The sequence below is a fragment of the Zingiber officinale genome, chromosome 1B (genome assembly GCF_018446385.1).
Source record: "Zingiber officinale cultivar Zhangliang chromosome 1B, Zo_v1.1, whole genome shotgun sequence".
Taxonomy (NCBI): domain Eukaryota; kingdom Viridiplantae; phylum Streptophyta; class Magnoliopsida; order Zingiberales; family Zingiberaceae; genus Zingiber; species Zingiber officinale.
Window position 1 is genome coordinate 168874587 of NC_055986.1, and position 71156 is coordinate 168945742.

The 71156-nt window shown below is 40.1% G+C and overlaps 5 protein-coding genes across 8 annotated transcripts; 3 read left to right on the forward strand and 2 right to left on the reverse strand.

Moving 5' to 3' along the window:
• Positions 1–363: 363 nt before the first annotated feature.
• Positions 364–8891, forward strand: LOC121991061 (vacuolar-sorting receptor 1-like). Of its 3 annotated transcripts, XM_042545102.1 has the most exons (13): positions 364–1088; positions 1324–2016; positions 2159–2247; positions 2346–2415; positions 2492–2575; positions 2701–2777; positions 2863–2944; positions 4042–4124; positions 4201–4255; positions 5069–5204; positions 5525–5526; positions 8339–8445; positions 8596–8891. In XM_042545102.1, the coding sequence occupies exons 1-13, from the start codon at positions 803–805 to the stop codon at positions 8689–8691; spliced, it is 1860 nt and encodes a 619-aa protein (XP_042401036.1). In that variant the 5' UTR covers positions 364–802; the 3' UTR covers positions 8692–8891. The 3 variants fall into 3 exon arrangements, with proteins under 3 accessions (XP_042401036.1, XP_042401031.1, XP_042401026.1); XM_042545097.1 differs by lacking the exons at positions 5069–5204; positions 5525–5526 and adding an exon at positions 8068–8199; XM_042545092.1 differs by lacking the exons at positions 5525–5526; positions 8339–8445; positions 8596–8891 and adding exons at positions 5340–5446; positions 5596–5950 and having other exon boundaries at positions 365–1088; positions 5069–5200.
• Positions 8892–9016: 125 nt separating this feature from the next.
• LOC121991082 (probable serine/threonine-protein kinase PBL15) lies at positions 9017–13114 on the reverse strand. Of its 2 annotated transcripts, none has more exons than XM_042545110.1 (5): positions 12875–13114; positions 11410–12065; positions 10589–10846; positions 9979–10101; positions 9017–9833 (listed from the first exon to the last, which is right to left on the reverse strand). In XM_042545110.1, exons 2-5 carry the CDS (start codon positions 12034–12036, stop codon positions 9252–9254), a joined length of 1590 nt encoding a protein of 529 aa, XP_042401044.1. In that variant the 5' UTR covers positions 12037–12065; positions 12875–13114; the 3' UTR covers positions 9017–9251. The 2 variants fall into 2 exon arrangements, with proteins under 2 accessions (XP_042401044.1, XP_042401050.1); XM_042545116.1 differs by lacking the exon at positions 12875–13114 and adding an exon at positions 12170–12825.
• Positions 13115–20642: 7528 nt separating this feature from the next.
• LOC121991096 lies at positions 20643–26607 on the forward strand. The gene is made up of 9 exons (XM_042545124.1): positions 20643–21225; positions 22056–22241; positions 22516–22608; positions 22772–22954; positions 23078–23180; positions 23275–23460; positions 23557–24698; positions 24996–25432; positions 26376–26607. The coding sequence occupies exons 1-9, from the start codon at positions 20977–20979 to the stop codon at positions 26431–26433; spliced, it is 2637 nt and encodes an 878-aa protein (XP_042401058.1). The 5' UTR covers positions 20643–20976; the 3' UTR covers positions 26434–26607.
• Positions 26608–28560: 1953 nt separating this feature from the next.
• On the forward strand, positions 28561–32988 carry LOC121991106 (probable potassium transporter 9). Its single transcript, XM_042545132.1, has 9 exons — positions 28561–28923; positions 29071–29305; positions 29387–29632; positions 29739–29792; positions 30414–30674; positions 30881–30933; positions 31006–31129; positions 31264–31518; positions 31794–32988. The coding sequence occupies exons 1-9, from the start codon at positions 28885–28887 to the stop codon at positions 32834–32836; spliced, it is 2310 nt and encodes a 769-aa protein (XP_042401066.1). The 5' UTR covers positions 28561–28884; the 3' UTR covers positions 32837–32988.
• Positions 32989–53116: 20128 nt separating this feature from the next.
• Positions 53117–59326, reverse strand: LOC122044968. Its single transcript, XM_042605005.1, has 2 exons — positions 57885–59326; positions 53117–54091 (listed from the first exon to the last, which is right to left on the reverse strand). Exons 1-2 carry the CDS (start codon positions 59247–59249, stop codon positions 53117–53119), a joined length of 2340 nt encoding a protein of 779 aa, XP_042460939.1. The 5' UTR covers positions 59250–59326.
• Positions 59327–71156: the final 11830 nt, after the last annotated feature.

Here is a 71156-nt window from a genome sequence, read left to right on the forward strand (position 1 = left end):
ACGGTGATGTGCATGTAAAATATAAATTTGAGAACTCCGGGTCAGGTTCCAAAATTTCAAGTCATCATATTTGAAAATTATGATGGCTAAATAAAAATTCTATTAAATTCTTATAATAAAAATATATTAAATCAGAAAATATTAGATGATTAATTTAATTTAAACCTATAAAAATTTTATATCGACCGCTCGCTAAGATAAATAATAGATGAATCAGAAGTCCAATATCTTAAGGTTATATTTGAAAAAAAAAATTCTTTATGTTAGGATCAAGCCATGAAATGTAGTCACAACGTGACATCCTCTGCACCGCATCCGAGGGACATTAAATTCTAATAATAACAACCACGTGAGGTGTGAAGTGAGCGAGGCCAGTCTAGACGTCGATCGGTTCGGTCGGTTAACAAATAGAGGCGATGGGGCAAGTTCCTCCAATTCCAAAAAGGAGGAAGCAAAGCTGCCAAGGCCACCACGTCGCTGTGCGCTCTCTCATCTCGCACCGTTCCTGCTCGTCATTGCGGATAGAAGACGGTCAGGCTCGGGAACCCTAATCTCGCCCTCGATCCACCTTCACCTCCTCCTCCGATCGCCTCCCCCCCCTGCTTGGAATCGTGCTAAAACGGTATCATCTTTGGTTCATAGGAAGAGAGAAAAGAAGGTTCCTTTTGATCCCGGACCGCCTCATTGGTCCCCTTTTCGAGCCAAAGGTCGGAGCTCTGTGCGCCAAATTTCCTTAATCGCTAAGATTTTTTTGCATTGCCTTTTTTCTCTCTGAGGTTTGCTTGGTTAGATTTGTGGAGGAATGGTGTGGTTTCGGGTGTGGGTTTTGTTTCTTCTATGGGGATCATGTTTGGGGAGGTTCGTGGTGGAGAAGAACAGCTTGAAGGTGACTTCGCCTGATTCGTTGAAGGGAATCTACGAGTGTGCTATCGGAAACTTTGGCGTTCCTCAGTATGGCGGGACGATGGTGGGGATCGTGGCGTATCCGAACGCCAACCGGAAGGGCTGCCAGAGCTTCGAAAATTTCGACATCTCTTATAAATCGAAACCTGGCGGATTCCCCACCTTTCTCCTAGTTGACAGAGGAGGTAAGTTTCGGGGGCGTTATTTCCATCCACCATTTAATTTTTCTACACTGCTTATTTGTCGATTGTTTAACATTTTTAGATGCATACGTTAAATTTTAATTGTTGCAATCTCTGTGTACCAACAATATTCCCCTACCATTGATCTCCTTATTTATTTAAGATAGAGTCAGACAACTCGGTCATTTCTGGACTTTTAGTAATATGTCATCGCTTGAAGCGTAATGTTTTTGTGCAGATTGTTACTTCACTGCAAAAGCATGGTACGCGCAGAATGCTGGAGCTGGGGCTGTCCTTGTGGCTGATGACAAGTTAGAACCTCTGATAACGATGGACACACCAGAGGAGGAAGACAGCAGGGCAGACTACCTACAGAACATCACAATTCCGTCAGCCCTTATCACCAAAAGCCTTGGAGATAGCTTAAAGAAGGCACTTCGAAATGGTGATATGGTCAACGTCAATTTAGATTGGAGGGAGTCTCTACCCCATCCTGATGACCGCGTGGAATATGAATTCTGGACAAACAGCAACGATGAGTGTGGTGCTAAATGTGACAGTCAAATAGAGTTTGTTAAGAACTTCAAAGGAGCAGCACAGATATTAGAGAAAAAGGGTTATACCCAGTTCACGCCCCACTACATTACATGGTACTGTCCTGAAGCTTTTCTTTTGAGCAAGCAGTGCAAGTCTCAGTGCATCAACCATGGCCGATATTGTGCACCGGATCCTGAACAGGACTTCAGCAAAGGGTATGATGGGAAAGATGTTGTAATCCAAAACTTGCGTCAAGTTTGCTTGCATAAGGTTGCTAATGAAAGTGGGAAGCCGTGGGTGTGGTGGGATTATGTGACTGACTTTGCGATCCGTTGTCCTATGAAGGAAAAGAAGTATACGACAGATTGTGCTGAAACAGTAATCAAATCACTTGGTGAGCTTGCTATTAGTTTTGTTGTGTATGGCTATATGCCACCATTAGGTTCGATATGAATTGAAAGAATTATAAATTGTACATAATTATTTCTCCCATTTATATGACATTTATTCACAGTGATAATGGGACTTTTCAACAGGCATTGATCTGAAGAAGATAAATGAATGCATGGGTGATCCTGATGCAGATGAAGATAATCCAGTGCTTAAAGCTGAACAAGATGCACAGGTTCAAACCATTGGTTTTGAAGCATTGCATTATCTTTACATTTGAAATTACATGCAATTTTATCCTCCTCATGTTTTGAACCTGATTAATGTTCTTAGATTGGAAAGGACTCCCGTGGGGATGTCACTATTTTGCCAACTCTTGTTATCAACAATAGGCAATACCGGGGTAAGCTTTCAAACAGTAGTTTACTGATTGTAGTTACCTGGGAATTTGCTTAATTTATTGTTCTTTCTTTTGTTAGGCAAACTGGACAAGGCTGCAGTGCTCAAAGCAATCTGTGCTGGCTTCCAAGAGGCTACTGAGCCAGCTGTTTGTTTGAGTGAAGGTACGTGGACATTTTTAGTTTCTTATGTTAATTGCTACAAATGATTGACTCTATTATGCTGTAGCAGATAGCTGATTAATGCTCAATTTTCTGGTTTTTTATTTTATTTTATTTTTGTTATATAGAGATAGAAACAAATGAATGTCTGGACAATCATGGTGGCTGTTGGAAGGATGAGGCTTCTAATATCACTGCATGCAGGGTACATTTTATAGCAGTGCATCAATAACCACAACAAATACATAATTCTGCTCAGCTGATCATGTTCTGTACTTATCTTTACCCAGGATACTTTTCGTGGTAGAATTTGTGAATGCCCTGTTGTGAAAGGTGTGAAGTTTGTGGGCGATGGTTACACCCATTGTGAAGGTACTATATCAATCCCATTTAAGCAGGAGCTGGAGTAAATTTTGTATGGTTTTTATGAATACTTATCATTGCCAAGATTGAACAGAAGCTAATCTATGTGCATAGCCTTAAGGTACGGAAGTGTAGTAATTATTAGTAAGGTAAATATTAGAACTAGAAAAATGAGTCATACTTTTAGTGCCTTTACTTTCTATTTAAATATTTAACTATATCTCCGACTGCAAATGTTGATATCCCTATACAAACTGTATAGGCTACAGTTAGATAGACATGGATGAGATTTTTTGTTGGTGATTTGCTGAAGCAATGACCCTATTATGAACCTGAAAAAGAAAAGAATATGATTACGTAAGGGCAGTCTCTAACTTTTAAGGTTTTTACTCAGCTTTTGATATCTAAAGTTCTCATTAATCAACAGTAGCTCACTCAACTAGTTGGCAGGGACCTAATGTTCCATTTTCATGGTCCAACTAATTGATGTTTAAATTGGTGCTTTAGATTATCAACCATCTACATTGATTTGCAATTGACTGTCCTTTGTGTTTTTTTTTGAGGTCAGTATCAATTATTCATAAATCATAATTCAGATGTTTATCCTCCAGTCATTCATGTGAAATTGGCAGCCATCATAACATTGGGTAATTGTGATTCCACCAAGGTCCGACTCTCATAAAAAGGGGTGGCAGAGTGCATAAGGTTCCCACTAGTGCTTGGTGTTGGAGACCATGATTTGCAATTAAATGGTTAATACATATGCTATGTGGACCACACTTTGCTTTGATCAATTATAAATTCAAATTATATTGCCTATTTAATCTTTGCTTCTTTGTAGTCTATGAAGATTCTTTCTTAATTTCAGTATATTCCGTCAAACAGTTTCTATGATATTGTATATCGCTGCAATTTTCATGGTTGCCTAATTCTTTCTGGAGAGATAAAGTCCTTTTAGCTGTTGGATTTTACCACGTTTCTACTTTCATTCTTCTAACATTGTAAATTTGATTATTTTGAGTGCTATAACTGTATTCGGTGCTTTCAGTAGCGTAATCACAAGTTAATCCTTTGAAATTCATTTAATGATGTACCTTTTATTTCAGCTTCAGGGTCAGGAAGGTGTGAGATCAACAATGGTGGATGCTGGAATAAAACACAGGATGGAAAGACATATTCTGCTTGTGTGGTAAGCAATTCGATTAAAGCCATTTGTCTGCACAAATCTTGTCAATCTCTAAGCACAAAAATAAACAACTTTGCAGGATGAGGGATGCAAATGCCCACCAGGCTTCAAGGGTGATGGAGTTAACTGTCAAGGTATTTTATTGATGATGCTATACAATACCCTTTGGTAGATGTGTAAAGGCTAATGGTGTGTCTGGTTTAAGGAATGAAATAGACAGATAGAATAATTATACCTAGAGAATGGAATAAATTAGGAATAGAATAAAAATAAATAAATATTCCTTTATTTGGTTGTTCATTATCCTTGTGTTTGGTTCGTAGGAATGTTTAGGGCCAGTGGGACAGACCTACTACTAGGGCCTATCTGGTTTGAGCCAACTGTTTGACACTCCCTTAATGCTCTTGGTATGATCATCATGTCTGGCCTGCCCAACCTGCTAGTTCAATCGCCCCACCCAATCCAACTGGTCCACTTTGCCTAATCACCCGAATTGCATGTTACATGATGAGCTCATCTGGATCTACCAAACCATCTGACCAGATAGGCCTGTCCAATTTGATCAACATCCTCAATTGTTTGGCTCATCATGCCACCACCTTACAGGCCTGCCCAATCCCCATTTACAATATATATATTTTTTCGAGTGGGGAATAGAATTAGAATAGGTAAATATTTGAAGAATGAAATAGCTTAGGAATAACTCTTCCTAGAACAAAGGGATAGCTATTTTCCTTTTTACGATTAAGAAATAGCAAATTTATGAAAATTGATGTTCTAAGTCGATTTTACCAAAGATAAGAATGCATATTCTATGATAGGAAAAACACAGCTATTCCTATGAAAACCCTGTTAGTTTCATAATATATTCATGAATCTCCCATGATGCGAAAAATGTAATTATATGTCTGAGTTGCTATACGCGATCTAATGATTCTCTTTCTCAGATGTTGATGAATGCAAGGAAAGGCTAGCCTGTCAATGCTCTGGCTGCAAATGCAAGAACACCTGGGGAAGCTACGAGTGCAGCTGCAGTGATGACTCATTATTATACATAAAGGAGCACGACACATGCATAAGTGCGTATACCCAAATCCTTAACTTTGTTGAAAATTTCATAATAACTGCGTTCTTCAAGCACCAAAAGAATATTAACCAGAGAAGATAGTTGCTACTACTATTACTCCATGAGATCGACTATAACACTATTATGTCCAGGTAAAAGAGCTTCTACAGAAGTTGGTTGGAGCTTTTTGTGGGTTATCTTCTTTGGCCTAGTGCTAGCTGGAGTTGGAGCCTATGCTGTATACAAGTACAGAATCAGGGTAAAGTTTGCTATTTTTGAGCTATTTCTATTGCTATCTTTGTGTTTGTAGTTCATGTTTTTCATCGATGCAATGAAGTGGTTTTGCTATAGTTAAACAACTAATGTACCTGGTTTATGGTGCAACATCTGATTGTTTTTCTCTTTTAGAGCTACATGGACTCGGAGATTCGCGCTATCATGGCACAGTACATGCCGCTTGACAACCAAGAAGCACAAAATCACATCCAACATGCTGAAATCTGAGCCATTTCTCATCACGTATCTCGATGGTGCAGAATTCTGTAATACGCAATCTTGGCGATCCTTCTACTGGGACTTGTTAAACCTTTGTTGTAGATCCGAAGCTTATTTGCCTCCATTGGAATTGTAAACTTAAAAGAGTTGAATAATGTGGATCGCTATTAAGCTTGCAAATCCAACAAGAAAGCTTTTGCAGAAGTAAACTACATGTACCAAAACTTGAGATAGCTAATTGGGTCAAATAAGCTAAGCTTGTTAGATCTCTCTCTCCTTCTGCCATAAATAAGGATGAGTTTATGAGAATCCATGGATAAGCACCTTTGCTAATAGGAGAGAATCACATTTATTATTTACAGAGGCTGAACAAAAGTGCACTCCCTACTACAGAACTGCTTGTATGCAAGCTGACACTCATCTTCTATCTACAAATTATCTCACTCTGTTCTGTTCTCTGGAAACAGGCACATCAATACTTTATATGTTATGCCACATTATAATCACAAACAAAGCATCAAACATGAATCCATGAATACTTGAATAAAGAATATATAGTATATAGACAATTAGAATCCTTCAACTCTAGCCGACCGATGTAACACCGGTGAGTGGGGTTTCCTCGGGCTGCTTGTCGTATTATCTTCGAGTGAAGCTGTCGTCGAACAACTTCGAAGGTGAAGCGACATCGAGAAGGAATCTTTTGGAGGTGGTGCAGGGATAATGATGCCATTTATCGTTCGAGATTTCAGCATCTGTTTACTGGAAACTGCAGATGGCTCTTGAAGAGGGTAGCGAATGGGACATTTGATCTCTTGAACATTCTCCAGTGATTCAGCAATAGCCCTCATGGTAGGCCTTTCTGAAGGGTCCTTCTGAAGGCACTTCAATAGGATATCTGCAACCGCTCGTACTGCTTTCGGAGGGAACCGTCCTTTGATCCGAGGATCCATGATAAATGATAGGCGGCAATCATCAGCAAGGAATGGCTTGCTCCATTTGACAATATTGCGCTCCTCTTTAGGGTACCTAGCATCAAGATTCTTCCTTCCAGTTAGTAATTCAAGAAGGACAACTCCAAAACTCCAGACATTGCTTTTAGGGGTCAGTAACCCTTTATCCAAGGTCTCCACTGATAGATTTCCAGAGGCCTGATTGACCACAAAAGGATAAGTTTAGTAAAGGTTACTATGTAAGTCACATGAATTACTGAAACAAGATCAACCAAAATACTCGATAGAAAAAAAATGATGAATGCTGTTCGTGAATACAAGGAACTTAAGTTAAACCACTTACAATAGAAGAATTTGATATGCTTGTGTCTGGGTTGTAGTAACCGACGCATCCATACCCTGAGAGCTTTGCACTGAAATCCTTGTCAACTTGTATGTTTGAGGTAGAAAATTCATGATACATAGCCTGATGATCAAAAGCATAACACTGAAAGATATCAGATAAGAGCATAAATTTGAGGATGCCAGATATTCTGCAGAACATGGTTTGAATAGATAAATTGTTGATACACATGCAAAAGACTTATCAAAGTGGACTATTATTATTATTATTATTATTATTATTATTATTGCTATTGTGCTATACAATACCCTTTGGTAGATGTGTAAAGGCTAATGGTGTGTCTGGTTTAAGGAATGAAATAGACAGATAGAATAATTATACCTAGAGAATGGAATAAATTAGGAATAGAATAAAAATAAATAAATATTCCTTTATTTGGTTGTTCATTATCCTTGTGTTTGGTTCGTAGGAATGTTTAGGGCCAGTGGGACAGATCTACTACTAGGGTCTATCTGGTTTGACCCAACTGTTTGACACTCCCTTAATGCTCTCGGTATGATCATCATGTCTGGCCTGCCCAACCTGCTAGTTCAATCGGCCCACCCAATCTGACCCACTTTGCCTAATCACCCGAATTGCATGTTACATGATGAGCTCATCTGGATCTACCAAACCATCTGACCAGATAGGCCTGTCCAATTTGATCAACATCCTCAATTGTTTGGCTCATCATGCCACCACCTTACAGGCCTGCCCAATCCCCATTTACAATATATATATTTTTTCGAGTGGGGAATAGAATTAGAATAGGTAAATATTTGAAGAATGAAATAGCTTAGGAATAACTCTTCCTAGAACAAAGGGATAACTATTTCCCTTTTTACGATTAAGGAATAGCAAATTTATGAAAATTGATGTTCTAAGTCAATTTTACTAAAGATAAGAATGCATATTCTATGATAGGAAAAACACAGCTATTCCTATGAAAAACCTGTTAGTTTCATAATATATTCATGAATCTCCCATGATGCGAAAAATGTAATTATATGTCTGAGTTGCTATACGCGATATAATGATTCTCTTTCTCAGATGTTGATGAATGCAAGGAAAGGTTAGCCTGTCAATGCTCTGGCTGCAAATGCAAGAACACCTGGGGAAGCTACGAGTGCAGCTGCAGTGATGACTCATTATTATACATAAAGGAGCACGACACATGCATAAGTGCGTATACCCAAATCCTTAACTTTGTTGAAAATTTCATAGTAACTGCGTTCTTCAAGCACCAAAAGAATATTAACCAGAGAAGATAGTTGCTACTACTATTACTCCATGAGATCGACTATAACACTATTATGTCCAGGTAAAAGAGCTTCGACAGAAGTTGGTTGGAGCTTTTTGTGGGTTATCTTCTTTGGCCTAGTGCTAGCTGGAGTTGGAGCCTATGCTGTATACAAGTACAGAATCAGGGTAAAGTTTGCTATTTTTGAGCTATTTCTATTGCTATCCTTGTGTTTGTAGTTCATGTTTTTCATCGATGCAATGAAGTGAGTTTTGCTATAGTTAAACAACTAGTGTACCTGGTTTATGGTGCAACATCTGATTGTTTTTCTCTTTTAGAGCTACATGGACTCGGAGATTCGCGCTATCATGGCACAGTACATGCCGCTTGACAACCAAGAAGCACAGAATCACATCCAACATGCTGAAATCTGAGCCATTTCTCATCACGTATCTCGACGCTGCAGAATTCTGTAATATGCAATCTTGGCGATCCTTCTACTGGGACTTGTTAAACCTTTGTTGTAGATCCGAAGCTTATTTGCCTCCATTGGAATTGTAAACTTAAAAGAGTTGAATAATGTGGATCGCTATTAAGCTTGCAAATCCAACAAGAAAGCTTTTGCAGAAGTAAACTACATGTACCAAAACTTGAGATAGCTAATTGGGTCAAATAAGCTAAGCTTGTTAGATCTCTCTCTCCTTCTGCCATAAATAAGGATGAGTTTATGAGAATCCATGGATAAAGCACCTTTGCTAATAAGAGAGAATCACATTTATTATTTACAGAGGCTGAACAAAGTGCACTCCCTACTACAGAACTGCTTGTATGCAAGCTGACACTCATCTTCTATCTACAAATTATCTCACTCTGTTCTGTTCTCTGGAAACAGGCACATCAATACTTTATATGTTATGCCACATTATAATCACAAACAAAGCATCAAACATGAATCCATGAATACTTGAATAAAGAATATATAGTATATAGACAATTAGAATCCTTCAACTCTAGCCGACCGATGTAACACCGGTGAGTGGGGTTTCCTCGGGCTGCTTGTCGTATTATCTTCAAGTGAAGCTGTCGTCGAACAACTTCGAAGGTGAAGCGACATCGAGAAGGAATCTTTTGGAGGTGGTGCAGGGATAATGATGCCATTTATCGTTCGAGATTTCAGCATCTGTTTACTGGAAACTGCAGATGGCTCTTGAAGAGGGTAGCGAATGGGACATTTGATCTCTTGAACATTCTCCAGTGATTCAGCAATAGCCCTCATGGTAGGCCTTTCTGAAGGGTCCTTCTGAAGGCACTTCAATAGGATATCTGCAACCGCTCGTACTGCTTTCGGAGGAAACCGTCCTTTGATCCGAGGGTCCATGATAAATGATAGGCGGCAATCATCAGCAAGGAATGGCTTGCTCCATTTGACAATATTGCGCTCCTCTTTAGGGTACCTAGCATCAAGATTCTTCCTTCCAGTTAGTAATTCAAGAAGGACAACTCCAAAACTCCAGACATTGCTTTTAGGGGTCAGTAACCCTTTATCCAAGGTCTCCACTGATAGATTTCCAGAGGCCTGATTGACCACAAAAGGATAAGTTTAGTAAAGGTTACTATGTAAGTCACATGAATTACTGAAACAAGATCAACCAAAATACTCGATAGAAAAAAAATGATGAATGCTGTTCGTGAATACAAGGAACTTAAGTTAAACCACTTACAATAGAAGAATTTGATATGCTTGTGTCTGGGTTGTAGTAACCGACGCATCCATACCCTGAGAGCTTTGCACTGAAATCCTTGTCAACTTGTATGTTTGAGGTAGAAAATTCATGATACATAGCCTGATGATCAAAAGCATAACACTGAAAGATATCAGATAAGAGCATAAATTTGAGGATGCCAGATATTCTGCAGAACATGGTTTGAATAGATAAATTGTTGATACACATGCAAAAGACTTATCAAAGTGGACTATTATTATTATTATTATTATTATTATTATTATTGCTATTGTCTGTATGCAATGAGCCATCAGTCATACTTTCACAAAATTTAGTAGTTCAGGCGAGTAAAATGAAAAAACAAATGGTTAAGATTACGGTCGCTAACTTTATAGATATTTTACCATCCTCATCAGATGATCTCCAATGTATTAAAAAGGAAACTTTTCCAGTTTCTTAGTTGTAATCTTATTGAGACGGCGTCAATAAAATGCTAGAATTATACAGCTCTTTACCTTTCTAATAGTTTCTTCAAATTATTTAGCCTTGTCTCTAAATCTTAAATGAATACACAGCGCACGGCATATCAAGGATGAAGTTAATTCACCTGAAAAGGGCCTTCTTCATGTAAGAAGGCAAGACCTCTTGCAGCGCAGAGCGCCACTTTTATCCTTGTAGGCCAATCAATCGATGGACCATCTGATCTTCCATGAAGCAGTCGATCGAAACTCCCATGATAGAGCCTCTCATAAATCATCATTCTCTCATCAGAACCCTCTTGAGCATGGTACCCAATTAAATTGCAAAGATTAGGATGCTGTAGGGAAGCTATTATATTCACCTCGCTTGCAAATTCCTTCAAATTCTGAAAAAGATCATATTCACTCAATCATCACTATGGTGCAGCAACATCCATTAATTACTTTTCTAGAGATTGTTAGAATGCAGACTTCCCCTAAGAATAAAAATAACACATGCAGAGGTAGTACTAATACAGAATGTTCGTATCTATATAATTTGTTCTTGAAGTTTAAAGGTAACAGTTGGTCAAATCCACCCACTCAACTTGAAATTAATCTGACAAAAAAGTGACATGGATTCAGCAGACTTTCACAAGAAATGAGATCAAATCTGTTTTTTTTTTTTAAAAAAAAAGGAAAATACTAGTATGAACTTTTGAAGAAAGATGAAATTTCCAGCGTCACAATGGATGGGTTGAGGTAGATTCAATAAAGCAAAAAACAACACATGGCATTCATTTATTTCCTGAAGTAAAATTCATGCCAACAGGCTTTGGTATACAATATACAACACCGCAGTATTTATCTCTATTAACAAGCAGAGGACTTGCAAATTTATATCTAAAACAAAAAAGTGAGTACGCACAAACAAAATTTCCTAAAATGATAATTGATATGAACAAATTACCTGCGAGAAATGCTGTAAACGAGTAACTGTGGCTTCAATCTTCTTTGAGGTTGTCATCTCACTTCCAATAGTTGCATTATAAACTGTAAATGAGCTGCTTTCTGGAATGCAAAATTCAAGTGAGAAATGCTGCGAAGCAGTTGAAATCTCATCATATGAAAAATTCCGAAGTGCTTTCTTTGATTGTGGTAATGGGAGTGGGCCTGAAGTGTTGCTGGAACCCATTGGTTGGTTCGACTTAAAACTTGAGAAATTCTTCAAGACTGAGTTGGTGCATGGTGAGGGAAGGGGAAGAGGCAGAGGATTTGAGAGATGCTGATCCTTGACCGACCGACTGCGACCCTTGCACTCTGCTTGATCATCAAATTCAAGAACATTCCGATCTGCCACAAGAAGGCTACAAGGAGCTGATAATACTCTAGCTCTGGCATTTAGTGATTGATTGATAGATTGCGCAGATCTTGTTCTAATTCTGAAACTCGGAGGGGCTGACTGAAGAGATGGTCTATCTCGGTCCGGCTCGGGCAGTGTAGAAGCTGTGCTCTCGTTCAAATTCTGGGCTTTCTTGCTAGCAAACCTCCAATTTTTCTTCTTTTTATTCTGCTTCAAAATAGTGAAGCAGCCCATTTTGCAAGTATCAACTGGGTGGCTTTGCCCTACCAAAGTAAACACAAACAACAATATCAGCTAAAGAAGCAGCAACAATATAAATTAAATCAATTATCTTCAGAATTGTTCATGATGATAAAAGTCCATCTACCTGACTAGAAAGATCAGTAACCCTGTGTGCCTAATAGCTGAATCCGCTTCAATTCTCATTGAAGCAATAAGGGGATTCATTCAAGTATTCTTAAATAAACAAGATCAATCATCTCGTCAAAAAAAAAAAAAAACGTATTCTGTGGTCTTCAACTGTTCAACAATAGCGGCTCAAAGATGATAACCACGGCACGCTAACCTGAAGAGTAAAAGCTGACAACAACAATTGCTAGAAAAAAAACATCTCGCATGACGTCCCACGCAGGACAATAACGCAGATGTGGCCTTCAATGCACCAACGAGCAAGTTTAATCGCAAATCTACCCAGTCAGAAGGTTGAACAGTATCAATTCAAATTATGCTGCTGGTGTTGGGCAATGCAATAAATTTATACTTTCAAGAAAAATTAAGTCCACAAGTCATCCAATCCAACCCTTACTTTCCGAAAACTGTCAGCGAGGAAACTGAGACTGAAAAATTCCCAAAATCAAACTCGTGAACAAAAAATTCCAAAAAAAGACCCAACCTTTACGAATTCAACTTCCAAACCAAGATCTCGGAAGAAATTAGCGCCCCCGTGGTAGACGAAGACCGACAATTACTCGGATTTGAAAAGGGGCTGGGGGTGGATTATACAAGTCCGTCCAAGGGATAGCCTTTTATAACAAAAACCATCGAACCAAGTTTAGAGAGTCCGAAATCTAACCTCGGACCCAAAAACCCGCGGCTCCGCCGCCCGCCGCCGATCCAACCTGCAAGGCGAAGTGTGTCCGCGCGGCCGCCACGGAGAAAGAGAGAGGAATGGGAAATAAGTACGCAGCAGAACTAAGAGAAGAGAGGAGTAGAAGTGGAAGCAGATTAATGGAGAAGAATTGAGGAAGGGGTGGGGGGAGGTGGCACCCCCATGAACACTTGTCAAAGCGAGCCTGGGAAGATGATGCGATGACTGCAAGCAAAGACCTACCTCTTCTCCAGAACGCCACTGCTTCCTCTCGTATTTTCTATAATGCCACTGACGTTTGCACAGTTGGTTTGCTGTAAATAGGCATATTTTATTGCCACTCACGTTGAGTTTAAATCATGTCCTTAATTATTATTATTATTTTTTTTTTTTTTTGTCCCCGTATCTTTTTATTGATCGGATAGATCAGATTACATCTTAAAGATGTCTTACACATTATAAAGATATTACATACATCTTAAAAATAATAATACCTTGAGATATAATCTAGTCGGTCCGATCGATAGGAGATATGGAGACAGAGAAATTTAAGAACAGAAGATTTGAATTATACTCACGTTGATGCGAATGAAATTTCATTTCGATCCTAAATCTATCCAGGATTTTAACATATAGCAAAATATCTGTCATTATTTTAGAAGAAAAAATATGTTTAAAGAAAAATATGGGTAATTTTTAGTTTTTAGTTTTGAGTAAATTCAAAAAATTAAACAAAATCTGATGGTGGCATTCTTGTGAATTTGAAGGAGTTGGAGGGCGAGCTAACTACAGACGGCATCGGCAGGGATGTGACAGTCAAGTCAAATCGGGTGGAGTTGGAGTCAAAGGAAAGAACAAAATATGATGGGACATTTTGACTTTGTGACAGCCGTCCGATCATCCGCACTCAGAGTCGATGGACGGGCAAAATCTCATTTCGCGCGGGGTGGAGCCCTTCCGGATCCTTCTCGTAGAAGACGAATAGATCATCCGAAAAAATTGCCGTAAAAATAAAATAAATCAAGAAAATAAAATGATGTGCATTTATTATTATTAATATTATTATTATTATTATTATTATTAATAAATGACTAAATGATGAATTAATTTTCTAAAATACGCTTCGCCTCTCCATTTAGATTATAAAAAAAAGTTAAATAAATAAACATTTGCTCGACTAAATGATCACAAAATCACGACTAAATAAATGAGTAGTTGTGAAAATATAATGAATAACAATTTAAAGAGTGTTTTTTTAATAATAAAAAGGATGTCCGGAAGGTGGAAAGTTAGGAATGTGACGATTTCAATGATTGATTGTAGATCTTGCTCCGTTCTGTAAAATAAGTAATGATAGTGCTGAGATAGGGAAGGAGTCTCTGGCGTTGGCTCTCCGACGCTCAAGTCAGTCATCGGAATAGTTGAAGAAAAACGAAGCAACAATAACGCAAGTGCAAACAGTAATCAAGCGTACCTCCGCCGATGATGGACCCCCCTTTATATATAGCTTTGGTGGGCGACGTGCACACTCCTCAAGACATGGAGCACGTTCTCCAATATGTCCTATGAAGGGACCTGTCAGGAAAGTACCTTTGACACTATATCTAACATGGCATGTATATCCCTAATAAGACAATAAAAACATCCGCCGTACGATTCGTCTGTCAATCATGCCTCGTGTCAGCAGCATTATCTTTCAGAAGAATATCGAGAGATATGACAATAGTCCCCCTATTTGGCTAAGCGAAGTAGTCGCTCGGCCGGAACTCCTCCACTCCGTTAATGGTCATGTCCCGCTGCTTGGCCTAGCAGGATAGCCGCTCGGTCGGGACTCCTCCATTCTGTCGGCTTTCGAGAGATGACAAGAGTTCTGCTGCTTAGCCGAGCAGGGTAGCCACTCGGTCGGGACTCCTCCGCTCTGTCGGCTTCAGAGAGATGACAAGGGTCTCGCTGCTTGATCGAGCAAGGTAGCCGTTCGGCCGGGATCCCTTCTCTATGTTGACCTCAGTTGCTCTTCCCTACAGTGACTGTGTAGTAGCATTTCCTCCCCACCAGGACAAGCTCTTCGATTTCCTTAGCGTCATGTTGCTCCACACTGACTGTCCCGACCGACCGTTGTAATCGTCCTTCGTTTGACCCTTTGACACTCTGGCATTGACCATCTTAACTTAGAACTCCACCTCGACAGTTGACCCGTGCCAATGTCCATTTTAATTTAATTTTTTATGAAAGATGTTTCATATTTATGTAAACTCTACTGTGTTATTCTTGTTATTATCACTTTTTTATATTTTCCCTCTAAATCTTGAATTTTAGGCGTGTTGTAGCAACTACAATCTCATAGCTATTATGACATGGAAAAAAGATTTAAGACAAATAGATTATGACCCAATTTTGTCTTGAAATGAGCATCAAACAATGAAGTATCAAATCCCTTCTACCCTAATGTAGCATAGAAATGACTCGGGTCGTCCGTCAACGAAAGCAACGATAGGATGGTAGTCTAAGATTGTATGTTATTTCTATTTTTGAGATTTTTAATATGGAATTGGGGGTTTTGGATTTTGATTATAAATCTAACAAATGAAAAGCACAACCAGTAGGAAACTAATCTAATGCTGGAATGAAATCTAACTAAGTGTGAATAATTAATCCACAACGTATTATCACACTACGCTATGGATTAACTATCAACACAATTAAACTAAAGAACAAAATAACACAGGATTAAATGAAATCTAATCTAATAAATGAAAGGCAATGCGAGTAATAAAGCTAAGCCTAACCTAACTACAATTGTAGAAAATAAAAGACAACATAAGTAAAACATAAAACGAAACTAGCATGTAATAAAACCTAAGCTAATCTATCCTAATTGCATTAAATCAAAACTAGAACTTAACGAAATTGAATGAACAAGACAAAGCGAGAATTAACCAAACTAAAATGCATTAAAATAAACCTAACTATTGGTTGAAGCATTTGATCGAACACGTTGTATGCATGAAACTAATTAAGCATAATATGTGCAATTGAAGCATGGGGAATCAAGTTTGATACAAACATTTAATCAAAAGCATCAACACAAGTAAATTGACAAAATTAACAGAATTAAACTAAGCTAATCCATTTACAATTCACACTTTAACTCCCAGTTACCAACGACTACCCTTCGCCATCACACGAAAGACCCGACTCTGGAACCCCCAAAGTCGGCGTTGCTTGCTTCGACACGATGATGGCGAACGAATCTTTCAACGAAGAACCCCTTCGCTGGATGTTGCTGGAAAATCTAGACTGCCGCACACTTCTCTGCCGCTGCCGCTTGAACCCCAAACGGTGAAGCCTTGGAAAAGTGCCAGAAGTCTCTTGGTTGATATTTGGTAATTTTGAGCTAATTTATGTGTTAATTAGAACACTTTAGAGTGTTTATAATTTAGAATTATTTTGAGTTCAATGTTATTTCTTTTCTTAATTCATGATATATTCCTCATCATTTGAATTGAGTCTTGTAGGATATTGGAATGGATACATGATTCAAGTGAAGCCAAATCAACTCAAGAGGAATTCAACCAAGTGGAGATGGTGCACATTCAATTTGACTCTAGCCATTTCATTAAGCCAAACCATTGATCATGACCTAAGCCGAATCCTCACACCAAATACCTAAAATTCTCCTTAAACCAGACCAAGATTCACTCTAATTCCGGTTCAGTTAGACCAAGGTATAAGAATGCAAAGATTCGCGGATGAACAGTGGTTGCGCCTACTGTTCATCGTGCCAAAAATTTCTGCATCATGTTTTCTTTGCATCGCAGCCCCCGTTCTTCATTCTGATCGACTTCTTAAGAGTTGAGGTTGGTGTTGAAGGTTAAGACAACTGCTGGGACATCTTCGGTTGGCTGGAATCTCTCCTAGAGGGTTTATATGGGGGGTTTGTTAAATCTGAACTTCCGCTGCTCTTGTTGTTGGTAACGGCAGAAAGAGCAAATCCATTTTCCATTCTTCATTGGCAATCATTGGGGTTCTATGGTGATTCCTGGCATTTGTCCTTCCCTCATCCTCGCCTCGTTTGGTTCATATTTGTAATTTCAGCAGTCCCTGCATTTCCAGATTCAAGTCTGTTAGCGCAATTAGCGTAAGAGAGGGGTTCTCTAATTTAGGTTATGAAAAATCAGATTGGATCTCAGATCAGCACGCGTTAATCTCTTCTTCACTGATTTCCAGAACTGAGGATTTCAACTCCGGCTACTTGTGCGACGACAAGAAGGGTGTCGTTGAGAACTTGATTGTGTTTGAGAGTGGGCAGTTTAATTCCTTGCTATTTCTTACTAGTTTCTGTAATTTTTTTTGCACTTTTGTTCAAGTAATTTCTGTTCTTGAATACCTTGTTTTTGCATTTCTACTTTCTGAAATTTTGATTCTGCAACTTTTGTTTCTTCAATTGTCTTGTTTCTGCAAATTCTGTCCTGCAAATTAGATTTAAATTCTATAATTTTGTTCCCCACTTGATTAAGCAAATCCTATTTTTTTTTAAATTAGAATTCTGAGAGTTTTGTTCCGCTTTTCAATTCTGCTGTTTGTTTCTATAATTTTCTGCAAATTCAAGTTGAGTTGTGTTGATCTTTAGGCTTAGTTGATATTCTAATTACTTTAGGGTAAGTTTCTTCCTTGTTAAGAAGTTTAGCTTTCCCTGTGAATTTAAATTCTGCTTTAGATTAGATTTAATTAATTTTCTTCTCTTTTACGGGATTGCATTTTGATTTTTTATCTAGGATTTAGTTCAAAAATACAACAACCCCACTTTTAAGCAGAAAATCCAAAAAGAACCCCAAGAAGAGATTTGTATCTAAATCAAGCACTCACCTACTAATTTCCTTGAGAAAATCGACGTGGGCCCTATACTACATTATCTCTTGAGTGAATTTAGGATTTTCAAGCACTGAATTAATTTGGAGTTTATTCGTGACACTAGTTTTGGGCTAATCAACAAGCTCTTCGGTTTCCTTACCGTCCTACTACTCCACACTGATTGTCCCGACCGACCGTTGCAATCGTCTTTCGTTCGACCCTTTGACACTTTGACATTGACCATCTTAACTTAGAACTCCACCTTGACAGTTGTCCAGTGCCAATGCCCATTTTAATTTTAATTTTTTATGAAAGATTTTCATATTTATGTAAAATCTACTGTGATATTCTTGTTATTATCACTTTTTTATATTTTCCCTCTAAATCCTGAATTTTAGGCGTGTTGTAGCAACTACAATCTCATAGCTATTATAACATGAAAAAAAGATTTAAGACAAATTATTTAGAATATTCAAAAAGACTTTAAACAATATTTTTTGAGTTAAAATCTGGATGTTATAGATTTCATCCTATAATTAGTTGTATATTTATAAACGAACTTCAATTTGATATATTATGCGTTTCGTGGTTCAATCCGAGTCAAAAATTACAATCTTTCAAAGTTTAAGATTTAACATTTATGTTGTAACAATTATGAAATTGTAGATGTTACAACTCTGTAGCAACTACAATTTTGTAGTTGTTACAATTGAGCTACCATATAATTGTAGCAGCTATAATTTCTTAACTGCTATAATCGAGCTACCATGTAGTTATAGCAACTATGATTTTATAGTTGTTATAACACAAATATTAAGTTTTATATTTTGAGAGTTCATAATTTTTGATTCAAGTTAAATCACATGATACACAATATATTAAATTGAAGATCATTCAAAGATCTATAACTGGATATGAGATGAAATTGATAATTGATCGATTTAAGACTAAAAAAACACCATTTAAAATTTTTTCAGATGCTCCAAATAATTTTAATCTTTATTTTTTTATATTATAACAACTACGAAATATGTTCAATTCACTTGTAGCAGCTGTGCACCCAGATTAAAGATTTAAGTGGAAAATATAAAAATAAAATAAATAGAAACAATATATAGCGAAAGGTAGTTGGGTAGTTTTACTAGACGGTATGATATCTTTTTGATGAAAAATCAAACTGAGGTGTATCTTGATGATTTAAAAAAATAAAAGACATCCTTTTAGTTTTTACCAAATATAATTGCCTAATTTTTTAAAAATATAATTATCTAGTTGAGCGACCCGATTGTAATTTCATAATTAATCTAAGGCTACATTTAGTTGAGTATAATATAATTGAGCTGGTAATATAATGTAATCAAATTTATAATGTAATGTAATGTAATTTTGATTATATTATTATGTTTGATAATATAATGTATGTAATCTTTGATTACAGAGATGATTACATTCTTTTGTTTGGTATCCATTATTTTTTATAAGGAATGTTATTCATATTATTATAAAATGATAAAAATATCCTGCGACTTCTACCGACGACCGTCGCACCTCTACCGGAGCTTGTGTCTGGTGACCGATGCCGGCCGGCCGGCGACCGACGGCCGGTGATCGATTGGCGGCGGCCTATGGCCGACTGGCGACGGCCTGTGACTGACTGGCGGCGGCCTGTAACCGACCGGCGACGATGGGGCTGCCGATCGGCAGCGGCGGCGACGGTCGGTGACTGGCGACCGCGATTGGTGACTGACGACCGCGACTGGTGAACGATGATCGCGGCCGGCGGCGGCAGCCGGCGATCGGTGACCGACGACGACCGGTGAGCGGGCGACGGCCGAGGGCGATAGGCTGACTAGGGGTATATTCGACATTCAATTTTTGGTTAAATAGTGATCTCGTAATGTAATCGGATTACATAGTATTTGCTTTGTAATCCAGATTACAAAACTTCACTATCTTTTGTAATCGAGATTATATTACATTACAGGTTTAAAGTTAAAACAAACAAAATAATCAACCTTGTAATATAATCCTGATTACATTACAAGATATATTACACCCTACCAAACGTAACCTAATAGTTAATAGTGATTTTGTGGCTGCATAATCGAGCAACCACTTGATTAGTGTCGTGATTTTACAATCAATTTGACCATTGCATTACAATTCTATAGCCAATTTGACTCATAATTTCATGATTTTTTAGATTATTTTATTGCAACCTAACCGTCGCCTTATTGAACAAGTGCTTGATTAGTTGATTCAAATAAAAATGCGCAAGGCAAATGGTAAAAAAGATATTTTAAAAATCAAATTTAATAATTAAAAAAATATATCCGTGTTATTTGAGTATTCACAAAAAGAGAAGAAAGTGTAAAATAATAGGATCCTCTGTCTCATTTCTTCCTGAAAAATCATGTCCTATTCATTAATTGAACGGATTATATTAAATTATGTCAGATCTGAAGGATGCATAATCTGATATGATCAGTGTGATAGTGAATGTAATATAGAAATATGAAAAAAAAATGGCTTAGAGAATCCTTTCCCAAAGAAAAATGATTGAAAATTTATCTTTATCTTAATTTTATTTTATGATAAATAAATATTTTAATTATATAGTGAGTTGAAGTAAATCAGAGTTTTAGATTTATCTCAAATTTAAAAAATATTTATTTTTAAAAATTAATCAGATAAAAATTTTAACATAAAAAAATAATCCAAGTAAACCAAGTCAAAATGCAGGAAAGGCGATAACATTTTTTTTTGATTTTTTTTAAATTAAAAAGCCTTTATATTTTTGCCAATTAAATACCTTTTCTCGAAATAGGAAGAGAAGTGGGAAAAAGGAATCTAAAGGAGATACTTTTTGTTTATATTTTCCTTTTTCTTCTCCATTTTTTGTTTTTGTTTTTGTTTTCGTTTTCTCTGATTCCGAAAAGGGATTTTCGGCGACGCACCGGAAACCGATCCCAAAAGAAAACCTCGATCCGGACCGCCACCCAAATTCCTCAAGCCGCCCTGTTCGCTAAATTCCTCTCGTAAAATTCCTGCCTTTCCCTTTTCCTCGCGATCGTTCCGCCGCCCTCGACGTGCGATCGCCTTCCGATCGATTTGGCGGCGCGTTCCCTTTTGATTCCGGCAATTTCTCGGTCCCCTGTGATCTCTGGGCCGCGTCGATTCGCAGGCGGGAGGAAAGTTTAGAGCTTGGGGGGTTCCTTCGTCGGACTCGTCCCGGAATGGGGGACCTGGATTCCTGGCCGCCGCTGTCCGACGCCGACGCTTCGGGAGGTCACGATTTGCCTTGTTCCCATCCGCAGCCGCCGAACCCGCATCCTTCTGTGATCAAGGCTGAGAACTGGAGGCGGGCGGAGGAGGCTACTCGAGAAGTTTTACGGTGCATCCGGCCGACCGTTGTCTCCGAAGAAAGACGGAAGGCCGTCGTTGATTATGTGCAGGAGCTGCTCACGACGCGCATGGGGAGTAAGGTAACTCATCTCTGTTGGTTTCTTGTACGACCTATTCAAATTTTGGTTATTATGCTTATTTGATTTTTTTTTTTCAGTTCGTAAAATTGCTTTAAATCAGTTTTCATCATGTACTGTGCGTTCATATCTTGTGGTTCGTTTCATGTGTGCGTGGAGCGTATTAACCTTATAATATAATGTTCTAAATCTCTCCTTACCACTTTATAGTTGGGTACATTGGTTTTCCCTGTAGTTGGCTTCATGTTTTTGTTAGACTTGGCTACTTCGTTGATGGCATAACTTTGACTTATTGGGAATGCACAACCTTTTCATTGTACAATTGTGTCCCTGGGTAGTGTTGTGATGAAAAGAATCTGGACAAGTCTTTTGATTTCATTATAATTTTGTTGTTCTTATAATCTTATTAAACTAAAAGCTGAAGGAAACCCTATTATTGGATATATATTTATCTACTTTTATATTAATCTACATTTGAGCTTAGAACTTTTGTCCATTCGCAGATATTTCGAACTGAAAATTTCCTCTCCTTAAGGTACACATGAACATGTAGATATATACACACATATAGCACCATGCATGGAAGGTGATCAAGGTTTGGTTAATGTTAGCTCATTGCCTTACATACAAACTTAATCTGGTTGAGTTGCTAATGGATTGTATTTTGTTTACATGATGGTATCCTTTATGTTTTTTGTTTTCAAAGTGTGATATTTAGTATAATCTTTTGGAGATAAGTGCTATTGACATTTCTGCACTAGATTTTTGGCATAATCTGGCTGAATCTTGTCTTGAATTCTTGATATCTTTTGTTTCTTTTCAAATCTCATCAGGTGTTTCCATTTGGATCAGTTCCTCTAAAGACTTATCTTCCTGATGGAGATATTGATCTGACCGCCCTTGGTGCCCCTAATAATGAAGAGATGTTGGCAAGTGAACTTTGTTCTGTTCTTGGAGAAGAAGAACATAATAAGGATTCTGGATTTGAAGTGAATGATGTTCAACTTATTCGTGCTGAGGTTTCTCATCTTGTTGAATTTTGGTTTATTGTCTAGTATATGACATTATACATCTATTCAAGTTGTCTTCTAAAAATGTGATCTATTTTAAAATATGCCAGTTGATTTGTTCATGTAACATACATTCGTAAACTTGTAGTTTTCTTAAATTTCATTTTCCTAACGTGCATTGAAGTATGATGGTGACTGAAAACTGCCTCACTCTGGGTTGATAAGACTATGATATATAGGATAGTCATAGTTTGAGTCTTATGACTGAATTTTGTCTATGCAGGTTAAACTTGTGAAATGCATTGTGCAGAATATTGTGGTAGATATCTCATTCAATCAGATTGGTGGGCTTTGTACACTTTGCTTTCTCGAGAAGGTACATGGGAAAAGCTTGCCGGTGCAGTTTCAAATATGATTTGATCCTTTATTTTTTTCTTCCAAGGCACTAGAACTCTCATATATATTTTGCATATTAATTCATTTATAGAAATAATATGTTATTCTCATCATGCAATTTGCAAATCAACACTGTCTTGTAGATAAATGAAAAAATTGGAAAAGATCATCTTTTCAAACGCAGTATAATATTGATCAAGGCTTGGTGTTACTATGAAAGTCGCATTCTTGGTGCTCATCATGGTTTGATATCTACTTACGCATTGGAGATTTTAATACTTCATGTCTTCCATCTGTTCCATGAGAATATGGATGGCCCCCTAGCGGTGAGTTATCCAAGAATAAGAATTTTCTTCTAAAATTTCATTTTGTTCATTTGATTTCTTCTTGCATTTGATTTCATATTGTTGTTTCTCTTTTAGCTTTTATGAGGGGCTGTCATTTGGCAGGTTCTCTATAGGTTTTTGGACTACTACAGTAAGTTTGATTGGAACAAATACTGTATCACTCTACAAGGCCCTGTTTCTATTACTTCATTGCCAAAACTAGTTCGTAAGACGACTTTCAACATACTATTGTTGGTAAATGATCATTGTACGAAACTTTTTTTTAACTATTTCTTGACCTTTTTGGTGTGCTTGCACAGTGGAACCATTGGAAACAAAAGGAAACGGTTCACCACTTACCGAGGAATTTATTGAAGAATATATAGAAATGTTTTCAGTTCCATCTAGGATGTATGGGAACAGCAATCAGGTATTCATGCAGAAGTATCTGAATATTGTGGATCCATTGAAACCAAACAATAATCTTGGACGCAGTGTTAGCAAAAGTTAGTAGTATTTTCCTTTCGGTTTAAGTTCCATGGCAAGATTTCTAAATTAACTTGAAAATCTTTTACTAAGTTTCTTCTTTATCCTGCTCATAGGTAATTTTCACCGTATACGCAGTGCTTTCACTTTCGGTGCTCGAAAACTTGGTCGGATACTTCAATCATCTTCTGCAAATATTGTAGATGAAATTAATTTGTTCTTCAGAAGCACCTTATGTAGACATGGAAGTCGGGAAAGACCAGATGTGCAAGATGTCACTTCTAGTTCCCTAAAGAGTGGAACAGTCGATCACAGGGGAGATGAATACAAAGTATCAAACTTAAATGCAGAAAATGGAAATGAGGACTTACATTTTGTAGCTTCACCAACCCGTGACTCTAATGGAGCATCGATGGATGCGATAAATAACCTCAAGAATTTGAACTTGGATGCGAATTGCACATCAACAAAACAACATGGCAAGCATTCTGCTAGTTCACCTATTAATGCGGACTGGTCTAGAAATGGCTCTTTGGTTTCTGAGGAAGACATTACAAGCAAACATTCCATTGATGATGCTACAAATCTTCATTCCACGAGAGCATCAAGATCATCAGATGAAAGTTTTAAGCCGTCAACATCTGGAAAAGTTTTTCATGCACCCCACTTGTTTTTCTGTTCAGAGAACAATCACAATGATAGGACATTGGGTAGTATGAGTACGAGAGATAATGTTGTGGTGGGAGTGTCTTCAAATAAATCTACATCCTCTTGTGATGAAATGAGATACAAGGCTAAGTCATTGAATAGTGCATCCTGGCCTAGAGAACCCACCACCACTGCACTTTCTAGTAATGTTCATGAATCACCATCAGCAAACTGGAATTGTGAAGATTCAATCCATGGGGACTGCCCAGATGATGGAAAGTTAGATGATGCAAGTCCTAGTTCCAATAATTTATCAGACCTCTGTGGTGATTATCAGCTTTATTATAGCAATCTTCATCATGCTCAGGAGTTCCAAGAGTGTTTGTTCAACCCATATTTAGTACCGCTCTATCATGCTCCCCCTTCCCCATATCAAAACAAGCATTCCTGGAATGTGCAAAACATGTATGCGCATGTTGGTGCAACTGGCCTTGTCCACATGCCACCACTTCCCACAAGTTATTATTTGATCCCGCCATTAATTTCTAATGATTATGGTGCCAAAGACATCACGAAAACAAGGGGAACTGGTACATACCTTCCAAACACGGTGAGTTTTTTTAGTTCCAGTTGAGAATCATTTTGATTCCTTGTTTTGTGGTAAGGTTGCACATGAGTTAATCTCCATTTACTTATTCTATATTTTCCTATGTTTGTTTTGGTGTCCTGACATAATTTGAACAAATTTTAAAGCTTCCCATTTGTGATGCTTATACATGAGAGTTCATCATACAGTTAACCTAAATTATGATATTTTTGAGAGCAGTAACGTCTGTGGATCTTATTAATCTAACATAAGGTTCTAAGTACAATTGCTTAATTTTGTTTGGTAACTTTGATTCTGTAGAATTCTCGTTCATACAGAGAGAGACATATGTTAGGAAGAGGAAGGAATCAAATGCAAGCAAATCATTTTCCCAGATACCGGAGAAATGGTTATGGGGACTCACCATATTATGAGGGAACATCGGACGAAAGGAATCATGTTCCACCTCCACCGCCTATACCTCCTAGTTTTTTGGGAAATGGTCATGGAGATCCAATTTCAACAGATCGCCCTCAGTCACCTGGCTCTGCTTTTATGGTGGTTTCTCCTGCAAATGGTTATCCATACACTCCTGAAGGCAAACTTGAATTTGGTAATTTTGGTCCTGTTACGACGGGAAGTTTGTCTTCAGGAAGGGGTGCCAATTTAGAGTCAGCCAATGCTGTTGGTAGGGGCTCTGGATCATCTATACCAACATTAACAGTCGAAAGTCCTCATAGAAGTTTGAACAATGAAAAGTAAGTCACGTATCTTGGAATATCAATTATTAATTGCAGCATGATTTGCTAATTGTTTTTCAACAGTTTGGTTCGCATAGTGTTTTGCAAAAACTTCAGTTTTTTTAATATAAGATTTTCTCTTTGTTGACCATTTGATTGACTCATATTCATGGGCCTCTAGAGTGATCAACATCTCCAACTTTGCCTTTTGATGAATTTATATTTGTAGTCCACTGAATTACTTCTGGTCAAGCACCGTAACCTTACAAAACTTAAATTAGGCAAATTCTCTTCTTTTGTTAAAAGAAAATTTTAGAATGTTCCTCTTTCCCTTGATATGGCCCTTTAAGATCCTTTGGTGGAGGTGATAAATTCCTGCAAAGGATGCGTGCATTATCATCGTCCAATGATATTGGTCAGCTTGAGAACCCAAAAGGTTCTTTCCTTTTGTTACACGAAAGTGATTATGAGCTCTTAAAGGTTTCTATGACAAACTCAATACCAATTACGATTTTTGATACTGCACACAATGGATTTGATTTAATAGTCATGAAATAAAAATCACAGAAGCAGCAAATAATAAACATCAAGTGGAAAACACCTTCAGATACAGGAATGGATGGAAGTGACACATGGAGCTTAGCATCCTTTTCTAATCTTGAACAGAAACACAACACAATAGCTATATCTCAAAACTATGTATCAATCAGGGGCAAAATCATTCAATCTGTGTGCAAAAACTCCCTCAATTTTCTTTACATTTTAATCTAAAAAGGACATGCTTTTCCATGCCATTGCTTGACAATACTGAAGATAAATAATCTGTGATGAAACAGTTGACACTGTAAATTTGTTGTCATAAATCATAACTTGGAAATATTTTAGTAGATTGTGAAACAAAAAGGTCTTCATTATTTAGCATCAGTGACCATAAAAAGTTGGAAATGTATGAAATGTGCAGGCTAACTCAACCCTATCAGCTGAAGGATGATGGCGACTTCCCCCCTTTGGCAGGATGAAAGAATGAAGGGTTTAGGAAGACAAAGCAATGAATGCTGAAGCATTCAGGAAGAGAATTACTACACTGTGTACATTCTAACAGTCTGTTTTTGTGATGTTTATATTTCACCATTCTATTATGGTAGATTTAAATATGGTCAGAAATTTTTTAATCCCATTTCCTTTTTGTTTTTTTTTGATGTATCTGCCTGATGTTTTAGTGACATTAGTTTGTTGATGTTGCAGTTTAGATGAAGGGAAAAAAGATTTGAGTTGTAGAAAAATTATTGCTCAAAATTTTGATTTAGATTTTTTTTTTTTTTTTTTCTTTTTTTTTTTCTCAGGTTATTAGAGTTCGTGGTTAAGAAATATGAGTTGTTGATCTCACTAATGATGCATTATGCTGAAGTTAACGAGTGTGTTTTTTAGTTGACTCCTAAAATATGCCAACTTTTAATATTTTGATAAATTTAAGTTTGCAACAGAATTAGCACATTCTGAAGTTAACAAGTTGAATGATACGAAAGTCTTTTTTTTTTAGTGTCTAAAAACATGCAAGTCCTACCCCTTGGGCTCAGCGGTAAGAGAATCTCGTAGATATATCATACGTTCGTGGTGCTCGAACTAATAGTGATATTTGGCTGTTGCATTTTGTAGTTTGGGATTTATTCGATAGATGAATTTGAGAAGATCATTCAAGTGTATTGAAGTGTGTTAAAAATGAATCCGATCTGACAATCTAAGTCAACACTAAAAATATCAGGTTAGTGTAAGGATTTAGGATTCTAATCAAATCGGGTTGGATTTGAATTTGATATGAAAAAAAATTGGGTTCGAGTTGACTTGAATTAAGGTTTTAGGATTGATTGGATATTTTTCGTGTCAACTCGGTACGATTGACGGATCAAATTTATTTTTGACATAATTTAGATAATTAAACTCTTAAATTTAAATATTTAGATCTATATGGATCAGGTTAATTGGATGGATTGAATTTTAAATTTATAATTTTAAATTAGTTCGGATTCAATTTGGATTGAAATTTTCTTTTATAATATTCTTATTTCAATCATAACTAAACTCATCTTTATAATACATTGAAATACCCTTTATAATGAAATTATATTAATTAAAATATTTTAGTATTAAAATACTAAAGTAGAGTCATTAGTAGAGTCATTAGGATAAAGTACTTGACTTTTGAAAATCTAAATTATTTGGGTTTTTAAAAATACCCTTACGGCTTCCCTATGAAAAAAATTAATTTAATTTAATATTATACTTATCTTAATGTAAAAAACTAAGAAAAGTATATTTTTTAACATTGTCTGACCTAAAATATTTATAGAAGTTTTTTTAATCATAGTGTTGTCAATTCTAAGATTTGGGACTAAAGAGAACTATATTTTTTTATATAAAACAACTAGAGAAAATTAATGATGGAAAAAATTTATAATAATATGTCGTAACTGAATCTCGAACTCTAAATCACTGATTATTTCGCTTGTGGAATTACTAATAAACTTTCGAATTATTTTTAATGTGAATAGAAAAAAGATATTAACATAAATTTATTTTAAACTTCATATAAATTAATTAGTAAAGAGAGAATATTTTTAATAAAATAATAAGATAATAATTAACTAAGTCAAATAACATTGAATGTAGTTTAGTAAAATATATATAAAAATCTATATTGACAGCTGTTATTCTCATATCTATTTCGGGCTTAAGCTATAATATATATATATATATATATAAAGGTAATTACTTATTTAGTCGGATAGAGGTCTATAATTGTACGCATTACGATAGATAGAAGAAGCATCGCAAGTTCTTGGAACATGATCGGTTCTTGTCTTCTTCCTTTCTCTCGTACGTCGCCCACGTGGTCGGCCGCCCATTCCATCCGATGTAACTTCAAATATTTTTAAATGTATTATTTCCTTATCAAAATACTTTTTTTTTCCCATTGATTTTAATAATAATTAGAAAAAACTAATTAATTACTCCTACATAAATTTAAATTTTGAAGGACATTTTTAAAAATTATTAAATGTTAGTGGTCGAATTATCTTACCATACCACGTATAATTTGTGAAAAATAAATGGACATTTTTTTTATTATTTTTTTAAGGAGGAAAAATAGAAATTGAATGGTCTGATTCGTGCGCCAGTGCTCAGAGTCGCAGTCGACAGCAGCAATGGAGGATCGACTGAGCTTTAAATACCCAGCAACGAAGGTGCTCTCATCTTGACCATGCTGTTTGGCTTCTTTCATCGATCACATCGTCAAGCAAACGGCGCTCACAAGGCCTCCCCTGGCGCCTTCCGCTTCCAGCTTGCCCTGGGGGGAATGCTGTGCTGTATCGCCATATGCCTTGTCGCCTCCCGTTTAGCGTGATATAGTTTGTAGATCGCATCGGAGACTGCTTTAGCGAAAGAGTAAATTTGGGATTGGAAGTTCCTCGATGGATCCTGAGCTCGGATGCAGTGACAAATCCCTAAAGGTTTGATTTTACTTGATTTTTTAGTGACTTCTCCACCATTCCGTTCAACCAGGTTTTTTTTAGGGTTGGGTTCTTTGATTATGTGGGTTTTCCTTCATTGGTTGGCAATCTTTGTTAAAAGGGATTGTTTTTGTTAATCATTCGCAGAAAAGTTCATGGAAGACAACGATGCTCTTGGCGTACCAAAGTCTCGGTGTGGTATATGGTGACCTGAGCATCTCGCCTTTGTATGTTTACAAGAGCACGTTTGCGGACGATATAACACATTCTGAAACCAATGAGGAGATCTTTGGTGTGCTATCCTTTGTGTTCTGGACCCTTACTCTTGTGCCGCTTCTCAAGTATGTGTTCATCGTTCTTAGAGCTCATGACAACGGGCAAGGTGACCTTAGCAGTAGCAAACAACGACGTTTGGGATCAATTAATCTTTGGATTTTGATCAGTTTTCTTTGTGTTGATACAGGTGGTACTTTTGCCCTTTATTCTCTGATATGTAGAAATGTCAATGTGAGTCTTCTTCCCAACAAGCAAACCTCAGATGAACAGGTGTCGACCTACAAATGTGAATCCCACCAAGCTCACGGTTATCATTGGAGGATCAAAATCTGGATTGAGAAACACAAGAATTTGCATATTGTTCTTCTGATAGTGGCTTTGCTTGGCACTTGTATGGTCATCGGAGATGGAGTGCTAACTCCTGCTCTATCAGGTGGGTTTACCTTCTTCTTCTGAAATTGTGAATTGATCTGCATAGATCCTATTGTCTTTGTTATTTCTTTTACTAAATCCGATTCATTTATCCTGTTCGTGTGCAGTTTTTTCTGCAGTATCTGGTCTCGGGTTGTCTTTATCGAAGACCCAACACGAATGTAAGTTCACAATTACATTAGAAGTTTTGGTTATTGCTTGATTAGTTACTTTCAAAAAAGAAAAGAATGCCATATAGGTTTTAATCAACCCGACGTGGACAAATCTTTGGAAGAGTTTGCATTAATTTGTTTCTGATATTAATATAATATACAGGAAACTGATGGTTTTATACCGTGATTTTGTGGTCCTAATTTTCTTGTTGAAAACTGCAGATCACAAGCTACTTTTCCCTATCTTGTTTTAGATCCTGATTTCTATTATATATTTGGCCTTGTTGCAGTGGTTCTAGTCAGTTGATATGCAAAAATATTGGCCTATGATTGTCTTGTATTTATCATGACTTTTCCATGATATTTAGATAAGAAATTCAATTCAATAAGTGCTGGGGATATGTTATATGTTCTGTATTTGTTAAATTACAGGAGTTCAATCAATTATATTTTTGTACTGAAGCAAAATGGGAGTAGAGCCATGTTTAGGAGAAGGCAATCATATAAGATATTGCATCATAAGTTGGTCATTCCTTTTTGTTCACTTCACAGTATTTTTTTTTTGAAAAACATTGTTATATTCAGATAAAGTACAGGTCTTCTATCCCCAATTTCATTTTTTTTTTACAGATGCTGTGGTCCCTATTACCTGTTTCTTGATAGTTTGTTTGTTTGCCCTTCAACACTATGGCACTCATCGGGTTGGATTCTTATTTGCACCAATTATTGTGACATGGCTTCTCTGTATCAGTACACTCGGTATATACAACATTGTTAAGTGGAATCCACTTATATACCAAAAATTGTCTCCATCTTACATGTTCAAATTCTTGAAGAAGACGAGAAAAGGTGGTTGGATGTCTTTAGGAGGAATCCTACTATGCATGACAGGTAATAAGCTGTTGATGCTCGCTGTTACAGTTGTTACATTTTCATGATTAGTCTGTAACAAAGCTATAAGTTAGATGGGTGAAAAATATAGTTGTTAGCTTAACGATAAGCATGTTGGATAATGTATCAAGTATCCTATGTTCATTATGTTTCTTTATTTTGATTTTGGTTTGATGAGTTATATCAGTTTGTTCATGCAATATCAGGGTCAGAGGCCATGTTTGCAGATTTAGGTCACTTCTCGTTTAGAGCAATTCAGGTACTTTGTCAGTTTATGTTCAAGTTGTCAGTATCATCAGCAATCTTTCATTGTTGTTCCTGGTGAATGCAGATTGCCTTCACTTCATGTGTTTATCCAGCTTTAGTTTTGGCATACATGGGACAAGCGGCTTACTTATCGAAACATCACTCGATGAACAACAATTACCAAATTGGCTTCTATGTCTATGTTCCAGGTAAATGTATTTTCTTCTTCTTCCTCAATAAGGATTGCTTAACACAGATTGCAAGGCTCAAACAACTTCATATAGCAGCAGTAGCAGAATAGTTTGTGGAATATTGATGAGTGAAACTTCTTTCTTCCATGTAGAGAGTGTGAGATGGCCGATGTTTGTGATAGCGATACTTGCTTCTGTTGTTGGGAGTCAAGCAATCATCAGCGGAACATTCTCCATCATAAGCCAAAGTCAATCTCTTGGTTGCTTTCCGAGGGTTAAGGTAGTCCACACCTCTAACAGGATTCATGGCCAGGTCTATATTCCAGAGGTCAATTGGGTGCTCATGGTACTCTGTGTGGTGGCTGCGATAGGCTTCCGTGACACGAAACATCTAGGCAATGCATCAGGTACAGATTGGGCAAACCAACTCTAAAATTTTGCATTGTCTAACAATGTTTTGCAGTTGCTGTGTGTCTCATTGTCACTCTATTTATCTGTGAAAACTTATCATTTATCATGTCATTTGATCGCTAAAATGGTACAATATCTCGACTCACATACTAGTTTCCAGCTTCTTCTATATCATTACTGTCAATTATAACCATTAAGCTGTTGCTCGAATTATCATAGCCTATTTAAGAGAATCTTGTTTTTGATTTTGTGTTCTTGCTTTATGATGCAGGTTTAGCAGTAATTACAGTTATGTTGGTTACCACTTGCCTCACATCCTTGGTCATGATCTTATGTTGGCACACCTCCCTTGTTTTTTCCCTTGCATTTTTTCTCATCTTTGGATCAATAGAAGCCTTGTACTTCTCGTCTTCGCTTATGAAGTTTCTCGACGGTGCTTGGCTGCCCATCCTTCTTGCTTTCTTCCTGATGGTTGTCATGTTTGTGTGGCATCATTTTACGATCAAGAAGTACGAGTTTGATCTTCAAAACAAGCTTTCCATCGATTGGCTTCTCGCCCTTCGTGACTCTCTTGGCATTTCACGTGTTCCTGGTGTAGGCCTTGTCTACACTAACATTGTTATTGGCGTGCCAGCAAATTTTTCTCACTTTGTCACTAATCTCCCTGCATTCCACCAGATACTTGTCTTTGTTTGTGTAAAGTATGTTCCTGTTCCCTTTGTTCCTCCATCTGAAAGATACCTTGTAGGCCGTGTTGGGCCTCAAGATTTCCGATCTTACCGGTGCATCGTACGGTATGGTTACCGTGATATACACCAAGATGTCAATTCCTTTGAGTCAGAGTTGATCGTTAGCCTTGCCAATTTCATACGATCCGAAGCTTCGCTCCCTGGAAATCTGTCTGATGAGGCTAATTGTGGATTCACTATCATTGGAAGCTCGCCGTGCAAGTGGGCAATCGAAGAGAACTCAGCAGATGCAAGCACGATGGTAAAGTTTGAGGACGAAAGGAACTCTAATGACACAAATCTCAGGAGTAAAGCAAAGAAAGTAAGGTTCCTTCTACCAGAGAATGAGGGTGCAAAAGATGGCATTGTATCCAATGAGCTCCAAGAACTACTTTTGGCACACGAATCTGGCATCGCGTCCATAATGGGGCATTCACACATTCAAGCAAAGGCCGGATCCTCGTTGATAAAGAAGACGACAATCATCCTCTACAATTTTCTCCGGCAGAATTGTCGCGGACCCAATGTGGCTCTCAGATTGCCTCCAGAATCACTCCTTGAAGTAGGAATGGTTTATCTATTGTAAACTGAAGTATGTTCGACCAAGAACCGTGTGCTACTAAGAAGATGAATCACTACAAGAATCCTACTTGATCTGTAAGTGTCGCAAATCCATTTTTATTCCATTTTTAGTGGATAAGGCTAAACCAACAAAGAGAATTTACAGACTTAATTATACACAATGGGTAGAACAAAGTATTCCTTTTTGACCTTATTTTCTATCACCAAGTTAGCAACACAGATCTAGTAGCAGAGGCCACAAGAACACTGTTTAGTTGGTCTAATAAACAAAGACAATGAATTTAAATTAACAAAATATACATCAATAGTTACAATTCCTGTTGGATCCAGAATGATTCTGTTTTATAATGCAACAATTCCAATATTTTCCTTTGTATGGGGTTTAGCTTTTTTAGCAAAGCAAGATGAAGTAAAGGGAAAGAGACAAGCAACAATAACCTCTAGTAGCTAATGGGATTCAGTTATAATGTATTTTTCACTCTAGCTTTAGCTAGTTTATAAATATTATTTAGCTTTTCGCATCAAGTTGTCAATATAATTGTTCTAAAGTTTATTCACTATTTTTTGACATCTTTCTTGACTATTATATATTTATTTATTTTTTTTATCATTTTTGTAACTGTATAGTAACTTATAGAATATTCTTAACCCCTTCAGTTTCCTTGTATTTCATATTTTACCATCAAAATTCTTTATTAATTGATTCTCGGTTTTCAAATTTAATATTATTTTATCTCTAATTAATCATATTCAAGTTGTTTCTACTAATATTTGTTTACTTATACTTATGTTTTTCTACTACTAATACTATATTTAAGATACATATTTAACACCATAACTCAAGTTATGTGGTCAATTTTTCTTGAAAGGAAACATCTTTACAATTTTACTTGATGTATATATATATATATATATATATATATATATATATATATATGTTAATTATAGTTTTTTTTTCAAAATCTATATTTGATATATCCATTTAATTCTACTAATTATTTTTGTGTACTCTAGTTACGAGTGAGTTCTCTATCATATTTATCTCTCTTCTATCAGTCAATATAAAATATTAATTTTGTTTGTAATCATAGTTTCTACTAAGCTATGAGAAACTTGTGAATTAAAAAAATTATACAAAAATCATACATTTCAAACACAATACTTTTTTAAAAGAAAGACACTGCATACAAATGCTTAGTATTTACCAAAGTTCAAACATACACAAAATGATATAGTAACTTCAACTGATTATAGACTTACTAATCAACGGAGCTGGAGGAGGGCTGCCAATATAATTGGACGAAAGTGTTGGCGATGCTAATCGGACAATTCAGAATTCTTTGGAACCAATTTCGATCCAAAAACAATGGCATAAGGTAGGGTGAAAGCATCGGAAGTCGAATTAGATCGTCATCTGTAAAATATATAGAATTAGGCGTCAAATGTGAAAAATCACCAGCAGAAAGGCAGAGTGCGTTGCCGCCGCCTAAGGAGATGATCAAGTCTCCCAAGTCCTTCCCCACTTCTACTCTTATGCCGCCGTCTATGGAGAAAATAAACTCTCTCATGTCCATCGTTTTTTTTAGTGTTTCAATTGGCTTCTCCTCATCATCTATCACCACCCTGCAAACCTTGACAGACAGGGTCTTGGTAAGATTATAATTTCTCTCCCTGTAAATACTCAGAAGATCTCCCCGAGGAGTCTCAAACAAGTAGTGCAGGTCGTCACGATGTACTGCTCGATCCACCACTCTAAATATGGGCACTCCGCCGCCATGTTCAATTTGGGCCACCTCCAGATCACAAACACACACTTCTGAGTTTGTGCTCATGTACAGTTTGCCTTTATGGAAGACCATATTTTGAACTGGAACGGGGTTCCTTAGATCGGACCATTGCTCGTCGCCGGAGTTGGTAAAAAAGACTCTCCCGTGAGGATATTGGATGAGTGCGACGGTGTAGCCATCTCCGAGCGACGGATCAACAGAGAGGATTGCTTTCAGGTGATACTGTTCTAGACATCGATCGCTACCGATATAACGGATTCCAAGCCGTACTTGCTCTTCGTCCAATGGTATCGAGGGGATGTCGTAAGGGAGTTCGATCTGCGCGCCGGTGATCGGGTTCAGCAGTTGCACCTGGAGGCGGATGTCGATCGTGATGATCCAACCGTGAGCAGAGCCGAGGAAGAGTCGGTCGCTTATGGGAGGGTCCGGGACGGGGATGGTGTACTCCCTTCGCTCGTCCAAGGCGTAGAAGGTGATGGCGGATGGGTCGCCGTGGGGATTGTCGTAAAGAACGAGCCAGGGGCTTTGCCCTCGGAACATAAAGCATCTGTCGCGCGTGGACAGATCGCGGACGGCAGCCGACCACGAACACAGACGGCGGCAGAGCGGAGAAATTGAGGAAGGGAGATGATCTCGTCCGGAAGCTGAGTAGGATGAAGGTGGGTCTTGATGTACTGGATGTTGACGGAAAGTTGTCGCGGAGTATGATCTACCTGGCACCCCTCGGAAAGGTTTGCACGGGCGGATGACGAAGGAATATGACCAGGACGATGACACTGCGGCTCTGCGCACACTCAGACGAGTCCACAGTCGTTAGAGACTAGAAACCAGGGAAAAAGTCCCCGGGTCAGGCCCTCCGACGCTCAAGTCAAGTACTTTTATCCCAGAAAACACAGAGAAAGGATGAAAAGTAAAGACTAGTGAGAAATGACGAGCGAGTGTACCTGCATAAGGGACAAAACATCCCTTTTTATACTGCAACGGATGTTTCTGGGACCTGGCAGGTGTCAGAGAATGTCGGCTGTCAGGCTTTGTCTGACGGTGATTGACACACGACACTTCCTAATAGGTCGGCAGCAAAACCAAAGGCGTAGTGAGCCCCAACTGTTAGAATATTCCCTGACACACTGATTATTCTCTGACATTCTTTGATAAGCGGTTACGATACCCCGGCTTGTTTGTCCTGTAGTGCCCTGACGCTGGGTCTGCATTCCAAGATCTGTACTCTGACTTGCTTCTGTATGCTGTTATCCGTGGCTCATCTGTCCAGATCTATACGTTAGGCTTGTACCCCGGCCTGCCTCTGCTATTATCCATGGTCTGCACGTTCCGACCTGTATGCTAGAGCTGTATCCCGACCTGCCTCTGTTGTTATCTAGGGCTTGTGTGTTCTGACCTGTACGCTAGAGATGTATCTCGACCTGTATTCGACTACTGTTATCCATGGCTTGTACGTTCCGACCTGTATGCTAGAGCTGTATCCCGACCTGCCTCCGTCTACTGTTATCCATGGTTTGTACGTCCCGACTTGTATCCGTTTACTATTATCCATGGCTTGTACGTCCCGACCTGTATGCCAGGTCTGTTTCCCGACCTGCTTGTCTTCTGTTATCCATAGCTTGTACGTCCCGACCTGTACGCCAGGTCTGTTTCCCGACCTGTTTGTCTTCTGTTATCCATAGCTTGTACGTCTCGACCTGTACGCCAGGTCTGTTTCCCGACCTGCTTGTCTTCTGTTATCCATGGCTTGTACGTCCCGACCTATACCCGTCTACTATTATCCATGACTTGTACGTCCCGACCTGTACGCCAGGTCTGTTTTCCGACCTGTTTGTCTTCTGTTATCCATAGCTTGTACGTCCCGACCTGTACGCCAGGTCTATTTCTCGACTTGCTTGTCTTCTGTTATCCATGGCTTGTATGTCCCGACATGTACGCCAGGTCTGTTTCTCGACCTGTACGCCAGATCTGTTTCCCGACCTGTATCCGTCTACTATTATCCATGGCTTGTACGCCCCGACCTGTACGCCAGGTCTGTTTCCCGACCTGCTGTGTTTCGTCGGAGGCCTTTCTTTCTGTATCCTTACCTGACCTGCTGGCCCACTCCTTAGCTATACCTGACCTATAGGCCCAGCTCTCAGTTGTACCCGGCCTGTGGGTTCGGTTCTTAACTGTACCAGGCCTTTGGGCCAAATTCTTGACCGCCATCGGGGCTGAATTCGTTCCAACTGGGAATCTTATCCTTTGATTGCCTTGTCAGCTGAGACTTTGACCACAGCAACGCAAACTTGACTTCCGACCTCCACGGAGGCTAGACTTCTGACCTCCACATAAGCTTGATTTCCGACCTCCACGTAAGCTTGACTTCTGACCATTCTGTGGTCTTGACTCCTAACCCCGTCCTCTTACTGACCCCACAATCATGCACCGTATCACAAGCCTCTCCCTCAAGTCTAGTCGAAGGAGGCTCTAGTCCGACTGACTAGACCCAAGTCCTTTTGTTACCTGACTTGGTTTCCGCATCCTCCGCCGACCTGTCTTCCATCTATCTTCTGCAGAATTTCTCGCCATCTTAGGAAATGAACAGGCTCTTTCTATGCGTATGTTGACTCCTCAACTTCCGAGCGTAGTCTTTTGCCATAAATGTCACACAGTTTTCCAAGCATCAACTCAAATTCCAAGGGAATCCCTTCACCTTCTTCCTCCTTATAAAAGATCCGAGCATGCCCTTCTTCCCTCAGCTTCAAGCTATCTTCTTGTTAAGAAAGTATCTCGTCCCCATGGAACCTACAACCGACCCTAGCAAACTTGCTTCTTTACTTCAACAAATTTCCCATCTGGTGGAGTTATCGACTCAGAAAGAGGAAGCCTCGCTTCAGCAAATTACCGCTCTGACAGAGTTACTAGCTCAAAAAGAAGAAATTCTGTTGGAGATGACTGCGAGCAGAGATCTTCAAGCATCCCTTACTCATGAAATGGAAAGCCTCTGGCTGGCCGCCAAATTCAGAACCCGAGCCGAAATCACTCTCAAGCTTAAAGCTCAATCGGACTTCCAGAGCCGGGTGCACTATATTATTTATTTGAAGATGAAGCATGAGGATGAGGTGACTCTCCTGAAAGAGGAAGGACGGATCAAAGATGAGACTATCGGGCAACTGAAGTGCACCATCGATCTTATTAAAGAAGATCTAACTAAAGCTCAAGCTCATCTGGCCAGAAAGGATCAAGCCTCTGGATCTGGCAGCAATGTAAACCCTTAAAAAATGTACCTCTGATTAACGGAATAAAACCTGTTTTCTGCGTTCCACTCATGGTGTAACTCCACACCCTATAGCTCGGGTATCATTATGTTTCTATAGAACACCTGCGTTTCTCTAATATTTCTAGCAAAAATAGCAAAAATAATAAAGATAACTTGCTTACCCCATCTTCCTCTTACCTAGAGTCGACGGGCTCGGTGTGTCCGAGGGACGAAGAGCTGCGGATGAGTATGCTGGCGTCCGAGAAGGAAGTATGTGACGATTCTGAGGGACGAGAAACCAGAGCGGAAGACTGCTCGAGAAAGCCAGAAGTTGGGTTCGGGTGAGACATATTCCGGATGGGCGACATCATCCAAGCGAGCGGAGCCGGAGCGGAAGACCCGGACTGAGGCGAGCTGAACCGGAGCAGAGAGCACGGTCCGAAAAAGTCGACAAAGGTTGACTTTTGGGTCCGGACGCCGAGAGCACTCGGGTCTGGGTGCCCGGAATGATTTCGGGCGCCCCGAGCAGTGGGGCGCCTTGACTTCGGGCGCCCGGAATCGAAAAATTATCAAGTTCGATGTGAACGTTGACCGTTACGTCGGGGATAAAACTTTATCCCATCCCAGGTGCCTGGAACCCTTCTAGGCGTCCCGACCAAAGCTATAAATACAATTTTGGTCCAGAAGCTTTTCTTTCATTCAAGCGATTAGCAATCCAACACTTGTGCGCTTTCATTTTTTAGTTTAGCTTCTATTTTTTGTACGTCATTGCTGTAAGAGGCTTCTCCGCCTAAAGGAGATACTAGTGCGACTCATTCCTTGAATTAACAACCTCCCCGGTTGTAACCAAGTAAAAATTCTTGTGCCTCTACCTTTTTAGTTTTTTTCTTTAATTTTATGCGAGTGTTTTTTTGAAAAATCAAGAAGGGTAGTTTTGTTTTTATTTGTGCAAGCTATTCAATCCTCTTCTAGCCGGCCTACCGGTCTCAACAAGTGGTATCAGAGCCAGGACACCTCAAGAAGATTAACTGACAACTGAAGCAACGAGATGGTCGGAGCTAACATCTAACCACCAATGTTCGAGGGGGAGTTTACATTTTGGAAGCGACGAATGGAGGTATTTCTTAAAACAGATGTTAGTATTTTATTAATTATGAAATATGATTATGAAGCACCGAAGAATACGAACGAAGAAGAAATTGAAAAATGCCTCTGAACCAAAAAGTAGCGTGATGATTTTACATTAAATGGTAAGGTTGAATTTCACCTTTTAAGCGTACTACTGGTTGAAGATCTCAACAAAATCGGCGACTATCAAAGTATAAAAGAACTTTGGGAAATGTTTTTGAAGCTCCATGAAGAACCAAAAGAAGTCGAATCCAACTCCTCGATGGACACCAAGTCATCATCAGAAGAATCTGAAACTGAAGAAATCGCCGGAACAACCTTAATAGCTGAGTACCTACCAGAAGATGAAGCAAGCTCATCCTCAATGAACATCGAGAGGATCGATGAAGGGAGAGAGTCTTCGAAAGAAAGCAGCTCAACAGGGGGAGCATCAGCAGGCGACAAAGTAAGTCAGGTGCGCTCTCTACCACCTGACCAAATGTTCAAATTTGTAAAGTTATTAACTAAAGACTGTTACATACTAGAAAAGGAAAATAAAGAATTGAAATTAATTCTAGATAAATCTTATCTGTTAGAAAATTTTAAAAGCTTAGATTTAGAAAATGATAAATTAAAATTAGAAAATGATAATTTAAAAATACAAGTAGACAACTTGAAAAATTATACATATTCATCAAATACAAGTTTCAGAAAATTTAATAATTTAAATTGATATTTTAGATATCACAAGGGATAGATTAGAAATATTTCAAAGAGATACGTCTCTAAGAAATTCCTAGTTAATCTAGTAGGTTAGAACCTATATTGGGTTCCAAAGTCTTGTTTAACTTAAACTGTTAATTAGATTTAGCGCTTTCAGCAAGAGAATTAAACAATTCATTTCTTTATGAGGCTTTGTCTAAGAAAGTGGTTGTTGCTCCAATAACCAAGAAGGCCTAGTGCCTCGCCACTGCCTGGAAGCCAAAGTATTAAAATAAAATGTCTAGTTAACATATTGATAAAGCATTAAAATTGAAATTACGTAATGCCTTAAAAAGTTTTTCAAATATTTTTTTGGAAATTTCTCAAAAATATTCTTTTTGCAAAGATTCCTAAGTTAGAATTTTTTTTAGAAAATTTTCTTGCTTAAATTTTTATTCAGAAAATTTTCTTGCTTAAATTGTTACTTAGAAAATTCTCAAAAATAATTTATGCTCAGAAAATTTCTCAATATTTTTACTTAGAAATTTTTCTAAAATTATTGCATATTTTTGGTGATATCAAAAATAATCTTCAATTTTTTTTCAAAATTTTCAAAATTATTACCCTTAGAGTTTTCTTGGAACCTCATTTTTTATGTGATCAAAAGGGGGAGAGGAAAAGTTTATGTCTAGGGGGAGATAGCTTAGATTGTTTTAAATTTTTGCACTTTATTGTAATATTATTTGTTTTATTTTTATGTCTATTTACCCTAACTTAACTTGGGTTGCTCACATTAAAAAGGGGGAAATTGTTGGAACCTCAAGGTTATTTTGATATGATCAACAAGTTAAGTTAGGTCTTGTGGTATTTTAACCCTGTGTCTAAGGGGGGAAGACACAGCTAGCGAGAAGGACGACACAGGAGAGAGCCGACGGGCTCGGTGCGTCTGAGGGACGAGGCGCTGCGGAAGAGTACACCGGCGGACGAGAAGGGAACAAAGAGTGTTTTCGAAGGACGAGAAGCAGAAGCGAAAGATTGTTCGAGGAGCAAGAGACACAGCTAGCGAGAAGGTCGGTACGAGAGAGAGCGGATGGACTTGGTGCGTCCGAGGGATGAAGAGCTGCGGATGAGTACGCGGGCGGACGAGAAGGAAGCACGTGACGATTCCGAGGGACGAGAAGCCAGAGCAGAAGATTACTCGAGAAGGCCGAAAGTTGGGTTCAGGTGAGCCCTATTCCGGATGGCCGAGATCACCCAAGCGATCGGAGCCGGAGCGAAAGACCCGGACCGAGGCGAGAACCGGACAAGGCCCAAAAGGGACCCCAATATCAGATTTTTCACATTCGGCCATGACCCAGTGACGAGAGTTGCTGACACCCCGCCGCCTGGTACCATGGTTATACAGATTGATCAATCGAATAAAGGATAAAGGATATATGATATACTTTCACCCAAGAATGATACATGATGAATGCTTAGGGATAATGCTATATAATAGGATGACTTTTTTTTAGGATACGTGAATTGTTGTATTTAAGGTTTGACGCTTCACAGTAGATGCCTATATTTTCTTTGTTTAATTACTTGTACTTCGACAAGAACTTTCAAGTAAGGGTAGGTTTAACGATGCATGGAATGGTATATGGAATTTTTGCTATCGCTATTTAGAGGTGCTGAGTTAGACTAACGAGGTTTGATTTTGTGACAGGTAAAGGAATTGATGATGTTGGAGGCTCGGACCCTTGACCAGACTGGGTTAGACAGTACATTCCCAATTAAGAACAAATAAACAGTGTTTATGAACAAGAAGGAATAAAGTAATATCGAATTTAGCCATTTTTAAGATGGTTGTCTAGTTTAGGAACTTTTCTTCTTTCATGGTACTTGTAATAGTTATGAGTGTAGGAGTATAATTTATTAATTACAGACAATATTTCTTATTTTTATTGGAAATGTTATAAAAACAATTTGGATCATTTCAAACTAATCTTAGAATGATCGGTCGATCCTATAAAAATTTCCATTAACCTCCAAATAAATCGAAAGCAAGAATAGAGATTCATTCATATGTCTAATATTTTTAATCCCGCTTTTATAATAAAATCCCTGACAATGCGTCATTTCTAAGATTTAAATCTTCAATCTTTTGATCTTTTGGTTATTTATACGAGGCCTAACTATTGTATGAAAAATTTTATATATTTAATATACATTAGTGTTCTTATACAAATATAATGATTTTTATGGCTATATATATATATATATATATATATATATATATATATATATATATGATCCTGTCCGAACCAGGAGCCAACGGACACTGGGCACGTGGCACTCCCTACTGAATCCTCGAGCGCTCCGGCGAACCTGCAGCAAAACCGAGCCGGGAGGGATGTCCCGGCGACGGCCCTCCAACGCTCAAGTCAGGCGAGGAATAGCAAAAAAGTGGCTTTTAAGTAGGAGACCCTCGTACCTCCGATGAAGAAATGGAGGCCTTATATAGACCTCTCGAAGAAGCCTAGGCGCACCAGTCAAAGCAACCACCTGCCTTCGACCATGCCCAGGTATGGGTCTGTCAGAAGGGTCATGCCCAGATATGGATCTGTCAGGAAGACGTCCATGAGGCCATACTACTACTGTAGCAACCTTCCCCTGATGTGACGGCAAGATCCTCCATCGTGTGATCTTGTGTACGGACTAATCATCAGACATGCTTCTGCTGACATCCCATAACCCGTGCCGAGCGCATAGGCCGCTCGGCCACCTTTGTACCCTCGCCTCTATCCTGGCCGAACGGACCACCCGATCGGCCCTTCGGTCCCAGCCGAGCGGACTTCCGCTCGGCCCTTCGATCTTCCTGCCTTGGCGTCGGAAACCCAAGCCCATGGATGGGTTATCTATAGCTCCGCTCGGACCATTATTCGCTGGGCCAGCCCTCCATCCTTCCTTAGGCTGGGACCCTTCAGAGGGTGGGCCCTCCCTTCTTACCGCCGGATCACTTGCCTTCCCTTCAAGTCTAGTCGAAGGAGGCAGTGAGTCCGACTGACTGGACTATGTGTCCGAGCGGGCGTTCGTCGCCTTTCCGTTGCTTATAATATTCGTGGGGCCGTTCGGCCCTTCCTCCAAATTCAGCCGCTCGGCTCTTCGTTATGGTGGTCTTGTCGCTCAACAGGAATGTTTGCTTGTCTAAATCTTCTTGAAAATCACACAAATCCTCTCCATTAAGTCGAAGCATGCGCAGTATGGGCGCATTAATTGCGCTTGGTGACAGAGCGCCACGTGTCGACCATTGTGTGACGGCGGCGTCACTTACGATGGGACGCCTCCGTTTAAAATGGACGACCCGATGGCGTCCTTGTTTCCCGTGACCTGGATCGGACGGTGGAGGCCCATCGACTTCGGCCGTATAAAGCCTTAGCCCTCCTCCGCCTACGCATCTTTGCCCGTGCTTTGCCCCCTGCCTCTTCTGTTGCTGCGGCCTCCGGCGATCCAGCTCCTGTTCTTCGGCAGCTACCATCTCACCGGCGATCTTCTCCGCCCATCCCCTTCTTAGTGAGCCTTCTTTCCTCGCTTACCAGGTCTTTCCTAACCGTTTTACCTCTCTTTCGTTGCTATCCTTTTGTCTCTTCGAGATGGCGAGCTCTTCTGACCCCTCTACCCATGTTCACGGTCCATGGTATATGAGTATGGAGAGTCGGTTTGACGAAGAGGGCGCTCGGCGCCTGGTTCGGACGTACGGGATCCCAGATGACCATGAAATAATTATAGCCGGCCCAGCCGATCGGCCCCATGACCCGCCGACCGGCACCATTTGTTTCTTTCTGGACCAATTCCAGGGCGGCCTTAGGTTTCCCACCCATCGATTTATTTTGGAAGTTTGTAACTATTTTCGTATCCCGCTCGGCCAACTTGTGCCGAATTCCTTTAGGCTGCTGAGCGGGGTGGTCGTCCTCTTCAAGCTGCATAGTATCCCCCTTGACCCCAAAATATTCCACTTCTTCTTCTACCCCAAACAATCCGAGCCGGGCACTTTTATCTTCCAAAGTAGAATAGGCTTTAGATTTTTTTATAATATGCCGACCTCCAACAAACACTGGAAGGAGTTTTTCTTCTATATCCGACTTCCCGAGCGGCCAGCATTCCGAACCAAATGGCAGACCGCTGTGCCGCCTCAGCCGGAGCTAGGCAAGTTCAGAAGCAATCCAGCTTATCTCCATGCGGCGAACTGGTTGTCCGGTCATCGATACAAGATCGACCAGTTGCTGCTCAAGGGGGTGTTGTATATTTTCGGATTGTCTCCCGTTCGGGCAAATCTACCCTTCCGCATGAGTAAGGATTCTTTACTTTCTTACTCTTTTTTGTCTAACTGATTTTAATTTCTTTTACTGCAGCTGAAGTCATGTGGCGCTCCAAGACTACCGCTAATTTGAAATTAAAGTCCGTGGAGATTGAAGCGGCCACCAAGAAAGAGCTCGCCGAGCGGGGTCTTATCCCCAGCCGCCCGGCAGATGCAGGAGAGGGGGGAGTGCAGTCCGCCCCTGAAGCAGAAGCTGCCCCATCCGCTTCAACGGAGGTTGAGGCGGATCCTGTTTCCTCAGCCCCCGCCGAGCTAGGCGTTCCCCAGGTCGGGGATCCCCCATTGGATGTTCGGCGGAAACGTCGAAGAGACTCCAGCCGTCTGCCGACCCAAGAGGCGGAAACACAGGCGCCAATCGACGTAACTTCGCCGGATCGCACGCCATCACAGATCGGGACCCCTGTGGTTTCGCCCACCGCACAGTCCTCCGGCTCTCCTCCCCGAACTCGCCGCCGCTTACGTCGGTTGGGCGAAACTTCCACCATAGGGGAGTCCTTGCATCAGGCGTCCGCGACTGAAGAAGCGCCGTCCAGCCATCCGACTATCATGACTACCCTCCGATTCCCATCGGAGGAATATTTACTATCAGCCGATCGGCCATCGAGCCTTGTCCACGAAGTAACCCTGACGGGTCCACTCGCCAAGCTCTTTGAGGACGCTCAGATTCAAGTGGCCCTCATGACGCCCAAGCAGCTCGGCGACAACAATATGCAGCAGACCACTCAGGTAAATTCATTTTTCTTCCTGTACCATGCCACTGTTTGGTTACTGACTTCATTATTTCCTTTACAGCGCTGGGCTGAGCAAATCGCCACTAGCCATCGGCTAGCCGAGTTGGAGGATCTCCTGGAAAAACTTCAAGTATCGGGAGGTCCCACGGCCGAGCGGGAGAAACAAGCTCTTGAGGCCGAACAGAAGAAGGCTGTCGATCTGGCTGCAGAGGTGGCCCGACTCGAAGACTTGGTGAAGAAGCGGGACGGGGACGTGAAGCGCGCCAATGGTCGGAAGAGGCGAGCAATTGCTGATCTAGATAAAATGAAAGTCGAAGTCCGTGCGCTAGATCAGCGATCCAAGGATCTGGAGGCCCAGCTGAACGCCGAGCGAGAGGACCGTTCGACAGAACGCACAAAGGCTGCGATGGACTTGAAGGCCCTCCAAGATTCCTTAATCGCCTCCCGGGCGGTGCTCAAAAAATATAAAGAGGGAGAGCCGAGTCGCTTAGCAGCAGCGCGCCAGGAATACCTCCATTCGGAGAGGTTCGGCGTAAAATTCGGTGGCAGCGTCTCCTCTACTTTCGCCGAAGCGGTCAAGGTCGCCATGGCGTACTTCAAGAGGGGTGGCCACCTTCCTGAGGGAATGCATATTCCCGCCTCCGACCTGGCGGCCATGATCGATGATATCCCGGACGCCTTTTTTAATTTTGAAGACCCTGAGTGAGGCGAGTTAAGTGCTTTCTGTATTTCATCCGCTCGGCGGATGCAAAATTTTTGTACGTGCCGTTCGGCCTAATTTTTCCTTTAATGCAACGATGCCCATCTGCTTTTGTCTTCTTACTCATTATCCATAATATTCTTTTGTTTGCTTAACGTGTATGCTTAGAGTCAGTCATGCTCTTAAGCGTTCACCGTCACGTGTCCGATCGGCTTGGCCCATTGCATAAAGTCCGAGCGAGGAGGCCTATTCGCTCTGCACGTATTTTGCCTGCGCAAAGTTAACAAACGCCGAGTATCGAAGGACCAACCCCCAATCGGGCCTGAATGTTTTAATATTTGTAGTTTCCGCGGTTTCTTACTCTGATGTTCGTTCGTTTGTTCGGGGTATTTATAGTCGCCGGTCCGACTTGATTTTTAACGACGGTGCTCGTCGGCGCGGATGTTTATAGCCGATCGGCGCGGCTCTCGATCTTTGACGACGGTGCTCGTCGGCGCGGATGTTTATAGCCGATCGGCGCGGCTCTCGATCTTTAACGACGGTGCTCGTCGGCACGGATGTTTATAGCCGATCGGCGCGGCTCTCGATCTTTAACGACGGTACTCGTCGGCTTTCCACTCGGTTTTTATAGCCGGTCGGCGCGGCTCTCGATCTTTAACGACGGTGCTCGTCGGTTTTCCGCTCGGTTTTTATAGCCGGTCGGCGCGGCTCTCGATCTTTAACGACGGTGCTCGTCGGCGCGGATGTTTATAGCCGATCGGCGCGGCTCTCGATCTTTAACGACGGTGCTCGTCGGTTTTCCGCTCGGTTTTTATAGCCGGTCGGCGCGGCTCTCGATCTTTAACGACGGTGCTCGTCGGCGCGGATGTTTATAGCCGGTCGGCGCGGCTCTCGATCTTTAACGACGGTGCTCGTCGGCGCGGATGTTTATAGCCGATCGGCGCGACTCTCGATCTTTAACGACGGTGCTCGTCGGCGCGGATGTTTATAGCCGATCGGCGCGGCTCTCGATCTTTAACGACGGTGCTCGTCGGCGCGGATGTTTATAGCCGATCGGCGCGGCTCTCGATCTTTAACGACGGTGCTCGTCGGCGCGGATGTTTATAGCCGCGGCTCTCGATCTTTAACGACGGTGCTCGTCGGTTTTCCGCTCGGTTTTTATAGCCGGTCGGCGCGGCTCTACGGTTTAACGTCTGGGCTAGACGGCCTTGAAGGCTAACTCCTTACCAGGTCGAGCGACCTTGGCCTTCATATCTTATCTCGCGTTTGGACAGTCTTTGTGCCCGGCCGAACAGCACGGGTCATTTGCTTGAGAATATAATCGGCTGGGGGGCCTTCGCTATTCGGGCGCCTGGCTCGGATAATCCATATGCCCCTTCCACCCAGCTCGGAGAACGTACTCCTGGCCGAACGGCTCAGGGTCTGCTGCGTCGAGCATTTTGGCTCGGATAATTTATCTCCGTCCGAATTGTTCTCTTGATTTTTCGTTTATGCAATTTAAGTATTCAGTCGAAAAAAGTACACAAGATGATTTACATAGGCACACCTTTCACCCTGCCCGGTAAGGCTGGAGGTGGTTCGCGCTCCACGGCCTATCTAGCTGGCGACCTTCCTCATCTTCCAAATAATACGCACCCGAGCGGAGCTTCTCGATGATTTTGAAGGGACCTGCCCACGGAGCTTCAAGTTTGCCGACGTCGCCGACCGGCTTGACTTTCTTCCAGACAAGGTCGCCGACCTGGAATGATCGGGGAATGACGCGCCGGTTATAGTTTTGCTTCATTCGTTGACGGTACGCCATCAGCCGAACGGATGCTTTTGCCCTCTCCTCTTCTACCAAATCCAGCTCCATGTTTCTCCTTTCGGCGTTGTCATCATCGTAGCTCTGGATCCGGCTTGACTCAACGCCGACTTCGACCGGAATGACGGCCTCACCGCCATATACCAAATGGAACGGTGTGACTCCTGTCCCTTCTTTTGGCGTCGTTCGGATGGCCCACAAGACGCTCGGCACTTCGTCCGGCCAACTTCCTCCTAAATGATCGAGCCGAGTGCGCAGAATAGGGAGAATTTCCCGGTTGGCCACTTCAGCTTGACCGTTGCTTTGAGGATAGGCCACGGATGTGAAATGTTGCTCAATGTCGTAGCTCTTGCACCAATCCTCTAACATCTTCCCTGTGAACTGCCGCCCGTTGTCGGACACTAGTCGGCGAGGGATGCCGAACCGACAATTGATGTGTTGCCAGATGAATTTTTTAACCATTTGCTCAGTGATCTTTGCTAGCGGCTCGGCCTCCACCCACTTGGAGAAGTAGTCTACCGCCACTAGTAAAAATTTCCTCTGCCCGGCCGCCATTGGAAATGGACCGACAATATCCATTCCCCATTGGTCGAACGGGCATGAAACGCTTGACGCCTTCATTTCTTCAGCCGGTCGGTGGGAGAAGTTGTGATACTTCTGGCATGAAAGGCAGGTAGATACTGTCCGAGCGGCATCTGTTTGTAAAGTTGGCCAAAAGTATCCGGCCAAGATGATCTTCTTGGCCAATGAGCGCCCGCCCGGATGACCCCCGCATGATCCTTGATGTACTTCCTGGAGGATGTAAGCTGAGTCCTCCGAGCTTACACATTTCAGCAACGGGCGCGAGAAAGCTTTCTTGTAAAGCTGATCTCCGATGAGTGTAAACCGACCGGCTCTTCTTCTGAGGAGCTGGGCTGCATATTCATCTGAGGGTGTGGTGCCCGAACGGAGAAATTCTATAATAGGTGTCCTCCAGTCGCTTGGAAACGTGAGGCCTTGCATCCGATCGACGTGCGCCACCAGCAGTACTTTTTCAATTGGTTGCTGAATGGCTATTGGTGTTATTGAACTCGCGAGTCTAGCTAGCTCGTCTGCTGCCTGGTTCTCCGTTCGGGGGATCTTCTGTATAAGAACCTCTCGGAAAGTGGCTTTGAGTTTTTCAAAGGCCTCAACGTAGAGTTTAAGCCGAGCACTATTGATTTCAAAGGTGCCAGAAAGTTGTTGAGCGGCCAACTGTGAATCCGAATAGAGAGTCACCCGACCGGCACCCACATGCAATCCGGCTATGAGGGCCTCATACTCTGCTTCGTTGTTGGTAGCTTTGTAATCCAGCCGGACGGATAGGTGCATCTTCTCTTCCTGAGGTGAGAGCAGCAATATTCCAATCCCACTTCCGAGCCGAGTGGAGGACCCATCCACATATATTCTCCACGTAGCTTCCGGCTCTGGCCTTTGCACTTCGGTCACAAAATCAGCCAAGGATTGGGCTTTGATCGCCGAGCGGGACTGATATTGGATGTCAAATTCACTCAATTCTGTCGTCCACTTGATGAGCCGTCCGGATGCTTCTGGATTCAACAGTACTCTTCCGAGTGGACTGTTCGTCCGGACAATGATGGTGTGCGCCAAGAAATACGGTCGAAGGCGCCGAGCGGCTAGAACCAAAGCAAAGGCCAACTTCTCGAGCCCGGTGTAACGAGATTCAACATCTTTTAAAATGTGGCTTAGAAAATACACCGGCTGCTCTTCACCGCTTGCCCTCACAAGTGCTGAGCCTACAGCATGCTCAGTCGATGACAAATAAATATAAAGTGACTCACCCCCGATTGGCTTGGCTAACACTGGCAGAGAATTAAGATATGTCTTCAATTCTTCGAACGCTTGGTCACATTCTTCATCCCACTGGAACTTAGTAGCCTTGCGCAGGATCTTGAAGAATGGAAGGCTCCGGTCGGAGATGAATCTGGACAAAGCAGTTATCCGACCGGTTAACCTCTGCACTTCTCTTGTATTTCTTGGGGGTGGCATGTCCTGCAGGGCTTTCACTTTGCTGGGATTTGCTTCGATTCCCCGCTCGGTCACTATGTACCCCAAGAAACGCCCTCCTTTTGCTCCGAACAGGCACTTCTGGGGATTTAGCTTGACTCCATATTTGCGCAGCGTTCGGAAGGTTTCTTCCATATCCTTGACAAGATCGGTCGCTCGGACGGATTTGATAAGAATGTCGTCCACATAGACTTCCAGATTACGCCCGATCTGCTCCTTGAACACCTTGTTCATCAAGCGTTGATAGGTGGCCCCGGCATTCTTCAATCCGAACGGCATCACATTATAGCAATATGTGCCGTCGGCCGTTACGAAGCTTACTTTTTCTTGATCTTCCCGGGCGAGCGGCACTTGATGATATCCTTGATAGGCGTCAAGCATGCAAATTAACTCGCAGCCGGCCGTAGAGTCCACCAGCTGATCTATCCGGGGCAGAGGATAGAAGTCCTTGGGGCATGCTTTGTTTAAGTCTCGAAAGTCGATGCAGACTCTCCACTTGCCGCCCGGCTTGGAGACTAATACCACGTTAGCCAGCCAGCTCGGGAATTGCACTTCTCGTATGTGGCCGGCCTCCAGAAGTTTCTCTACTTCCGCCCGGATGATTGCATTATGCTCGGCACTGAAATCCCTTTTTCTCTGCTTCACTGGCCGAGCGTCCGGTCGGACGTGCAACTCATGCTGCGCTATGCCCGGCGAAATTCCGGGCAATTCATGTGTCGACCAGACGAACACATCATGATTTCATCGGAGGCATTGGATCAGCTCCTCCTTCTGCTTCTCCTCCAGATCAGAGGCAACAAAAGTCGTGGCCTCCGATCGGGTTGGATGAATCTGCACCTCCTCTTTTTCCTCATAAATTAAGGCGGGTGGCTTTTCAGTGATAGCATTTACCTCGATTCGAGGCGCCTTCCTAGTGGAGTTGGATTCCGCTCGGACCATCTCTATGTAACACCGCCGAGCTGCTAACTGGTCTCCCCGTACCTCTCCCACCTTGTCTTCGACGGGGAACTTCATCTTCTGGTGGAAGGTTGAGACGACCGCTCGGAATTCACTGAGCGCCGGTCGTCCCAAAATGACGTTGTAGGACGAGGGAGAATCGACCACCACGAAATTTATTGTCCTGGTCCTCCTGAGCGGCTCCTCTCCCAATGAGTTAGCCAGCCGGATTTGCCCGACCGCCTGCACTTCGTTACCTGTGAACCCGTAGAACGGCGTTGTCATGGGTAGCAGCTCGGATCGATCAATTTGCAGCTGATCGAATGCCTTCTTGAATATGATGTTGACCGAGCTCCCAGTGTCAACAAATACGCGGTGAATAGTGTAATTTGCTATTACCGCTTTAATGAGCAGAGCGTCGTCGTGGGGCACTTCAACTCCCTCTAAGTCTCCGGGCCCGAAAGTGATTTCCGGTCCACTGGCCCGCTCTTGGCTACAACCGACTGCGTGGATCTGCAGCTGCCGGACGCCCGCCTTTCTGGCTCGGTTGGAGTCTCCTCCGGTCGGCCCACCAGCGATGACATTAATCTCGCCTCGGGAAGTGTTGCTTTTATTTTCCTCTTCACGAGCGGATGGTCGGGACCGTTCTCTGGACGCTCGGCGATTCTCTCGCCTGGGTGAGCGATGCCGATCGGGAGTCTGTTGCCGTGGCCTATCAACTCGCGTCCGATCGGCTTCCTGAGTTCTTTGTCGCCGATCGGCTGAGGTAGATCGTCGTACGGCATTCCGCGGCACAGGGTGAGTCACGAAGGGCAGACTTCGACAATCCCTGGTGTTGTGCGTATCCGTCTGGTGGAAGGAGCAGAACATCGGGGTCCATCTCCTCTTTGGCTTGCTTCGAGCGACAGCTACTTCTTGTACTTGGGACCTTACACGAGGGGATCAGATTGCTTCTGCCCTCGGTCCTCTAGGTGGCTGCTGAGCGGCGTTCTGTTTCCGTTCGGCCTGAATAGGTGCCCGCTCTGTTGGAGTTTCCTTTTTCCGGGCGGCTTGCGCTTCTTCCACGTTAATGTATTCGTTGGCCCGATGTAGCATATGATCATAATCTCGGGGCGGCTTTCGGATGAGCGACCGGAAGAAGTCCCCATCCACAAGGCCCTGCGTGAATGCATTCATCATCGTCTCTGATGTGGCCGTTGGGATATCCATCGCCACTTGGTTGAATCGCTGGATGTAAGCTCGAAGCGATTCTCTCGACTCTTGCTTGATGGCAAACAAGCTGACACTTGTCTTCTGATAACGCCGACTGCTAGCGAAGTGGTGGAGGAAGGCCGTTCGGAAGTCCTTGAAGCTAGTGATGGATCCGTCCGGCAACCTCCGAAACCACCGTTGAGCCGATCCCGAGAGAGTTGTAAGGAAGACGCGGCACTTTACTCCATCTGTATATTGATGGAGTGTAGCTGTGTTATGAAACTTACCCAGGTGATCATCCGGGTCCGTTGTTCCGTTGTACTCGCCGATCGTCGGAGGCACGTAGTGCTTGGGTAGAGGGTCTCGTAGAATAGCCTCCGAGAATTGGCGATTGATCCGCTCGGGAGATGAGTCCGCCCGGGGAGCTTTCCCTTTTCTGTCATCCCGCCTTGGCATCTCGTCTGAAGATGATCCCCTATCTCTTCGAGCTGGTACGGCTTCAGGGGTGCGAAACAAGGCTCGATGGAATGCGACGGTGGCTGGAGGTGCTTCCGCTCGGCCACCTGACGCAGATGTTGCTTGTTGCTCAGGCCGCTCGGCTGCTGCTTTCTGTTTTTGTTCCACAAGTTTGGCGGCCCTTATCTCGACCAGAGCTTCGAGTTTTTCCGTCGAAAGTTTCTAGTCGGATGCGGGAGCGTTCCCACAGACGGCGCCAATTTGATCCTGTCCGAACCAGGAGCCAACGGACACTGGGCACGTGGCACTCCCTGCTGAATCCTCGAGCGCTCCGGCGAACCTGCAGCAAAACCGAGCCGGGAGGGGTGTCCCAGCGACGGCCCTCCAACGCTCAAGTCAGGCGAGGAATAGCAAAAAAGTGGCTTTTAAGTAGGAGACCCTCGTACCTCCGATGAAGAAATGGAGGCCTTATATAGACCTCTCGAAGAAGCCTAGGCGCACCAGTCAAAGCAACCACCTGCCTTCGACCATGCCTAGGTATGGGTCTGTCAGAAGGGCCATGCCCAGATATGGATCTGTCAGGAAGACGTCCATGAGGCCATACTACTACTGTAGCAACCTTCCCCTGATGTGACGGCAAGATCCTCCATCGTGTGATCTTGTGTACGGACTAATCATCAGACATGCTTCTGCTGACATCCCATAACCCGTGCCGAGCGCATAGGCCGCTCGGCCACCTTTGTACCCTCGCCTCTATCCTGGCCGAACGGACCACCCGATCGGCCCTTCGGTCCCAGCCGAGCGGACTTCCGCTCGGCCCTTCGATCTTCCTGCCTTGGCGTCGGAAACTCAAGCCCATGGATGAGTTATCTATAGCTCCGCTCGGACCATTATTCGCTGGGCTAGCCCTCCATCCTTCCTTAGGTTGGGACCCTTCAGAGGATGGGCCCTCCCTTCTTACCGCCGGATCAATATATATATAAAATAACAATCGAACTCAGCAGCAAAAATCTTTTGCTAATGGGATTTCAAGTTAGGAGAAACTTAAAGATAAAGAAATTATACAAAATCTCAAACACCATTTTTTTAATTAAAAAAAAAGAAAGACACAGCATACAAATGCTTAATAATTACCAAAGTTCAAATAAACACATAATAATAAAAAACATATAGACAGAAATTTGAAACTCTATCTATATACATAAGCAACTGATTATAGACTTTTACTAATTAATGGAGCTTGAGGGAGGCTGCCAATATAATCGGACGGAATTAGTGGCGTCGATGCTCAAGGAAATCGGACAATTCAGAAATTTTCTGAACCAATTTTGATCCAAAAACAATGCCGGATCGCAGCCAGGGTAAAAGTAAACTTTAAACCTTTGCACATTTCGCTCTTCAAACATTCGCCAATAGTAGTCTTGCCACTCTGGATCTCGAAATATATCGTCACGTATAAAATATATAGAATTAAGCGTCAAGTGTGGAAAAGCACAGGCATAAAGACAAAGTGGGTCGCAGCTGCCTAAGAGGGCGATCATGACTCCCAAATCGTCGTTCGCTTCATGATCTCTTTGAAGAATCTGCTTATCCATCACCGCCCTGCCGCCTTTTAAGTAGTTAATAAACTCTACGACGTTCATCGTTTTTTCTAGTCTTTTACTTAGCTTCCCCTCATCATCCATTACCACCTTGTACACCCTGAATGATACGGTCTTAGTAGTATCTGTACCTCTCCCCCTCCAAATGCTAAAAAGATCCCCTCGAGGAGTCTCAAACAAATAGTGCAGGAGCACGTTACGACTTGCATCCTGATCGACCACTCTAAATCTGGGCTTCTCGCCACGTTGAATTTCGGCTAAGTCACAAAAATACACTGCCGAAACTGAATTTGCGCTCATATACAGGTTGCCTCGATGGAAGACCATATTTGCAATTACAATGCGTTTTTTTAAGTCGAACCATTTCTCGTCGCCGGAGCCGGTGAAATAGATTCTCCCGGGAGGATATTGGAAGAGCGCCACGGCATAGCCATCTCCGAGCGACGGATCAGCAGATAGAATTGCTTTCAGGCGAAGCTGTTCTACAAGCTCTTGGCACGTTGGTGTCGGTGTCATGAAGCCGATTAGGCGCCCTGCACTGTCGCGGATGGGGTGGGTGTGCTCGGAGGGGAAGGCGCCGCTCAGGCTAGGGAGGTCGATCTGCGCGCCGGTGATCGGGTTCAGCAGTTGCACCCGGAGGTGGGCGTCGATCGTGATGATCCAACGTCAGCCGAGGAAGAGTTGGTCGCTTATGGGAGGGTCCGAGACGGGGACCAGTTAGAAGCGGAGCGAGAGGATCGAGTGGATCGGATGGGAGAAGATCACCTGATCGGTCGACCGAACAGGGGATCGGTCGACCGAACAGGGGATCGGTCGACCGATCTGCCTCGGGTCAAATCTGATCCCGAGACTTGGGGATCTGGATCAGCGTCTGCAGAGCTATAAAAGAGAGCCTTGGGGTGCAGCTTCGATCAACGATTTCAGAAGCGAACTTTCTACTTCCTGCTGCTAACGAGTCGATCCCGAAGTGCTGCAACATCATCCCGACGACCCCGGAGCTCACTTCTTTCACCTTTCCATTGTCGTCGGTATATCTTATTGTTATTAGTTGTACTCATCTACTTGTAAAGATTTGCGCTATATAGTTGTTGACCACTGAAAGCGGTCAACGACCGCGGGCCTTCGAGTAGAAGTCGAGATAGGCTCCAAACGAAGTAACTTCTTGTATCCTCTGTGTGTTTGCATTTACTTTCCGCTGCGTATTTTACTCCGATAGTTTTTCGATTCATTTAAAATAGCCACGAGCGCTATTCACCCCCCCCTCTAGCGCGATCTCGATCCAACAATTGATATCAGAGCGGGGTCGTTTTGAATCCGTGCAAGCACCATTCAAAACAATTTTTCGTGGTATTTTCAGATTTTTCGGAGTCAATTAGAATTTAGCTTTATAGCTATATTCTAATTCTTTTCTCGAATCGATTTTTGCTCGAAGTTGGTGCAACACCACTCGAGACCGCTTTCTTTTAAATACTTCCCGCACTACTAATCCAGGACCAAGTCCTGGAATTTTCTTGTCGTTTATCTTCTTCATAGTTGATCTAAAATGGCCCAACAAGAGGGTTATAGTACTGTCCGCCCCCCGCTATTCACCGGAGAGGACTTTGGTTACTGGAAGGGCAGAATGGAGAACTTCCTGAAGATCCAGTTCGAGACGTGGATGATCGTCAAGACTGGTTTGGATCTGCCAACGGATAAATACTACAACCCTACACCCTGCGAGGACTGGGAACCTGCATTAATCAAGAAGGTGGAGGCAAATGCTAGAGCAACTTGTACCCTCTAGTGCGGACTAACAAAGGAGGAGCTAAACCGCGTCGGTCCATTCTCAAGCGCTAAGAAGTTATGGGAGAAGCTGATCGAGCTTCACGAAGGGACCTCCGATACCAAAGTAAGTATGCGTGATTTATTATTCAATAAATTGTATAACTTAAAAATACAAGAAAATGAGACGGCAAGCCAGCTTCACGCGCGCATTCAGGACCTCCTAAACGACCTTCACGCAATCGGCCAAAGAATAGAAAACCACGACATAATAAGGTACGCACTTAGCGCTTTTCCAAGGAACACCTTGTGGGCATCCATGGTTGATACTTACAAGGTTTCTAAGGACCTCTCTTCAATCAAATTAGACGAACTTTTTTCGGAATTAGAATTGCATGAACAGACTAATGCACGCCCGGTTGAGAAAGGTGTTGCTTTGGTTGCAGGTACCAGCAGAACGCGTGAACCAATGTTGAGGCGCAAAACTAAGCCCAAGTCCAAAGATGAATAAGATGCAGAGGACGATGACGAAGTTGTTTCTGAACTAATAAAGCTCGTACGGAAGATATGCAAGTTGAAAAAGACAAATCAAACAAACACGAAGGACAAATCTGAAGTCACCTGTTACGGCTATAACCAGAAGGGGCACTACAAGCCAGATTGTCCAAACAAGAAGAAAAGAAGGAAGGTATTAAAGGCGACCTGGTCCGAGTCATCAGATGAATCCGATTCCGACGTAGAAGAACCGACAAGCTTCCTCGCGTTGCCAGTACAAGTAAATATTGACGAAATCGAGTCCGAATTCGAGTCTGAAACTGAGAGTGAGTCGAAAACTGAGTCCGAGCGAAGCCACGAATACGCATCCGTTTCCGAAGGACCGAACCCCATTGTAAGTGCCTTACTTGCAGAAACTCAATTAGATGATTTGCAAAAGTTAATTCCTTACTTACTTAAGAAGTTGGCTAAATCCAATATCCGGGTTAAGTCGCTCCAAAAGGAGGTAACAGCCCTTAAGGAAGCGACTGACTTGAGTTCTTTAAATGAGCCAGTTCAAATTGGAAGTACAACTCAAGTCCAATAAGTTGAGGAAGAAAATTCCAACTTGAAAATTCAACTTAAAGAACTTAAGGATACGTTGGAACGGTTCACTTCGGGTTCCAGTAATCTGGATCTGATTCTTGGAAAACAGCGAGCCATTTACAATAAATCCGGACTTGGATTTAAAACCAAGAAAAAAATATAAATCATATCTATCTTTAGTAAATAGAAATAATAAAACTATAGTTCAAGCATGGGTCTCCAAGTCAAACTTGGTTAATCAAGTTGGACTTGGACTATATTCGGTCCCCAAGGATCAGATCCATTACCTTGATAGACCCTATCGAGGCTATGATCCAGGGGCAGCCACTAGAAAGACTATCTTTTCCAATGGATAGAATTGTTTAATGCTTGATTTTCCTTTACATTATGCATGTTTAGATTTAGGATAGTATAAGGACTTTGGCATAATTTACACTTATTAGTTAAATCTAGGGGTTTCAAAAAAGAAAATTCAATATATATTTTCTCTGAGAGGCTCATGTATAGGAAGTGGTGGATGATCCCATACCCAAGAAGGCCGAGTGCCTCGCCACGACCTGAGAGCCAATCTTTGAAATACTTATTTAATTGACTAATTGGAAAACCTAATTTTAACTCAAATGTAAATTAATCCTTAGAAATAATTTAAATCAAAGGTAACCATCTCACAAAAATACTTAAGATTACCTGATGTTTAAGTTTGGTTCATTTATAATTGAGTTAAACTCGATCTTTATTTAATGAATATATTCATGGCTCACGAGCTTATTCGAGTTTTTATCGAGCCTAAACGAGCTTAATAAATATAAATTATAAATTTAAATATTCATTAAAAATTAAATTATATATTTAAAGAAATTTTATTTATTAAAATTTATAATTTTATTCTAATAAATAAATTTAATATATTTATCTATATATTTAATAAATAGAATGTAAAATCTATAAATTTAATATCAAAATTATTATTTTTTTATTTAAAAATTAATTTATAAGCTTAACGAACATATTCACGAGCTAACGAGTCAAATATTATGAAGTTTGTGCTTGATTTATTTATCTTAACGAGACTCATTAAGTGAGCTCAAATGAACTTTTATCGAATTGAGTTTCGAATAGATCATGAGATACTTGGTTCATTTACACCTCTAGCTATGAGAAACTTACAGATAAAGAAAATATGCAAAATCATTCGTTTCAAACACCATTTTTTAATTAAAAAAAAAAAGAAAACACCATTTTTTTAATTAAAAAAAAAAAAGAAAGACACAGCATACAAATGCTTAATAATTACCAAAGTTCAAATAAACACATAATAATAATAAAAAAACATATAGACAGAAACTTGAAACTCTACCTATATACATAAGCAACTGATTATAGACTTTTACTAATTAATGGAGCTTGAGGGAGGCTGCCAATATAATCGGACGGAATTAGTGGCGTCGATGCTCAAGGAAATCGGACAATTCAGAAATTTTCTGAACCAATTTTGATCCAAAAACAATGCCAGATCGCAGCCAGGGTAAAAGTAAACATTAAACCTTTGCACATTTCGCTCTTCAAACATTCGCCAATAGTAGGCTTGCCACTCTGGATCTCGAAATATATCGTCACGTATAAAATATATAGAATTAAGCGTCAAGTGTGGAAAAGCACAAGCATCAAGACAAAGTGGGTCGCAGCTGCCTAAGAGGGCGATCAAGACTCCCAAATCGTCGTTCGCTTCATGATCTCTTTGAAGAATCTGCTTATCCATCACCGCCCTGCCGCCTTTTAAGTAGTTAATAAACTCTACCACGTTCATCGTTTTTTCTAGTCTTTTACTTAGCTTCCCCTCATCATCCATCACCACCCTGTACACCCTGAATGATACGGTCTTAGTAGTATCTGTACCTTTCTCCCTCCAAATGCTAAAAAGATCCCCTCGAGGAGTCTCAAACAAATAGTGCAGGAGCACGTTAAAACTTGCATCCTGATCGACCACTCTAAATCTGGGCTTCTCGCCACGTTGAATTTCGGCTAAGTCACAAAAATACACTGCCGAAACTGAATATGCGCTCATGTACAGGTTGCCTCGATGGAAGACCATATTTGCAATTACAATGCGATTTTTTAAGTCGAACCATTTCTCGTCGCCGGAGACGGTGAAATAGATTCTCCCGGGAGGATATTGGAAGAGCGCCACGGCGTAGCCATCTCCGAGCGACGGATCAGCAGATAGAATTGCTTTCAGGCGAAGCTGTTCTACAAGCTCTGGGCACGCTGGTGTCGGCGTCGTGAAGCCGATTAGGCGCCCTGCACTGTCGCGGATGGGGTGGGTGTGCTCGGAGGGGAAGGCGCCGCTCAGGCGAGGGAGGTCGATCTGCGCGCCGGTGATCGGGTTCAGCAGTTGCACCCGGAGGCGGGCGTCGATCGTGATGATCCAACCGTGAGCAGAGCCGAGGAAGAGTCGGTCGCTTATGGGAGGGTCCGGGACGGGGATGGTGTACTCCCTTCGCTCGTCCGAGGCGTAGAAGGTGATGGCGGATGGGTCGCCGTGGGGATTGTCGTTAAGCACGAGCCAGGGGCTCTGCCTGCAGAACTTAAAGTAGCTTCCGCGCGTGGATAGATCGCGGACGGCAGCCGACCACGAAACACAGACGGCGGCCGAGCGGAGAAATTGAGGAAGGGAGAATTTGGAGAAGATGAGGGAGAAGAGATCCGGCGGGAGATCAGACCAGCGGCCGCCAGCCACGGGAGAAGAACCTCCGAGAAATCTTGGTCTAGGGTTGCCGCAAGTGGACAGGTGGCGGACGACAGCCGACCACCGAAGACAGACGGCGGCGGCGGCCGAGCGGAGAAATTGAGGAAGGGAGAGTTTGGAGAAGATGAGGGAGAAGACATCCAACGGGCGATCAGCCCAGCCGCCAGCCATGGGAGGAGAATCTCCGATAGATGTGGATGTGGCGGCGATAAGGCAGGCGGCGGATCTTCTTTCTAAAATTTCCTCAATAAGCCTGATGTTTTTTGTTTGGATAAAAGGCTGCAAGTATTATCGTATTTATATGGTAATTTTCGTTTCAGAGAATTATTCCGCAATCCGTTATGAAATTGAAAGAGTCAAAATTAAAATAAATTATTTCAATTATGTCTATTTTTTTTTAAAAAAAAAATTGTTAAAGAAACTGATTATTTTAATTCCGACCTCAACAATTTTAATTATTATTTAAAAGACAAACACATTAACTAATAAATAAATATTTATCAAATAATCCGTAATCCATTTATCCTAATAACAAACCTAATTTCACCCCGAAATTATCATCCCAAGTTCCCAGCAACACAAGAACTATTTTTTTTTAAAAAAAAAACAAAGTTTCCCATAATATTTAAATTTTATGAATTTATTTAATTATTTGGCATCCCTTCTCTTACTTTAATAACAAAGTTATATTATAAAAAAGGAAAGAAAAAAATACAGAAACCAAGAGAAATGTCAAAGAACATTTTTTCTGGATCATAACAGGATGACAAGTTTTAGGGCATATTTTTTTGGATATTGCTCAGTTTAAACCTAAACTATTCAAGGATTAATAATCCTAGTACAATAATATAACTGTGCATCTATAATGACATTTTCTTGGTGTAAAGTAATAATCCAATTCCAAGATGCATGTTATTGTCCACTTATGAATAGTCATTGTCATCCTAAATACTTTTATCGATTACACTGATCTTATCTCTCAATTGAAATCTACACAAGGTGTCAGTTGTGAATGGTCATGAATCTAAATTTTCTGATGTGAAAGAGTGAATATTACATTGTCAATTAGATATCACAACCAAAGAAGCAATAGCTAATTCACCTGTTTACTGTTTACCGTCACACTTTCACACAAATGTCAAATAGCTTAAGCACTAGAGATTTCAATTTAAAATAAATTATCAGAGCTTGATGTTTTTTATTTGAGAAATTTTATCATTTTTATATTATTACTTCAAATATCATTTTTTTTAGAATGGAATAAAATCTAAGCAAAAAAAAGTTATTAAAGTTATTCATAAATATAATGTATGCATAAAGCAAGGAACATAAGTGATGCAAGATAGATTGATTGATACTTCCTAATTTTAAATATTTAATACCTCTCAATCAAGGATTTCATAAGCTTCTAAATAGCTTTAGCTGACTGTCATAAGAAAAGAAAGAACGCAAATAATTCTAAATAATAAGTAATTTTTAAAATATGTTTTTGTTGTCTGACTGAATATTGATAAGAGTTTAGGTTTGAACCATTACAGTAGTTGAACCAAGCAATATATAAACTTGTATTCGCCTTTTGTCACAATGAATATGCCACAAATGTTCAATCCGCTTTTTGTAAAAATCAAAAGAAGCATAAAAGTGCATCCACTTGAATAAAATTATATGGAAAAGTTCACTATTACAAAAAAATAATTCTTTTTATATAAAAAAATATTTATTTAAAAGGAAAAAATAAATTAAATTGGCGGGGTGAATCTTGCATCCTCATCAACATCTAGCAACCAGTTGATGCTACCCATCTTTGGTATAAAAAAAATTATACTGTTACTATATCGAAATTTTAATATATTAATTTTTAATATGATATAAATTCTATACCGTTTATATTCAAATTCGATTATCGATAAGTATCAAATATCCAATTATTAAATTGCATATAAATATTATATTGAGACTTTTCAGTACGATATAATATAACTAATCATTATGTGAATAAGAAAAATTAAATGATTACAAGAATACTATATACAAGAGCAATAACATCATTTTCTATAAGTTTTTAACTCTAGACTTCAGTGTCAGATTAGCTACATTATCTAAGGCCATGCTAACGCGATGGTCATCATGTAATAGAAATAGGATGCATATAGATCAATTATAATAATAAAGGAAACCTATCTCAAGCATTTGTATTAGCATGAATATGCCACAAATGTTCAATCTGCTTTTAGTAGAAATCAAAAGAAGCACTTAAATAAAATTATAAGGAAAAACTCATTATTACAAAAAAAAATCCATTTTATAAAAAAAATTATTTATCTAAAGGGGGAAAAAATCAAATAGGTGGCGGTAGGATGAATCTTACATACTCATCAACATCTAGCAACCAATTGATGTTACCCATCTTTGATATAAAAAAAATTTATATTGATACCATATCGAAATTTCAATATACTGATTTTATATAAATTTTATACTGTTTATATTCAAATTCTGTTATCGATAAGTATCAAATATCCAACTATTAAATTGTATATAAATATTATATTGAAACTTTTCAGTACAATATAATAACGGCTAAAATTTTAGATATATTAAATTTTTAATATAATTCAATTACCGCACACATGATATATTAAAATTTTTGATATTTTTCTAACACTATATTAATTTACTTGATTTAGATAGAGATCAAGGAATTAGCGTGCAAAAGAAGTTTGTTTAGCATGTGATTTAAAAACTTTCTGGCAATATTGGTATAGCTTATTAAAACATGCTTCTGTCATATTAAATCTTAGTTACCAAACCTAACAATGTAACTTTAAAATATTTGATCATCTGATGAATATTTGTTGAATTTTTATAAGATAATTTTTATTCTCTATCAAACAATCTTCAAGGAATTATATTACATCAACTTATAAACAGGTACAAATGTCAGAAAATTTTCATTCTTAAAATTATCATATACTTGTGGATTTTATCTTTATTGGTTGATTTGTATTGCTGTAATTCTCTCAAAAAGATTGAAAAAGATTCTTGCATATGTTTTATTAGAAAAAATCAAAAAGTCTTATCAGTTTCATGGATAGATTCTGATTTGTAGAGTATTTTCTAGTAAATTTGATAATAAGTATGTCTATAATGACAACTTCCATGATGCTCTTGTTGTCTTAAACTTGATCGTCAATGCCTCTTCAAGTGATATTTTTTTTGCCTCTCCCTCGTGTTCTGTCAGTCTGCTATGCCGGCGTTACTCCTTGGGGATATTATCAGATTTAGTTTCCAGTCACCTACACGTATGGTTTGTCAGAGATGTTTGTAGAAAATATTTCGTGAGAATTTTTTTTTGCCGATTTTGTTAATATTAAATTTATTCATGAATATTAATATATTCAATTGAAAATGAATTATTTATTGCGTGGAACATTGAATAATTTGACAATTATTTTTGTTTGGTAATTCAAAATCTGCTCCATCCATGGACCTTACATATTATTCAACTGGTCTAATTGCCTAAAATTTGATTCAATCGTACATGGACCATGTGCCCTCACCCTCTTGAAAATTTAAATCAGGGACACAAACCAAACTTTTATTTACATGAAAAGTTGTGTCCAGCTACATTTATCACTTCATTGTAATTAGCCATGTTTAATACTGATTTCTTTTTAGTCTTCCTCATTGAATTTGAACATTTTCAACAATTGATTGTCCTAGTTTGACTACAAACCCAACACAAAAAATTAGAACACAATTAATAATAAAATTTACTTTATATCTTTAATTTGGAAAGAATGAACTTTTCTGAATTAATAGATAGTTTTCTTTTTATCATTCTTTTTGTTATTTGATTCTCCTAAAAAACCGTTTTGACTATACGATCGGGTTTTTTTTCTGTTTATTTTTTTTAGTAAAGAAATTTTTTTGATATATTAAGATATTTATGATATCATGCACCTCTGATAATATTATCCCTATATATATATATATATATATATATAAAATTAAATAATGGAAAATATTTATTTATTAGTTAATGTGTTTCTCTTTTTTAATAATAATTAAAATTATTGAGAGATTATGAAGTTAAAGTAAAATAATCATGAGTTTCTTAAAAAAAAATATAAAAAGATATAATTTAAATAATTTATTTCATTAATTTTGTGACTTTCAATCTGATAAATGGATTGCTGACTTAATTTTTAAAATAAAAATTTCAACAATTTACCAAACAACACATATGAATGTAGGTTCTCTTCCATCAGTAATTTAATTTTGGAAATATCCAAATAACACATTCTCTCTATTCTTTTAATTGTTTATCCAAAAAAATATTTTTCTTCCTTTTTATTATTTATTTGAAAAAAAATCCGAACCACTTTTTTACTATTTATTGATTTCTGAAAAAAAAATGTCTAAACCACTTTTTATGAAAAATTAATTATGGATGTTTTTATGCAAAAATTAAATTTTAAAACTTAACTTTTTACTATATTGTTGATTTTCATAAATCAGAAAATCAGCATAATATTATGGAATATAAACTTTAAATCAACCTATTTTTAGTAACACAATAAAAAGTGTTATTGTTGATTTTGAATCAACAACGTTATGGATTATAAATTTCAAATCACTTCTAATAGTGTTCTTGATTTTCGAAAATCAATAACTGTTGATTTCTAAAAATAAGTAATACAACTTTTTATTGCAAACATGTTACTATTTTTGAAAATCAACAATATTATAGAGTATAAACTTTGAATTACTTTTTATAGTGTTGCTTATATTTAAACATCAGCAACACTAAAAATTAGTAACACAATAAAAGTCAGTAACAAAGATTTTTTTAGAAATCAGTAATACCATTTTTTAATGTGTTACTTAAAATTATTAACATTATGGTGTTAATTTTTCAAAAATCAACAAAATTATACCGTGATGTTGATTTTTAAAAAATAATAAAATTATAGTGTATAAATTCTGAATTATAGACCGAGCCTATTTATTTTACAAAAGTCATACATTAATCTCATATTCTCGACATTGTCTGCCCCATAGTCATTTAGATAGAGGTAAATTAGAAAATTAAGTAGATCACATGGAAAGGTATTTCTCGCAGGAAATCAACTACTGTTTTATTCTTAAGTCTATCATGTGGTGACCAATTCGATCAAACCTTGGAGGCATGAGAGCGTAATTAGATTGAATTGATGAGAACCTATTAAAAAAGTGATAAATTCAATTAGCTTTATTAACTAGCTCTGGGGTGATCAACCCTGTCCCACAAAAATTTTCCATCAGTCATCAAGGTAACCACCAGAGTAAATCGGGAAACGCTTACGGTGGGCGATTAAGAAGCCTAGTATTCTTTGGTTGCACATCTCATTTGGAGGAAAAATTTCTATAAATTCATCATAGTTGGGAATCAAATCATGAATATCTTGACAACTTAAATATTTTACCATTGTACCATAGTGGGGGCAATGAGAACCTATTTAAGTCGGATTGATGAGAGTCTCATGTATTTTATTATATCTTTAGATTATCAGCTAAAAAGGACATTTGGCTACTATAGGTTACACAGTTGTTCCCTATATAATAGTTATTTTAATAAGTTTGGGGTGAATTTTTAATGGGTGTAAAATAAATATCTGTCTAATATTTCCTATACAGTGGAGTTGGAGATAAAAATGTCCCATAAAATGGATAATACTAGATGATCTTAGATGGGCGTTATTAACTTTTTGTTCCAACTAAAAAGAAAATTTTGGGGCACGTTCCTGCTCCTGATAACATGGACTCGGAGGGCATGTGAGGTGTATGAACATTTAGTGGGCTGAATGTTGTTCTAAATTAGTTGTTCTACATTATTTCTTTATTATATTCAAGTTTTTAGACAATGCCCTTTTCCTTTTCCTTTTTTTTTTGGGTCCGATACTTTTTAATATTTGTAGAATCATTTTCTTCTCTCGGGAATTCAGATGTGGGCACGTTTTTTATGATCTTATGCATAATAGTAGGCCTCTTTTATTCACTTACTTTTTTTTGGTAGGGTACAGAGAGGAAATTCTAAACAGTATGGTTTCCTTGAATTTGAAAAATACAGAAGTAATTTATTTCCTATTAAGTTTTTTGAAATTCCTTTAAAATCAATTCTTTTTCATTTATACATGTTGATAATTCCAAGGTGGCTAGGTTGGAGTTGATGAGATTTATAATTAGTGATCCTGTCTGCAGTGACGGATCCAGAAATTCAAGTATAGAGGGACGATTTATGTGGAACAAGGACGGTATCTTCTATCTCTACTAGTGGAATCCTATAATACCAGGGGTTTCACTCCCGAAAAGAGGGGGCGACCGCCGATGCCGCCGCCCCTCTGGATCCGCCCTTGCCTGTCTGAAGGATTATCCTTCAGACAAGATCAATTCTATGGATGCCACTAAATGAATTTAACAATCGATTAGTGACAGAATCAGCAGATAATTTTCTTATGCTGATCAGTAGATTGAGGATATATATCTGTCGAGAGGTTTGATCAATCTCGTGGTTCCATGGATTCTATGGATGTGATGGGCTTCATAAGTCCCTCTGAGATCCGTCGAGGTTCAATGACTTTACTTGCTCCCCTCTGCTATCTTATTTCTATTATTTACTTGATTCAGATATTATTGAAATAACATGCTAAAGAAGTTTCCTACTATATTCTTGATTTATCCTTAAAAAAATACTCCTAGGATACTAAATCCAATTAATGACACCATTAGGATTGAAATATTCATTGATATTGAGTTTATATATATATATATAACATTTTAAGAGAAAATAATTTAATAAATATTTTTTAAAAAATATATAGTTAAAAGTTTTTACTTACGTTACTTTTCATACTGATTCTTTCTAAAATTTGTGAGAAAGTATGCTGGCTCCAATGAAGAGGAACTCCTGGAGATCCGGAGAAGCTTCTCAGCAATCTTGTGCACAATGAGATGAGCCAACAAAGCATTAACGACCTAAGACCAGGGTAGGAATCTCTAGCTAGGCCCTCAAACGCTCAAGTCAGTTCTCTCACTTGGACGTGGAAGAAGTACAATAGCGAAAAAAGTATAGAGAAGTAGGGTTTCAGATGCAAGTGTTTGTGTGGAGTAGAGTTGCGTCAGAATTGCATACGTTGCCAGTGGAGGGGATTCCCTTTTTATACTATCTCATATAACCTTCGCAATCATGAGATGGTCCTCAGTTTGTTAGAGTTTGTTAGAAGATGGAGAAAGCATCATCTAGACGTCGTGCAATAATCTTTCAAGGAATCTTTTTTATACTTCAGATGTACTTTTTTGTCGTTTATGACTCCTCATTCTGATGAAATATGAAGAAGAACATACCCCTACCACTGAAGAAGCTTCGAGAGGATATTTTCCGGCAAATTGGCCAGGTTGTCATAAGATAGTCTGTTGCATGTATTTCGACCGATCATTCAAGCCGATCACATATTGAGAATACCTTTTGTGAAGCATATCTTGACCGGTGATCACTTAAGCCGATCCTATATTATGAATATCTCTAAACTTGGTCGAGCTCTATCCGCCCGAGTGCATACCAGCGCGCTTGTGCTCGTTCGGCCTTCGCTCGGTCATTCACATACTAGAAGTTTTATAAGTCCGAGCGCTTCTAAGCTTGGTTGGGATTTGCCCGCCTGAGCATATACAAGCACGTTTGTGCTCATTCGGCCTTCGCTCGGCCATTCATATACTAGAAGCTTTATAAGGTCGAGCTATCTAAGCTCGGTCGAGCTCTGCCCGCCCGAGCACATACAAGTACGTTTGTGCTTGTTCGGCCTTCGCTCGGTCACACATATATTAGAAGCTTTATAAGGCTGAGTACCTCTAAACTCGGTCGGGTTTTGACCATCTGAGCGCATACAAGCACGTTTGTGCTCGTTTGTCCTTCGCATCATTCATATACTAGAAGTTTTATAAGGTCGAGTGCCTCTAATGTCGGTTGGGCTTTGCCCGTCCGAGCACATATAAACACGTTTGTGCTCGTTCGACCTTCGCTCGATCCTTCATATAGTAGAAGCTTTATAAGACCGAGTGTCTCTAAGCTCGGTCGAGCTTTGTTCTTCCGAGCGCATACAAGAACGTTTGTGCTCGTTCGACCTTCGGTCGACCATTCAAATACCAAACGCTTTATAAGTCCGAGCACTTCTAAGCTTGGTCGGGTTTTGCCCGTCTGAGCGCATACAAGTACGTTTGTGCTCGTTCAACCTTCGCTCGACCATTCAAATACCAGAAGCTTTATAGGTCCGAGCGCTTTAAAGCTCGGTCGGGTTTTGCCCGTCCGAGCACATACAAGCACGTTGGTGCTCGTTTGTCTTCGCTCAGTCCTTTATATACTAGAAGCTTTATAAGTCTGAGTGCTTCTAAGCTTGGTCAGGCTTTGTCCGTCTGAGCGTATGTAGAGAACTTTTTATTCGGTCGACCTCTGACTTACTGATCATACGTTCGACCAGCTATGAGCATCCTCTCTTCCTCTCATCCTTAACTTCTACTTCGACGGGTCGGCTTACCATAACTCATAGCACTAGTCTTCCCTTCAAGTCTAGTCGAAGGAGGTATAACCGACTGACTAGATACGAGTTTTAATTTTATTTGCTTACTCATCTAATTTGTTATTTTATATTTTCTTTTATTTCCTTCCTTAATTATGCCTAGAGGGTTGAGCAACTTTTCAAAAATTCTTTCATTGGTAATTGGTCCTTCAACGAAAAGAGAATGTTGGAGGTGCACGAAAATACGACGCCTCAGCCTAAGCATGATTTGATTTGTCATGTTCATCATAAATCCTATTTATGGGCGAGATCCACGTGGCACTTTCTTCCGTTTCTCGAAGTAACCATCCACAGGCTTCTTTACTAGTGTCCTATTACCTATTTTCTTTAACGAATCAACGATTTTCCTTAGACAAGCCTCTTCAATCCAACGACTATCCTAATTAGCTATATCACGTTAAAACCCTAAGCATCCTTTGTTTCTCCCTAGTTCGTCTTCTTCAACTCATCTCTCAGTGCCATCTTTTTCTCTCAACCCTCTCCTACAATCTACGCTTCCTCGTCCTTCTCTACTTCCTTCCGTGTAACAACCACCCTTCTTACTACTACTACACTCTAAGGATGACCGTTACTTAACTACTAACTCTACTTAACCGGTATGATTAAAAATCACATGGAAACCCTACCGAAAAATTTCGACAAAATCTCCCCTGTACCGGTGACCTTATTCAACAATACATGCAATATATACTCAGCCACAAGCGGCTGGAACACATATCAATCAACCACGCAGTATAATAAATCCAAAATAAAGAAAACAACACAAGAAATCATCACACAAGATTACAATTCTTCTACTACGTCCTAATCATATCAAAATAACAAATACTATCTCAAATACTCCTAACATAGCAAAAGACAATAAAAACTAAACTAAAACTTCTTTCCTAGTCCCAAGGCTTCCATAGTCCTGGCATCACACATCCTTCGAACACCTCCTTGTCGCCTTCCTTTCTATATCTTTTCCTTTCCTGTATCTGCAGTAAGAGGAAGTGTAGTCTATAAGCAAAATTTGCTTAGTAAGCGCTATCTAACTCACAAAATCTCGATATGCATGTATACAAATAAAAACATGCTAAAATTGAATGCTAACATGTAAAGCTACTCATGCTCATACATAGCAAAGGAATCATACTAACTGAAATACTAAACATGTATAGCTAATCATGCTTATAAATAGCAAAGAACAATAAACTAACTCATGCTCTTCTATTAATAAAGAAACATACTGAAAGGCTAAACATGTAAGGCAAGTCTATACTATCATGCTTGCATAAAGAACTAAGCTTACTGAATTCTAAACACCTTCTGAGTCTTATTTCACTTGTTTAAAGGCTTATTCTTTAAATACTTTATACTTATATAAAACTTTCAAAAACTTATACTTATAATACTTCAAAATAATAATCAACTTCTTCTTGGGCCCGACAACTGTGCTTTTACTTTTGTAACGACCCGACCCATTCGGCGGCCCATTTGGCGGTCCATTTGGCGACCCTATGGTCGTCGACCGTCGACCGTCGGCCGAGCCGTTACTACTAGGTTATCTAAACCTAGGGACGACTATGGGAGCCCAGCCCAAGGACAGAGAGTCCAACACAGTGCCACTGATAAAAGTAAAATACTTGTTATCTTTTAATACTTCTATATGATGCCTCGGCATTTTCTTTAGCACCTTGTGTGCCAAAATCCCTAAAGTCTTGACTTTGGGATCTTCTTAAGGCCTTGGCCTTTTCTTTTTTTTCTTTATCTTTCTTACACTTGTTAATACTTCTAAAAGAATACTTCTTTAAAAAGAAACTGAAATGTTTAAGCAAATTCTAACTTTAAAATTCTTAAACCAAAAACCTGTCTACTATGTTAATAAAATTCTGCACGTTAAGTTAACATAAATCTGCATACTTTACTAAACAGATTCTGAAATACTAAACAATCAAAAACTGTAGTGCTAACAATTCAAAGTCTATAATGCTAACAATTCGAAATCTGCTAAGCTAACAATCAAATATTTGCAATGCAAGCTCTAAAACTAGTATAGGACTAATGGGCTATTCTTGTTCATCATATAGCACATTCCATTCATACCTCCCTAGGCAATGAACGTAATCTGCACATATCCTACTTGCAATTAAACATGAACATTTCTAGTATAGAACCTTTGCTTAAGGATCTTATCTCCATTCACCTCTTAATCATGCTCATTTTCATAATTTAGAGGAACTCTACGTTTAGCAGTAAAAACATGTAATACAAAGGTAGACCAAAACTGAATTAAGCACCTAAGTCAATACCTGCTATGGAAAAACAGAGACACTGCAAGAAATTCCCAAGACCCCACAAGGAGCATTTAACTATATTGAAATCAACTCACTGCCTACTAAATCTATCCATGAAAATCACAGCTGACTCGTAAGAAACCACAATCATCATCAAATTGAACCCAACCAAAACCACTACGATTCAGTGAAAACAAAACCAAAGAAAGACTCAAGAATCCGAAAACTAGGGAAACAATTCCCCTTGGAACTATAGCATGGCAGGAAACCAAAAAGCAAGGAAAAGAAGACTAATTCCCTAACCTATACGACCTTTCTTTCTTTCTTTGGGGTTCATGGCAGTAAACAACAACTCAACATACTTAACTCTTCCATATCCTTACTTTGAGTCTCACGGCAGTAGCCCTAAACCCAATCTTCACAACAAAAATTCTGAAGCAAGAAGAAACTAAATCCCTAGAAGTTCCGAAATTCTTTACAACAAATCCGAAAGCTTAAATAGGGAAGAACAATCTTCTTTATAAAACTCACGGCACATTCACAAACAAGAGAAACTCTAAATCAAAGGCTCGAAACTATCTTACCGCAGGTGAGTAAGCGCTTACCTCGCTGTTCTTGGGCTTACAACCGAAGAAGATAGAGATCTAAGGTTTGCGGCGAAGCTTGAGTTTCCCCGACCGCTTCCTCGTGCCTACGGGCCCTCCTGCCGAGGTGCTCTCAATTGGTGAAGATCCGCCGGAAGGAAACCTTCACCGGCCACCGGAGGAAGGAATCCTGGCGGCGGCTGCGATTTCGCCCGAGAAGGAGCCGACGCCGTTGCCGCGTGCGAGAGGAGAACTTTTGAGGGAAAGGAAAATAATTAATTCCTCTCTTAACTTAGGTATTTTCTAATTCAGTTATGGCTTAAGATCTAGTCATTGTAAATTTATTTACAAAACATCCGCAGCACACCTGGTTAGCCACGGCTTGGCTCGTGATTGAAGTCACGGGTTCGAATCCTGCCGTAACCTTTTTATTCCCCTTTTATTTTAAAGGTTTCTAACTACTGCTTAAGAATATTTCGCACTATATATATTTAACAAAATTTGCTTAGCTCAGTTGGTTGGCTGACTTTGGTTAGGATCTAGTTCGGTCCAAGATCTTGGGTTCAAAACCCGGCTTCAATATATATTAATTCTCTTTTTTTTTTT

Bases quoted from the DNA above. Each gene is read 5' to 3' on its own strand.
- LOC121991061 (XM_042545102.1), top strand. From the start codon at position 803: ATGGTGTGGTTTCGGGTGTGGGTTTTGTTTCTTCTATGGGGATCATGT. The intron at 2,248-2,345 runs GTTCAAACCATT...TAATGTTCTTAG, and splicing joins AAGCTGAACAAGATGCACAG to ATTGGAAAGGACTCCCGTGG. The intron at 2,416-2,491 runs GTAAGCTTTCAA...TTCTTTTGTTAG, and splicing joins CAACAATAGGCAATACCGGG to GCAAACTGGACAAGGCTGCA.
- LOC121991096 (XM_042545124.1), top strand. From the start codon at position 20,977: ATGGGGGACCTGGATTCCTGGCCGCCGCTGTCCGACGCCGACGCTTCG. The intron at 22,609-22,771 runs GTACATGGGAAA...ACTGTCTTGTAG, and splicing joins CACTTTGCTTTCTCGAGAAG to ATAAATGAAAAAATTGGAAA. The intron at 23,461-23,556 runs GTTAGTAGTATT...TCCTGCTCATAG, and splicing joins TGGACGCAGTGTTAGCAAAA to GTAATTTTCACCGTATACGC.
- LOC121991106 (XM_042545132.1), top strand. From the start codon at position 28,885: ATGGATCCTGAGCTCGGATGCAGTGACAAATCCCTAAAG. The intron at 29,633-29,738 runs GTGGGTTTACCT...GTTCGTGTGCAG, and splicing joins GCTAACTCCTGCTCTATCAG to TTTTTTCTGCAGTATCTGGT. The intron at 30,675-30,880 runs GTAATAAGCTGT...ATGCAATATCAG, and splicing joins AATCCTACTATGCATGACAG to GGTCAGAGGCCATGTTTGCA.
- LOC122044968 (XM_042605005.1), bottom strand. From the start codon at position 59,249: ATGGCTGGCGGCTGGGCTGATCGCCCGTTGGATGTCTTCTCCCTCATC. The intron at 54,092-57,884 runs GTGCAAAGGTTT...ACCGGCGCGCAG, and splicing joins GAATGTTTGAAGAGCGAAAT to ATCGACCTCCCTAGCCTGAG.
- LOC121991082 (XM_042545110.1), bottom strand. From the start codon at position 12,036: ATGGGCTGCTTCACTATTTTGAAGCAGAATAAAAAGAAGAAAAATTGG. The intron at 10,847-11,409 runs GTAATTTGTTCA...GATCTTTTTCAG, and splicing joins GTTTACAGCATTTCTCGCAG to AATTTGAAGGAATTTGCAAG. The intron at 10,102-10,588 runs GTGAATTAACTT...TTTGATCATCAG, and splicing joins ATGAAGAAGGCCCTTTTCAG to GCTATGTATCATGAATTTTC.